Source organism: Scleropages formosus, chromosome 21 (genome assembly GCF_900964775.1).
Source record: "Scleropages formosus chromosome 21, fSclFor1.1, whole genome shotgun sequence".
Lineage (NCBI taxonomy): Eukaryota > Metazoa > Chordata > Actinopteri > Osteoglossiformes > Osteoglossidae > Scleropages > Scleropages formosus.
In genome coordinates this window covers 17014701-17080435 of record NC_041826.1, presented here as the reverse complement: position 1 = coordinate 17080435, position 65735 = coordinate 17014701, and the positions used below count along the sequence as shown (strand labels likewise).

The following is a 65735-nucleotide window of genomic DNA, read 5'->3' as shown; positions in this document are numbered from 1 at the left end:
GTGATATTTCTTTTGTAACTGTCCATTTTAAGTGAGAATTTTGCATAATATTGTTTAAATGTGCATTCTGTGAATATTCCTCATAAAGCTCACATTTGCTTTCCTGGAAAGGACTGTCTGTCTGTCAAGGAGAGATTCCCTACTTTTGTTCCATGTGAAATCATGGTCATTCATTTGCCGGAATTGAGAGTCCTTTTCTCAGACCCAGGTAGATATGTACCATTTTGGGAACCGCAGATAATGTCAGAGTCACAGCGTGACTTTCACACTGTCATTTGCTTCAACCACAGTTGGGACTGATTTCTCTTTTTATTTTTTTATTTTTTTTTTTTAACCTTTTTCATGAATGATTGAAGTTTTAAAAAGTTGGTTCCAAGGGCACGGAAAGTAGTTCCGTACACTTATGATTGATAAAAAAGCAAAATGTCAGAAAGGGAATAATCCAGCCTTTGAAGTGTCTGACACAGAGCGACAGGGAGCATCAGCAGTGAATGTATAAATAGCGGTGGGCTCTCATGGGTCCAAGCGGGCAGCGCTACAGGCAGAGTGGCTCGTGGGTGCGGCGGCCAGGGCACTGGCACCAGGTGGGGGACGTTGGCTTCAGGTGGGAATCACCACTGAGCGGAAAGGATTCCGGTCCAAATTTCTGCTCTGGCATTTATCCGTAGAGCGAACATCAGACGCGGTCAATAACTTGGAGGGTTGGGGATATTCATGGAACAGCCACTTCCAGTGCCAGCCCACAGCTAATCTGGGTGACCTGCTGTCTCTTTTCTTCACACGCGGAGTCTCCGGACAGCTGCAGTGACGGGTTATGACCCTCTCCCCTCAGACGCAACACATCACTTGGGTACTTTTTGTGCAGTCTACCATACCTGTGACACCTGTCCAAAATGTTCACCTTGAGAGCTCCATCTGGTAAGCAAGACTACAGCCAGCCACTTCTCTTACCGTTCTTAGTCAAGGACACGTTCCCAAACTGAATCGCAAAGCACGGTCTCCCTAGGGCCTGAAATACCTTCACTTTGGAAAAGGACCACAAATACACTCTAGAGATCATAGCAGAGATATTATCCGAGCTGATGGCTCTATAAGGAGTGCGTACGCAACCCCTAACCGTTGCCACTAACTTCATTGTTATCGACCTCAAAGAAGGAGATTTGAAAGCAGCCGTTAATCTACTTATTTGTGTCACGCCCACGACATCGGACAAGACGAGCGCACCTGCAGAGCATCAGGGAGGCGAGGGATAAAAGAGCTGCTCAGACGCACCGGATCGCGGTACCTCACTTGAGCCACCGCAATCCCAGCGAATATTCATCGTGCGTCTCGACACCCTGTTCCCCGGTTGCCCCGTTTCCCATCCCCTTGTTCCTCCCTTGCACCCCTCGGATCGGTTCTTCTGCCCCCTTGACCTTCAGTACTGTTTCACGGACTTCGACTTTGGTTTTCCCCTTACTAAATTTGCGCTTCGGTGACCTCTACCCATCTCGACTTCGCCTTTCCCTGCCAATTTGGTTTTTAATCTTGCAATATACACCTGCAATTGGGTCTGACGACTCCGCTCTGTGCGCTCAACCATGACAGTTTGGCATTTCTAAGTGCCACCATTCTAAATAGCAGGGTAACAAGGCAAACAATTAGTAGTCATATTCCAAAAAAATATATAATGTAGGAAGTTTAGCTTTTTATATATCTTCTCGAGGGATCGCAGTAAAAGACTAAAATTTCAAGCGTCACTAGGTGTGCCCCTTCCACCTGGAAAATGGAATGACTAGAATTGTTCTAATTTGGATAAGTTAGAAGAAAATGATATCAAGAGTCATAATACCATACCAGCAAAATGGAATCAAATTATTATTTAAATTCAGATTACATTCTTTATCGGCAACTCATGCTGCTGAGTCTACAGTGGCACACCTGGTAGCTTTTTGTTATGCGTCGAGCACAAATTTACAAATAAATTTAGAGCAGTGACTTGCATTCAGGCTAAAACAGTTGAAGACATTAAAGGGAAAAAAAAGTGACAAAGTGAAGGTTTTCGCTGATATGCCCAATATAATCAATCTTCAGTAATAAGTGGGTATGCAAAATACACTCAGAATGGGAAAACAAATCGAAGAGCAACAAAAGACATTTTTAAACTGCATACACACGCACCACATAATATGTTCTGGGGACTGGAAATGGCATCTTCATTTGTGCAGTTCACGCATCGAATGAATAGGTAGAATTAGTCTTATCTTTCTGGCCCACAAACTTGAGCACTTGTACATAATTTCTGCAAGACAAATAATTGTCTGCTAATAGCCTCTTTTATTTTTAAGTCTGAAAATTAATCCTGAATAAACAAGTTACACATAATTCTAACAAGGCTAAATGCATACAGACCCCTGATCAACCAACCAGATTAAGAATCCGGCATCTGGACTACCCATCGACGAATCGGACGGCTCCAGTGCCTGTATTAGCATTCCAGGGCATAAAAGCGGCGCGGCACTGAATCCATGTGTCAAACGTTTTGTGCATAGGTCTTAAATCAAACTGTAATAACGCCGCTGCAGTCAGACTCAGTAATCCTTTTAATGGGATTCCAAATTAAAGTTATGACAGGCACGGTAATTTAAAAGATGATGAACGTTGTGTTTATGGCAGCCGCATTCGTGAATTTCGCAATTCAAAGATGAAGGAGCTAATTTAGGCATGATTAGCTGTATCATTAACAATTACTTCCCATTCATCTGCCTCCGCTACCTTCGCCTGAATGAAAATATTGCGGACAATATAACAACGGAAATCATTGTCCGAGCCACGTTTCTTAGGCTCTTCTGCTTTGTGGTTTCGTAAATCCCTAACGTTGTAAGTTGCCTTGGACAAAGACATCAGCTAGATAAAAAGTAATAAATCTTTTCATGTCATCTTTGATGCTGCCGTTTGCTGGAGGGGGAACATCTCATCTGGTGAGACCTGCAGACTCATTAAGTTCACAAAGAAAGCAGGTTCTGTCATGGCCTGACCCCCAACTCAATGCAGGCACTAGAAGAGAGCGGGATAAGGAGGAAGTTAGTGTCCATTATGGACAATGGCCCACGTCCCGCTCACGAAGTGATTGCCATGAGCTCCTTCAGGCTCTGTATTGTTCATTGCACAAAGAAACACTTTCAGGGGTCCTTACAAACAGCCACCCACCTCTATAATACCAGTCAAGTGCATGTTACCTCCTAAACAAGGTGATGCAGGGAGGTGCAATGAGTGCCTTGAGTTATTGCACTGCTTTAAGTATTGTCCAGCATGACTAACTTGTAATTGCTGATTTGATGTTTGTTATGGTCATTGTTTTTGTCCTCTTGAGCTGCTGTGTGTGGATTTAAAATGTTAGGCAAGAAAATGCACAGTGTTTTAGCCATGTACAGCCGGGATCATTTTTATTGTTGAAATTCAGGGCAAGTACCTTGCTCACAGGTATTGCAGCAGGAGTGGGGACGTTTTGGTAGATTCAGTTAGTCCATACGGCCACAGATTGTTGCTGAAACACAAACACACACACAGTCTGAAACCGCTTGTTCCAATTAGGGTTGCGGCAAGCCGGAGCCTAACCCAGCAACACAGGGCACAAGGCTGGAGGGGGAGGGGACACACCCAGGATGGGATGCCAGTCCATCACAAGGCACCTCAAGCAGGACTCAAACCCCAGACCCACCAGAGAGCGGGACTCCGCCAAGCCCACTGCACCACCATGCCCCCGTGGCTGAAATATAGTCGGTCAAAAGAAAAGTAAACAGCATTTCAGTTCAAAGCAGTCCATGCATACAGAATAAAAGCCAAATATGACAGCAATGGTTGATTGAAGAAATCCTTTTGGATCATAGCACCAGTTACATGGTGATATTGTACTGGAACATTCCATCTGTGAACTGCAGGTCTGCTATACTGAAAAGAAAAAATGTTGAGTAAACACCTATAGTCTGTCAAAATGCTAAAATATGATTTTATCACATCATTCTGGCTGTGTTGGGGTGGCTGATGGTTAGAGGTGCTGGAAGTTGGTGACTCCAGCACTCTGAAGCCCCTGCTCTCCAGCTCCAGCTATCAAAAGGCTTTTACTCTGCATATCTTAATGCAATATTAACTCCATTGAGACAGAGGGGTCAATGCATTTTAAATATACATGGCTCCTTTCAGAGCTTCATCACCGGTAAAGACGTGTGTTCAGTATATAAATAAATAAGCAAAATCCTGTTTGAATTCAGTCTACTTTCAATTAAGTTCTGTAAATAAGAGGGACAAAACATACAATGCAAGGCAGCAGTTCAGTAATTTGAATAATGCATTACAAAGGCTTCATGAATAAAACAAAACAAAAAAATGCTCTTCTTTTTGTGCTGGGAGATATACCTTTCATTAGCCTTTTTCTCCTAAGCGAGTGCATTTCGGCAGTAAGCGTTTACAGCCACCAACACCGTTTCCCTGACACTGCTGCAGACTTCATTCACTGCGGCCAGGTGCCTCTTCCAAAAGGTGCGTTTCACCAGCGTGGAGGACGGAACTGAAACGACCAGAAATCCTTTAATGTTCTCTACAAGAAGAGCATGAGTCAGATTGTCACGCCTCGTGTCTAGTTAAATCTTAACACGCCATGCGTCAGACTGCAGTCTTCTTTTTTTGAGCGATCTGAAAACAGCTGCTTCTGCCACCTTGTTCTAGCTCCTTTTGCTCTATTCATAGAATTAGTTTCAAAACAGGACTTGCTTAGTAAGGGCTCTGTGATTGTCCCACCATCACAGAACTAGAACTAGGCAGGGACATAGAGGTGGATAAGCCTGTTTTTGTGCCAACTGGTTTCTTAGTGTCACATAAAGTCCTACTTTGGCATTTGAGCTGTAATGTCACAATTTTGAAAAAACCTTGATATTTCAGGGTATTTGAAATAGAACCTTCAGGCAATGCTGGAAACCACATTTTCCACCCTTTCATTGGGAGCAAACATGTAATTATTTATTTGAATTTTGTAATTAAATCGTATTTCTCCCTGCTTCAAAGAATGTTCCGTATAACGAAACTCATATCCACTGTTCTGTGATCCAGGGGAAAAAGTAGACCTACCCAACAGCCTAAAAATTACGTTTGTATGTTTTGTTCACCCAAACATAATTTGCAGCAGAATTAACAAAATATGCAGAACTTAATGAGCTGCTTTAAACATGTTATAATCAGTGGCATTTGTATTGAAACGAACTACATTGGTGCTTCTTGTATCGTGCATTGAAAAATTTAAAAAGCGATTTCACCTTTTACAGTCATATGAGCTATGTTACTGCCTTATTTTAAGATGGCAATTATTTCAAGGCCTTTTATCTGTTGTGTTCTGAAGTATTTAACAGAGCCAATAAGGCACTGCATTTGCCTTGGACGTGGTGTAGATGTGGACTGAGTAGGTTGGCACCACTTTGACAGAAAGAAAGTGTTATTTCCACTGCAAGATGAGACGAGGGCTGTCTGAATGTGACATCGACATGACAGAGACACATGGGGGGGGGGGGGATCCTACTAACATTAAAGGTTAGAGAGAACATGTCAAATTAAAGGTTTGTAGAGAGTCTCAGTGTTAGAGAGCAAGAGGGTCGTGTCGAGGCAGGTGAAGGCGTAAGAGCTGATGTCCTTTTGTACAGAAAACATGCCATTGATGTGTCCCTGAAAGCCACAAATTGGACAGTCTGAAACATTACAGCCCTTCTGGAGCAGAGATTTCAGACTCCGCATACGGTGGACTGACATCATTTGCTCTTTGGGTCTAATCGTTCGTTTAGCGCTCAGTCAAATGCTACATACAATATAGATGTGGCGTTCTTCAAAAAAATCACTGAAAATACAACCATCAAGGTTGCACTCAAGTGTAAACTGCCATTTTGAAAAAAATATATTAAATGTCACACTGGTTTCGGTAAGTAAATTTGAGAAGCTGGAAGGAAAAATTATATCTGTAGAATCCAACAGTTCTACGATTCCCTTTTCAAACTCAGACACTTTACATCAGTGGGCATTTGAAGTTCTCAACAGCAGGGTGTCAGGGATGAGCAGGATGATGGATCCATGCTGGTTCACAAATTCTCCACTAGCCTTTCCTGCCTGATCAAGCCTGTCCTGCTTCTTCAAGGTCTTCCATTGTCTAGCACTGGGATCTAGGTTAGGAAGTGAGGGGAGAGCAGCAGGAGGGGGTGGACACAGAGAGCTGGGGGGGGGGGGTCAGAACGGCTTTCTGATAGACTACAGGCAACTCTCCTCCCTCCTGGAGAGGAAACTGGGTTATGTGAATAGGTGTATTTTTATCCTCCCCACCCCATCTCCCTTCCCCCTTTTGCCTTTTTCATGGAATGGCATTAATTACCAGCCACATATTTAGCACAGCACATCCCCCCTTTTTAATTAATGCATTAAGGTTCACTGTAGCCCTACAGAGCCACTCTCGGGTGTTGGTATGATCAACAAGCAACATCCATTGGCCATCGTCAGCTCAACATGAAGTGTCAGCTCTATCATTGCCCCAACCAAGAACGATCTGAACACCAAGCCTCTTGCGGTTAATTGTTGGTTTTACGCGAGACGGAACCTCGGCGGCCAGGCCAGGGGCGGGCGGACAGCGGGTTGGAGCGGTCCACTTAACGGCGCGCGGATCCAGGCCCAGATGGTCCGAGGGAGGAAATGGGGACCGTTAATCACCAGCAGCACGCAGAGTCACGCGATGAGCGAGTGGGAAAATTAGCATCTAATTATAGGCTCTGCTCCTTCCAGAATAGAAGACTATTCGATTACAGCTGGTGTTACTGCACCGCGCGAACGTAGCTGTTAGAAACCCAGTGGCACGCAGCAACGTATCAGAGCGTTAATTACCCTCTTTCCATTGTGCTTCGACTAAAAGCAAAGTTTTACTTGTTAGCAGAGCGGTACGAAGAGTCTTTTAGCAATAAATATTTTGCTCTTAAGTAGTAAGTGGAAATGAAACAACACTGCTGGAAGTCTTAGACGGCTCTCCGTTTCCCCTTCGGATACATATGGAAACATGGGCCTTCACTCATGAACCCAGGTGCTGCGTCGCAGCCGCACACGATCATCCCAAAGAAGCGCAGAAAATGGAGGGACACATTCCTGCGGTCCCCTGCTGCCACCTGCCGGCAGGACGTGTACTGCACCCCCCCCCCCCGTTCAGAGGGAGGCAAGATGTCTCGAAACAGAACGCATTTCACCTGAAAACCAAAGGCCACAAAAAACAAAGTTTGCTTTAGATTATTTAAAATTAGTGAAGGGTACGGTGGCGCAATGGGTTGGACCACAGTCCTGCTTCCTGGTGGGTCTGGGGTTTGAGTCCCGCTTGGGGTGCCTTGCGACGGACTGGCGTCTCATCCTGGGTGTGTCCCCTTCCCTTCCGGCCTTACGCCCTGTGTTACGGGGTAGGCTCCGCGACCCCGTATGGGACAAGCGGTTCTGAAAATGTGTGTGTGTGTGTATTTAAAATTAGGTTTTTTTTTTTTCAGGGGGAATACTTCACCAGTATGTCTCTTTTATAGTACTGTACATGTCCCGTACTGCAGTGAGAAGGCACTTCTGTTGTCCCCTTAAAAAAAAAAAAAAAAAAAAAAAAAAAAAGTCATTTCAAATATTCATGTTTGTGATAATGATATTTGTCAGGTCAACAAAACTTGGCAACGCTTGGTCCATATTTAGTTCCAAGGATTCCTTATGGAGGGAAGAAAAAAAAACAGTCCCTATTTCATTAGAAGACATCTTTCAGGTCGTATGTCTCATACTGGGGGAGCCATTTTAGCATGGAAGAGAGAACAAGAGCATTCTTACTCTAAAGAGAATTGTCTTCATATGCCATCAACAAAACATCATAACGGTTCTGGCTGAAATCAAAATACAAACACCACAGGGCTCTAAAGTTTTATTTCTGTTTACTTGTAATGAATAAATTAAAGCCAAGTGCCCATCATGCACTCCATGCTGTACATTGGTATGCATTATCATGCTGCTTTTTAAATATACATTTCCTCACTGCCCGCAGCTTCATTATCCTTTCATATTCTCTACCCAACATCTATTCAACTAACAATAAATCATTCACTTTCTTTGGAGGAAAATAAAGTGGTCTTCCAGTGACAAATGATGTCTTTTTGTCTAGTGTGTGCATTTAGTCGGAAATCACCGCCTCTTGTTTACACATGAGGTGAAGTGACCCCTGACGTGCTTTTCGGATCAGCTTTATCCCATATTCCTCCAGTGAGAGTTTCACACAAAATCTTGGCTGATTGTATTTTCTGATAAATCTCCTTTAGCATGCAAGTGATGTCCACCTTCTTTTACAGTGGGATGGTAAGAAAAAGGTATGAGCATTCACACAAAGTCCATAATTTCAAGTCAAATCAGAGTTTCGCATGCACCTTGCTGTTCGGTTGATTAAGTTTCATTAAATACACTTTGCCATACGGTGCTCCACCAGCACCGGAGCTCCTCAAATATTGGACTTTATGGAAAATATAACATCTTCTGCAGAACTGTACACAAAAAACACAATGTTAAAGTCTAGGGTACAAAGTACCTTGTGTGGAGAAGTGTGAGCTCTTGGCTAGTGAGTGCAATATTAATAGATAAAGGGCAGTAAATTAATGTTTTCACAATGAATCACAGCCCTTTAGGTGTACATTACAATTACACATTTATTTAGCATATGCTTTTCTCCAAAGCAACTTCCAATGAACTCTATGTAGTGTTATCAGGCCACACCTTATTCACCAAGGTGACTTACACTGCTAGATACACTACTTACACTGGGTTACTCATTACTGCCATCTATCGGACTGGCAAGTCAGCACAGGTCTGCGGCAAGCTGACATTCTAAATTAAAGGAAGGTTTTAAAAAAGGAATCAATTGAAAAACGCTTTTAACCTTAGAAAATGCACAGTTTGACTATTGTGACAGGAGGAGCCAATGTGTGTTTCCACACTGAGGGGAGTGTGCGCAGTGATTTCCTCCAGGACGCTGCAGAATCCCAATAACAGCCTCTCACATTCCTTACCCATGACCTTTCTGGGCAGCCAGGCAGAGAAGACCAAAGTTTGCACATACTTCTTATGAAAATGAAGTTTCACGGTCAGTTTTAATTTTTTAAGTGAACCGTGTATGTGGAGCTGTAGGAGGATTACACAAGTTGTAATGAGTTTCTCTTTTTTTTTTTTAAATCTCAAGTATTGCAAAATGTTCCTTTTAGCCTTAAGAAGGGCAAATTGTTGGAGACAAAGTAGAGTATTACATGCATTTTACGAAGGATGGGAATTAAAAATATTAGGGAGTTGGGCGATGCTATGTTCCATCTGAATGCATCCAGCACAGAAAAAAGAACAAAAAAAAAAAAGGTGCAATTTTTTGCAAAATAAAACAATTATTTATTTGGCACCTGTCACACATTAAAATAATGCAAATCAGCTGCAGGCAGATGTCTTGGTACAATGTACATTCTAATTAAATGGAGAATTGTTTTTGGTGCTCATTAACATGGGTCTTCCCTTAACCTCATTTGACCATTGTAGCGCACTCGATTTGCATCTTATTGGCTTCGAGCCACAGAACCGAATCCATGCTGAGCCAAGAAAATTCCTCCGAGAGGCAGGATCGTTCTCGTTGAGCAGATACATCGCTAAGGTTGGTGTAATATTTAAATAGACTCTGGTTACAAGGTTTAATGGAGTCTTTTCAAATAGTGTTGCATTATGGGCGATATACACCTGTTCCCAATAATTAATGCCAACTGGTCACCGCTCCAGCACTTGTTCCATTATAGCATCTCGCTGTCAACAGTTTGTTAGTCTCTTTTGCCAAACCTGTAATGCATCAAGTTCTGCTGCTCAGTTTGTTTCAAAGCTTCCAGAATACAGCAGTCACACTTCTCCCCACCCGCCGCCAATTTCAGGGTGAAAACCAGCGCTGCTTTTGTGTGCCTCCGGTGCTACCAATCTCCTTATCCCCAACCCCAACATTTTCACATCCCTTTAGAGTTTCATAAATCTCAGGGTAGGACTGGATTTGTGCTCAAGAACAAATCTGTAGAATTCACGGTGAAATCTGTTGGCGCGAGCGTTTTATAAAGTAGCCTCAGCTTTAGCCCTCGTACTCCACGCAGCAAAGCCTCGACTCTCGGCTCATTGCGCCCGTTTGAGGAGAGGTCAAACACCCGGGTCGCTCTACAGTACACTGCGTTTCCCCATCACAGGCTCAGCAAGTCAATACAAGATCAGCACGCCATTTACTCAACATTTCTATTAGATACATTCATTTACATTACATTCATTTAATAATAAATAATAATATTAACAATTCAAGAACTGGATGGACGTTGCTCCGAAGATACACATTTCTTTGAGTACAAAACCGGTTGTAGTGAGTTCTAGAACAAATGTTTCGGCTGTTTTTTTTTTGCCATGACAATATCCTTGATTATACAGTTAGAAAATAATAATTACACACAAATCATAAGATATTAAGGCAAGTGTGCATAGTTTAACCATTAACCAGCGCGAAGAAGCTCAGCCTCCTTCGAGCGCCGTTGCTAGACTCCTCAAACACGGGGCTGCGGGAACCTGCTCATTACCCAGGCATCCTTACTCTGCTGTCAAAACGGTATTCAGATGCAGACTTCCACGTGTCAGCACATCCCGCAGTCCTCTTAGAGAATAAAAACTATTTGAATAATTCCACGCTTCAGGCGAGAAACGTTTTAATTTGGCAAACCTCCGCACAGCACTGAAGAACCAAGGATTCCGTTTCCCCAGAAACCACAGTTGGGTCCCCAGAGCATAATTGCTTTCCCTCCTGCATTCGAACCCGTTCTTTCAGCTAGATGTCCCACACAATAAGGCCTCTCCTGAATGCAATGAGCAACAGTTCCCCACATGCTCTGCTCACACCCCACCGTACCTTTCGGTTTCACCCAGTTGACCATGGTTATGACCCCACGGTTGAAGCCAGATGCAACTTTTCTCCGCATGCACAGCTTTCCCACTTCTCATTAATACAGCACGTACACTCAAGCTTTACTCACCCAAAGGTCTGACGTACTTGGAAAACACTTCTGTAGCCCTTGGTCTTCAACATCATCTTCAGCCTCATCTTTTTACGCTTGTCAGACAGTCCTGCAGGCATGCCATCGAGGAGCCGACAACACCGGTCCAGCTACTCCTCAGCTGGCAGACCACCAAATCAATTCTCATGTTCAGTGCTAAGGAGATTGCCTGAATAATCCAGAACTTGCACTATTCCACAACAAAGAAGGGCCAGCACGAGGCTCTGGGCCTCGCACATCATTATTCAAATGCTACATATCAACTTTAGGACCTTGGTCAAGTATGCGCACATCAATAGAATAAAGCAGTTGTTGGTGTTTTATACGAAGAACAATCAATATGTTAGCACACAGAGCGCAATATGAAATTCATGAGTGAAAAATAAGACTTGTCTCAGTTTTCCAATCCCATTGGCCACCACTCGCGATTTGTACTGGAGAATATTATTTCGAACTATCATCTGCCATTCATATCCACATGGGGCCCTCTCCTCCCTAGAGCACATTCATCCAAATTTGTTTTTTTTTTTTTTATTTATTTATTTTATTTTTTTTAATTTTTAATCTCCTTAACTCCCACTGTGTGTACTGATTTCAGCTACAAATAACACAAGGGCTCCAGTGAATATAATTAGGATGTTAATTGAACACCTTTGTTTAATTAAGCACAATTATTACAATCAGCTTCTGGTCATTATGTTTAAGGAAACACAGCAGGAATCATTTTCTTTGGGTGCATTATATAGCTCTGCAGGAGCAGTGCATATGCATAATCTTATAAGCCTCCTCCTTCAAAGGGGGGGGTGGCAGGGTTACTAATGCAGAATGTTGGCATTTAGAAATTTGAAATATATAAGCAGTGTCATTTTCTTTATTGTAACTGCTCACATATTATTCACTGTAATGCAGAATGTTGTAAATTGATTTACTGTAATATAAAAGCGTATTAAAATCAATGCTACATTAAAGTTGAAAATTGTAATGGCAATTTATTACCAGCAAGTGTCAGGATAGCATAGCTCAATAAATCAGCACATTTCCAAGGGCTCCAGTGCAAAATTTGACTAGTACCAAAGTTTGGCGTCTGAGTAAATATTCATGATTGTTAAATGTTCCAATAGAGGTTTTTCCATTAGCCTTAAATATACAAATCAAAACAAGACACACCATGCTGCTTTTCTGGTGGCAAGTTAGCAGTTAAATCTTTATTAAGTCTGCAGGGTCTTACCAAACAGTAGGTTAATATATCAAACAATTAGATTTTCTTTTCATTTTTAATACATACAAAAACACTATAAAATGTCACTCTTTAACACTGCTTAATCGCACCGTCTGTGTTTCAACAGTCACGTAACCATCGCTAGACATGTCTTCTGTCGTATCCACGTCACACTCTGTCATCCCGGGCCACGACGTGACAGAGGAAGCCCCTGCCGCACTCTTCGGTGTGTTTTGTTTCTTTTTTCCTCACCAAAATAAGACAAATTTTTGTCGTTAAAAAAATCTAATAAATAAATCCGAAATTTAAACCGCTGACAGCGACGAGCTTTTTTTCCGAGATATCGGCCTGTACTTCTGAACTCTGAAATATAAAAATGGCACTTTGTGTTTTTGTTTCCTTCAGAAAGCTAAGTAAAAAAGCATTGTAACGTTTGAAAGGAGTAGTGATATGATTATGCCTTTAGGATTCGGCCAATATAAAAAGGAGAAAAGAAAGAACTATTTCCTCACTGAGCATTCTAAAATCAAAAAAAAGGCAGACAAAAATACTGTAAAAGAGACAAGGCTTTGTTTGAGGGCAGACCACACAAAAAGGGAGAAGAAAACTGAAAACGATTGGCACGGAACACGCATCTTGTCCCTGTGATGTCATGGTAAGCCCTTAAAAGAAACTTAATACACGAATTTTAAATGTGGACTTGCAAAATCGATCTTTGTTTCCGAGAGAGATAATAACGTCTTTGCATTGTTGCGGTTTGGTTTTTGGAGAATATGTCCTCTGGGGGCGCGGAAGGGGAGACGGGGAGGGCCAAGCAGGAAGTTGTCGAGCTTTAAGGCACAGTGACGTGGAACGGGCTTCCAGGCACGTTCTCATCCCCCCATTTGACGATGAGGATGTAGTCGCCCTTCTCCTTCACCGTATACGTGACGTTGTACATTCTGTTGCCCATGTGTTTGACGTACACTTCCTCACAGGGGGTCTTCGGCCCGTGTACCCCCACCATGAGCATGTTTGTCCCTGCGGCAAAGAGAGCGGGTCAGCGCTACGTAAAGACAACGTGTGCGTCTGGTTGTTTCGCTGCTGTCCGTGCGAAATGCAGAGCAGGCGAGTATGTGTAGGTGTATTCTTTGGCGTCCCACTTTACTGTCCCCTTTTCTCTCTCACCTGCTTTGGAGCAGTCCACGGTGAAGGTGTTCTTTTGCCCCACATAAGCCTTAGAGAGGCCGGCACCCCGCGACACCACTTTGCTGGCGTCCGAGGAGAACTTGGGCATGGTGCCGTACGCTCCGGACACCGAGGACGTCTTGGTGACCGTCTCGACGTGAACCGACGAGGTTTCGTGTAGGCTGTGCCCCCCCGACAGCCGTGCCCCTGGTGGACGACAAGGGAGACCGTTACATAAAAATTCAAATCACGACTCCCCAGCTCGCGTTACATAACCCCCCTTCACCGGCAGCGCGTGTCAGTGAGCCGCCGATCAAGTGTGGGGGCGTTCTCGCTAAACGAGTGGGCTCCAGCCCTCCCATCCAAAGGCCCATGAGTGGGCCTATCCTCAGCGCTTGCAGCCCACAGTCAACTGCTCTCCTTCAGGCATCAGAATACCACAGTGAAAGACCTAGTTTTAGCACTGTGTCTCCATTGTTCGCCCTGCGCAGAATATTCAGACCGTAGCGTTCAAGAATACCCCGAACCTTCTGATTGTAATCCCAGAAAGCGCATTCATATGCAACATGTGTCCATGTTGTAACGTGCAGCTGCAGTAGCTCCGCTTCAGAACAATTAATGTAAGATTTACAACTCTTTGTGGGAGAGACAGTCCCAATTTAAACAGGAATTTACTTCTGCAGCTGTGTTGGCTACAAGTCTTACCTGTAACTTTGGCTTTGAAGGGGCTACCCACGATGTGCTGAGGCCCGCCGTACTTGATGGAAATCAAGTAACTGCCGGGAGCCATGGGTGTGTACGTGACCTTGTACCCTTCGGGACACTCGGTGCAGTCCATCTTCACCTTGGATGGCCCATCGATGGTGACGGAGAGCGCCCCCGAACCCGCGTTACAGGTGTTCACGATGAATTCGGAGGGCACGCCTGTAGGGGGCGACAGAGGGTGCAGGAACAGCTCCATCATGCGTCCAGTTTTAAAAACTGAATACAAATGTTTGAAGGAAAAAAATTACACATCTGTAAAGGTCATGAAGAAAAAGTGGTAAATTATGCAATAGGCAGCAGCATAAAGGGGTGGTTATTATTTCAAATGCTTTTGTCCGTGTTCTGTGGGCGTTCTGGGCATTTTGCTGGAAGAAGAAAACTGGAGCAAGACTACTCCTGGGATATAAAGCAGTATCCTTTAAGGCACCTCTTTAACTGATGACCAGTGCACTTTAAAATGTTGCGTTCACACTGAATGCAGTTCAGCATAGAATGTGTCAGAGACTGTACCTGTGGTGCCTCCCTCTAGACCAGGCCCAAAGGCAGACACCATCCCAGGGTCCCCGGCCTGCCCCGGCTCCCCAACACGGATCTTAAAGGGGCTCCCCGGTATGTGGCTTCCATTGAACCTGACATCGATAGAGTGGACGCCGTTCTCCCGTGGGATGAAACGGATCGCATGCTTGTCTGTGGAGGTGAAGGGGTTGGAAATAAGGAATGTGTATTGCTACATCCAAATGTTGCTTTATTACACATTTCCCAGACTGCTGCCTGGAATATGGCTTAAGGGTGATGTACCGCTGTCCAGCTCGGTCACATAGCACTCCTCAGCAGCCCCTGAAGGTGTGTGCACCTTGGCATCAATCACGCCTCGCGCTCCGTTCAACTGCACAGCGAAGGAAGCCTCCTGGTTGACCTTAAGGCCCGTTTCCTGGAACCCAGGAAGGCCGGGAGAGAGACGTGTAGTTAGAAGTGATGAGACAGCCCTAGGATTTAAAGAACTCAGAAAACTAGCTTTTTTAAAACTTATTTTAATCTCTCTGGGTCTAATCAACTTGTGAATTTGAGTGTGTGTATATGAGGTCAATGCGGTCTAGAGCTGGTATGAAGGTTTAATTTCCATTCTGGTAAATAAATGCATAAACACTGTTCTCCTAGAGCTCTTAAACAAGGCTCTAACTGAGGCAGCAATGTCACATTCCATGCAGTGTTCTCTGCACACACCTGGAGGCTAGTGACAGTGAGACGTCGGGCATCATCCGACAGGCTGGCGATGGGGACAATAAATGGGCTATCGGGGATGTGCTCATCATTGAACTTGATGGACACCTCATAGTCGCCAGGCTCCTGCACCACATAGGACACCCCACAGGAACCATCCTTCCTATCCTCAAAGGAGATCTCGGCTTTGCTCGGACCTTCAACAGCGATGGAGAGACCACCGGCACCAGCCTCCCGAGTCCAGATGCTGAACTCAGCTGCAGGGAAGGGAAGATTCGATAAAGCACTAAATCCGGAGGAAAAAATGTAGTGCTGTACCAGAATCAGATTTATGCACAGCCCAGGTAAAAAAGTGTGAGCCCTTATCCCCAAACTGACCTGGAACTCCAGCTACACCTCGGTCGAGTCCCGGACCGCCAGCCCGGACCTTGTGGGCACCACCCTCCCCCAGGGGACCCACGGTGAACTGGAATGGGCTCCCCGGCACATGCTGGCCCCTGTATTTCACATTGACAGTGTGCGGGCCCATCTCCTGAGGCACAAAGCGAACACTGTAGGTATTGTCCTCTCCCTCTATGATTTCGGCATCCTCCGTCTTGCCCCCGGGACTGGTCACTTGAGCGCTCATCTCCTGGGCAGCCGCCTCACCTGAGTGGTGAAAAGGGAAGGTCATCTCACAGGTGGGCAGAGGCAGGAGGCGACAAGAGGAGCTGCAGTGGTCTCAAACTCAGAACATAGTGCAAATTTTCAGTTTGACAAGTGAGAGCTACGGGTTCCGTACAAAATAACAAATGTACATTGTCTTTCCTGTCCTAATCTACTAGTTCCCACTTCCCGCTTCTCGCAAGGATGGCTGGAAGATCACTACTCGGTACAGGGAAATCACAATAACAATGTTGATATGATAAGAAGCACTGACTTAAAAGGCATCCATAAATAAGCAAAGTAACCTTAAGATTTTCTTTTCTTTTACATTACAAATCAGAACTTATTCTAAGTTCACGCCAGCAACCAATGCAGATTTATGTATAGCAGTACATATTAATTTCGTGTTCTGCTGTTAAACACACTACTTTTCTGTCTGTGCAAACGACAGCAACGCGGACGATGAAGACAACATCATATTTTCCGGACGAGCCACCCTGTGAAACATTCGCTCATGAATTCCTGTTGTCACACTGGGACACGAAGATCACGTTCTTCCTGTAGATCCCATTAAGAGTTGAGAGGCCCAAGCAGAGGTTGAGGCCTTTCCCTGGTCACATGTCATCAACCCACACACAAACACACACACACACACAAGGTGAGACATGCAGGCCAACTTTGAATAACAAATGGGTAGAAGAACACGACGAGGATGCACGTCTAAAACTCATGGGCCAGACCTGCAAAAACAGTGAAGGGATTCGCACGCAAGCGACTGTCCCGCAGCCAGTTACACAAGTGCCAAAGTGAAGGGGGTGTTAGCAAGCCACAGCAAAACACGGGCTTTGTTATTCACACTCGGGCCGCTGGGTAGCATCCCAGGTGGCGCCTCTCTCACACACACCCTCTTGTCGGGGGGGGATCCCGCTGAAGGTGCCCAGGCTCTCTCGGCCCAGGAACTCGCCGAAGACGTCACGGAACGGGTCCCCGCCAACCTGCGTGCTCTCCTCCACACGCACCTCGCGCTTGGTCTCCCCTCCGCGGGTCTTACTGATCTCCGTGCGCTCGGTGCGCGTGTACGTGTGGCTGCTGCGCGTGAACGTGCGCGTGAGCCGCTCCTGGGCCGACACCATCTGAAACCAGTTGCCTGGCAGGGGAGGCGGGGGAAAGAGGAGGCGGAACACGGCGGACAAAAATGGGGAGGAAAAAGAAAGCAGAGAGGAAGTGATGAGAGAGATGCCTAGAGGGACGCAGACAAAAGTGAAGCTTCGGAGAAAACCGCGCCGAAGCCCCTTTCGCTAGACGATGGGGGCGGTGGGAACTTTTTCAAATACTTCTTCAATTACAGCCCGCATTTTTCTGCACAACGTATTGTGGAAGCTTTAATAAACGAAATATTTACACCGAGCTGATGTTGAAACACTAAACAGTTTTAGAAATTATTTTAAAAATGGATGGTCTGCGTACACACACACACACACACATTTTCAGAACCGCTTGTCCCATACAGGGTCACGGGGAACCGGAGCCTACCCGGTAACACAGGGCGTAAGGCCGGAGGGGGAAGGGGACACACCCAGGACGGGACGCCAGTCCGTCGCAAGGCACCCCAAGCGGGACTCGAACCCCAGACCCACCAGAGAGCAGGACTGTGGGCCAACCCACTGCGCCACCACACCCCCTATGGTCTGCGTAATAGCACGTAATAGGTATAACTGGTAGCAGAGCGATGAGTACAGACCACGGAGGAAGCACGGACTCCTAGAGGAGGTAATTCACTCCATTTTGGACCTGTGAGTCCGAAGGCGAGAGCGTGACTCCAGTCTGTGTGTTAACATGGCCTTGTTTGCAGAGTCCAATGGAATGGGCTGCGACGTACACAATGGGGGGGGGGCAACGCAACGTGGACTTTGCTGGCAACTGGCGCCACCTGACATTGTGACAGAAAGGACCGGCTTCCCCCCAGATTCCGTCGTTACAGAAAAATGTGGAACACCACGCTCAGCTTAACAGGCACACATCTACCGTGCTGTGTAAGCTCCACTCTTTCCTGTAGAGCAACGTCTCTCGTATTCCCTCTGTCCTTTTTTTAGTTACGGGCAATGAGGAGCAGTGGACACAGACAAAAGCCTAATAAAATTGTTTAAGCAGGGAATAATGAATGGGAAAGAGGAGGTTAAAGAAGAAGAGGGAACAAGCTGCAGACTGAAAGGCTGGAAAAGCACCAGGATGTTGTGCCCTCCCCAGTCGCTTCTCCCACCGGATGTCTCACGCTATGTCTCACACCATAAAGACCTTATCCGTGATCAAGTCCACACATATGGGATGGTGGTCCTCACCTGGGATTTTGAGGTTAAGGTCACAGGTGCTGCCCACTGTGGCAATGGAGGGTGCCTGTCTCTTCCTGGTGATGCTCTCCTTCATCCTTCCTTCTCCCGTCACCTTCACCGTAAACGGACTTCCTACAAGACGAAATAATCACTCCTTAAGAGGGGACTCCGCGACTGCCCCGCCACCTGACATTGTGCTCAGCGCAGAGCGGAAGTGACTCACCAGGGACATGCTGATCCGCAAACTTGATATTGATGATGTAGTTGCCCGGTTCCGTGGGGCAGTAAGTCACCTTGCACGTCCCATCCTCCACATCTTCGCAGTTTATATCCACTTTGCTCGGACCCTCGATTGACAATCCCAGTCCTCCATATCCTGGAAGGGAGAGCAGGATGGAGTTAAAAGTGAACAGTGCTCTCTACTGGCAAACTGTCTGTCCCTCAGATGGAGAAAGAATTCGGGACGTGAGCTTGTTTTCTATTTCTCTCTTTCCCTCCTGGTGGATGCTGATTGGCTGAAATTCAAAACTGGCTGTTAAGCAAACCCATTGAAGCCCGAAGCGAGGCACGTTTCACGAAGACCCTTACCTGCATTTCTTGTGTCCACAATAAACTCAGCGACCTCAAAGGTGTGGCCTTCCACAAGACCTTTGCCGAAAACCTTCACTTTGCTGGCATCCCCGATCTCAGACTGGCCCACCATTATCTTGAAGGGGCTGTTGGTCACATGCTTGCCGCTCTTCTTCACGCTGACCACGTGTTCGCCTACCTCCTTCGGGGTAAATGAGATCCCTGCGAAGACCAGGAAAGAGGTTCTTGAGAAAATGTTCCTCTGAATATTTTGGTACAAAAATCTGCTGACACTGGAAGAAAACACCTCCCTGGAACTCATTTGAATGTTACCCAACTCTCTCTTTTACAAGTAGAAACCTTCACAACACCGAACCTGGAAACTAGTTGACAGCTGAAAACTCTCCTTCGTTGTAGACAGGTAGCTGGTAGCAGTAAAGTTATAAAATGCCTTTAATATCTCAAATTTTGTGCATTCAATTAATCATAGTCAAGATACTAACATTTTGTTACAATCCCATTTAGTTAATAGGGAAAATGCACATCATTACCATCATAGAGACGTAAATGTGCCTCATTTATCCGAGATGCAAATCTTCATCTACAGTCCCCAGGTAAAACAAAAAGAAGTAATAAATAAGAGGAACATGTAGCGCTCAGACCGGTTCGGGTCCAGGTACTGGTAAGTATCTTGTTGAAGGGTACGACAGCTGGAGATGGGATTTGAACCAGCAGCCTTTGGGTCATAAAGGCTCTTTTCTGATTGGCAGCAAGCCCCTGTGACTACCTTACCTATGTGGCGGTTTGGAAGTCGCTTAAGAAGACAAGGCTCCTCGTTGCCTGACGGAGCTCTGATGCTTGCTGTAAGCGAGCTGAGGTCTGTCTCTGTGATCTTCAGAGAGACGTCCGTTGCCGTGCCAACGTTGAGCTGCGACGTTCTCATGGAGTCGTCCCCTGCAGGAGACGGCGTAGGAAAAAAGAGACACAGACAGACGTGAAGCAGATGAACACAAAACTCTTTGCGCGCTGCAATATTCAAGATAAAATGCAGGCAGGAAAATGAAAGAGCTGCCTGTCCTTTCCGAATGGAGACGGTGCACTAGAGCAGCTCCCAAATGTAGAAATTTTAGTAGGACTGAAATTGAGTCACAACACAGGAGGCCTTATTCCTTTAATCAGACTTTAAAAATCACAAGCATGGCCTCTGGCTACGTAAACAGTGGAAAGAGTGAGAATTGGAAATGGGAGCTGATGTGCTTAGAAGAGGGGGGCAGGGGCACAGGAAACAGGTGGTTCCTGGAGAGCTGAGCCCCACGTGGCCGATATAGAGTATCCGTGCGGCTCGGCGCACTGCCTACTTTCTGGCAGCTTCTCCGGATGCCCGTACGCGGGCCAGGAGCGCACCTGTGATCTTGGCTGTGAAAGGGCTTCCTGGGATGTGCTTGTCGTCAAACTTGACGATGATGTTGTAGTCGCCAGGCGCGGTCGGCAGGTAGGAAACAGTGCAGGTGCCATCCTTGTTGTCCTTGCAGGAGATCTCTGCCTTGGAGGGGCCCTCGACAGCCAGAGACAGACCTCCTATGGGATGGGAGAAGTGAGGAGGAGTCACACACCGTTTATCCTTACTGTTTAGGCTGAGTTCATCTGTGACCAAGCTGCTCACTGACACTGCTGCCAAACAGTTTAGCCAAGAAGAGACACCCACTGCAGAGCTTGACTTTTTCACAACCAGTCTCCATCCTGAGTCCAGCTGTAACTGGAATCCACAGCACGAAGCCCGAACAGAGACCCGATCGTTTCCGAGCCCACCATACCTTCCCCAGCATCCTTGGTGACGATGGTGAACGTAGCAGGCTTGTTCACCATGCCGTGGCTCAGGCCAGGACCGTAGGCATTCACATGACCACTGTTGATGGCGTCCACATAGAACTGCAGTGGACTTCCTGGCAGAACAAAAATCACACAGGAAGAATTATTTCATGTACTGCTCATAACTTCACTAGCATGCATAACTGCATACCTGAAATTGAAAGGCTGAAATCTCACACACACACACACACACACACACACACACACACACACACATTGTCAGAACCGCTTGTCCCGTACGGGGTCACGGGGAACCGGAGCCTACCCGGCAACACAGGGCGTAAGGCCAGAGGGGGAAGGGGACACACCCAGGACAGGACGCCAGTCCGCCGCAAGGCACCCCAAGCAGGACTCGAACCCCAGACCCACCGGAGAGCAGGACTGTGGTCCAACCCACTGCGCCACCGCACCCCCCTGGCTGAAATCTCCTCTTATTGAAAATTTAAGATTTTTTTTTTTTGGTGTCCAAGTGTGTCCACCCACGGTCAAGAATGTATCTGGTACTCAGCGTAGTGCCAAAAAATGTCCACCGCTCCAAATGTGCATTCTACCTGGTATGTGGTTCCCATCATATTTGATGTCCATCTCATGCAGACCCTTCTCCGTAGGAGCATACTTGACCGTCACCGTTCCGTCCTTGTTGTCCGTAATGTGGGGACGGGCTGTTTTGCCAGAGGGCATACGAACTTCACCTGCGAAAATCAGTCATGCTCAGTTACCATGGTATATTACATGCATGCTTTTCAGTTTTTACAGTCCTTGTATGTTCATGCGGGTGGCAGCATAGTGGTTAGAGCTGCTTCCTTTGGACACAAAAGTCATAGGTCACCTCTAGCAGCAGTACCCCTAAGCAAGGTAATTACTTTAAACTCCTCCAGTAAAATTACCCTGCTAGTAAATGGGTAAATAATTGTAAGTTGCTTTGGAGAAAAGATTCAGCTAAATGCATAAATGTAAGCAGGCTTGCAACAGAAGTCTGAATGGCACGGAATTTCAAAAAATATTAATTCAAAATACGTCACAATTTCATATTGACATAATAAATAAAAAGCGGTGGAAAGAGGATTACAAGAACGTTAGGGAGCTACATAAACAGGAATATAGCTGCACCGCTGACATTTCTTGTGTAAATACCGAGGGCTGGAGGCCAGAGCTACAGGCTGGAGCTTGTTTGACAGACCATTGTGATTAACGGTGATAGCAGGAGAGGCTAGCCCTCACCGTTTATCTCCTCAAATGGACAAATGAGGTGCTCACCAGTGATCTCACCCTTCTGCACAGTGAAGGGGATGACCAGGTTGAAGGGTCGGAGCAGAGGCTCCATTCCATCGGCGGGAGCAACGGGTTCCTCCGTTGCCTGGGGAAAGGGACGAGAACGGCACACGGTTAGTGCCCGGGTCCGACAGCTAGCGCCAAAGGTAGAGAGAGAAAGCGGAAATGATGAGACTTCAAGGCCCAAGGAGAGCCACGGGTGATGGGTGACACAGACAGGCAAGAAACCAGGCCCTGTATGCCTGGCTTATGAGAGACAGGAGCTGCAAAGGAAACATGGGACCCAAGAGACATCGAAACACACACGCACACACACGACACTGACTCGGAAATCTGGGAACAGCTGACAAAACTGCAATTCTCACAGTCAAGTGCTTTGTAATCTGTATGTTCAGCATGTAGCAGTGATGACAGGGCAACACTACCGTCGATGCCGATCACACATTGTTCTCGCACATTGTATCGACGCTAAAAATATTGTGCTTCGTTCATTTATCAGCGAAGCCTGTGTGTTTTCACCGTTGCATCGCGCAGCAACGCCAAGGTTTGTTCATCAAGATCTTCTGAGTTAGAGTAACTGCAGCTTGTCAGCATGACTCATCTGATATTTCCAGCTAACACGTAATGTTCGGACAATGTTTCTGCGGCGCAGCAGCTGTGCCGGACCCCGCTGTCTCCAGAAACACTGTAGGAACAACACGGTTTGGGGTGGACAGTCAAGTGAAGGTGTGAGGACCAGCAGGTTAGAAGGTAGAGCGACATCAAGATGCACTGTGGGAGCGATGGAGTGCTGAGTGAATGAAGGTCTGACTGATGGCATGGGTGAATCAGTGAAGTATGGAGGAATTATGGGAAAGAGTAAGGGAAGGTCAAGAGACAAGTGTTAATTCTCTTTCAGGACAGACATACCCTCTAAGTCTACTTTATCTCTACCCACAACAAAAGATCCCATATCACGTAGTAAACTATTTTCCAAGATCACTCAAACATCATTTTATTTTGTTTTTTGCAGCATCTAATAATGGCCTTTAAAATGGGTTTATTTCTTTAGGTTCTGAATATTTCATTCATGTTACAGATACACTATACTTCCAGAGGGTATGTCTGGATCCTGAAGAAAGTGTCAATCTCCAGTTTGGTGGCTAGCGATCGGTATGAGGAGGGTCTTTCCCAGTAGGAATATGTGGAATGAAAAGAAAATCCCATCAAGACAAGTGGTTGCATGGTGAAAAGGGGAGGGCTTCTCTTCGCAGGTTGGGGGGTGTGTGTTTATACCCAGTGTGGGGGGTAGCCCTGGTAGGGTGCGTAGGGCTGATGTAATTGCAGCTTGTCACATGGTTCCTCGATTATAGGAATGGTGTCACACGCCTAGCAGGAAGGTAAGTGATATGTTTAGGTAAAGAAAAAACACATCCATGTTAATATGCACCATTCAGCAATCACCCGCCTATAGCTGACATCTGCACAAGAGATCAACTGCGAGGTCTTCCCAAAGGACACACCGCACAGTCCTAGAATACATCTAAACTTCTAGAACAATAAGAGCATGCAATTCTAGAAAGCACAGCTTCATTCCAAAACGGCCTGTCATCGCTGGTCTTCGTTGTGCTTTGTCTCCAGCTGTCATGTCTCACACCAACCTTAGAAAACCTGCTAGCGCTGCATCTAAATGAACCTCTCCAATTTCACAGTCAGCGTGGCCTGTCTGCTATACATTATGAGAAAGCCTGCCATCTGCCCTGTTTTCCATAACCTGTTAGGGTAAATCATGGTCTGTGCAGCTCTCTCTTCTTAACACCTTCCACAGTAGGTGAGCAAGCAGGCTGTACACCGAATTTATGCATTTATTCATAAAAATTATTTCATTTCTATTGTCTGTTTTACGTACATCTTATTTTCCTCTCTATTTATGTGCATACATATGTCTTTGTCTTGCTAATTTCACTTGTACAGAGCGTACGGAAATTCTTAAGCTGTATTGTCATTGTTTGTTTTGCATTGTTCTGTCCTCGTTTTGACCTCTATTATTATGAGCATCAGAGTGATTCCCTGCCATGAAGCAGGGAGTTCCATGTACTCACCACCACGTGGAAGGGGCTGTTGGGAATGTGCTCCCCACCAAAGCGAATAGTGATGACGTATTTTCCTGGCTCAGGGGCGGTGTAGTAGATGTCAAAGGTGCCGTCTGAGTTCTCCACCACGTCCACATCCAGCTCGGCACCATCAGGGGTGGACACCTTGCAGGTGACCTTACCCTTCCCAGCAGCCTTTGCATCCACCGTGATGACCGTCTCCTCTCCGATCTGAATGGTGGGTCCGAGGCCCGCGCCTGTCGATGATGATTTGTGTCACAGAATGAAATCCATCTCCTCCAGCGATTCACCCGTTCTCTTAGTCCATCTTGATTTGGGGTTTGACGCTTCAATTAAAAGGACAGAAATCGGAGCTACTCACCCAATCCATGTCCACCAATTGACACTGCAGACACAAAGAACAACATGCAGGTGTTAAGCAAAAGTCCTCCAGTGATACTGTATAAAAACCTAGACCAAACCATGAGCTGGACTGACCTGTGACCAAGCACTTGCTGGCGTCCCCAGTGGGGAGGGCATGGATGCGATAAGGCGAGTAGGGGATCTCGTCCCCGCCGTACTTGATAGTAATGGTGTAGCGTCCGGTCATGTCCGGCACATACGACACAGTGTAGGTTCCATCTCTGTTGTCCCGGATGTTGGCCTTCTTGGGCTTTCCCTCCGGGTCCTGAGGGACAAGTATTATTATCATTTTTGTTTGTGTGTTTCTCTTTGTGTGTGTGTGTGTGTGTGTGTGTGTGTGTGTGTGTGTGTGTGTGCGCGCGCATGATCATGTAGTCAGCAATCAAGTTTGACGTGAAATAAACGTGACTGGTGTAATTTCAAGTAAATTTTATTTTCTGCAGTTATGCCCTGCCATCACCTGCACAGCCTTTAGTCCAGTGTTTTTCTCCTCTGCGTGATGAGATTTTATTAATATTTGTAAGAGAGAATCAAGAATTTCTCTGCTTCACCATAATTTTATTCATGAAATATGCTTAAAAAGAGGTATGTCCTCAGAGTTAGTCATGCACTTCAAACCACATTAAAACTGTTAAGTCTGATTGACGTCAATCCACAGACACGCAAAGAGATGCAATGAAGGGTATAAACGTCACACCTCATTTAAAAGATGAGTTTTTGCCCTGGACACGCTAAAGTATCGCTATGCCATACCAGAAGGCGGATGGCCTTTCAATTTGTTGTATTTTTCAAAATACTTTAAGTCTAGGAAGTTTGTACTTTCCTGTCTCTTTCTATTTGAGAGATCTGGTTTCCGAATGCAAGTCCTGTAATAAGTCTTATTTACAGCCAGTCTCACCTTCTTGTTCAATTAATTATTATGCCAAACACCAAGCACAGCACAAAAACAACTGCGTTTAAAAAATTATTTCATCACGTAATGCAGCAGTGGGCAACTCGTTGTCCAAGAGCCATAAGTGGCCATTTCATAAAAATGTGTTGTCAACTCTTTTAGATTAACCGAATTTGTTAATAAATTTACTATTATTTCTGAAAATTTTAAGTTATGGTATGGGTGTACATCATTGTAACATTATTTATTGGACTATTTATCCATTGCACTGAAACGCACTAGTTTTCAACAAGAGAAACATGTTTTGGTGTTGTGTATATGTACACTTAACATAGAATGTCATTAGAATTCTGAAATAAATGTGTTTAGCTTTTTTTTTTTTTTTTACTAACTATACTGTGATTTCTGTTGTCGGCTATCCGCAGAAATAGCCGGGAAAAGGTGCGTTGCCTGCCTCTGATGTAAAGCTTCTGCAGTGATTTGTTTGTAAGTACTTGTGTACCATTGCATCTGAAGGCACTCTGGGCTGGGTAATGCACCATGAATGCTGTTCACAAAATATACCTCCATTTGAGAAATGCAGACGGGACAACACTGTGCTGCATGTAATGCACCACGGGGCATATGGGTTAAATATGGTAAATGCGGATGGGAAGATACCGTGTTACATTTAATGCGCCATGCTTCGTAGGTGAAACCATTTGGGGAATGCAGATGGGAAAACACTGCAAGCTCACGCTCTAAAATGGTACAAAAAGGGGGGTCAGGAGGAGGGCAAGGCTAGACAGCAGACAAGGTGAGGGGTAAAATTCGAGGCCAGAAAAAGGGTGGCCTTACGCAGCCTTTCTTAATGAAGAATGGGATGGTTTTCTTTACAATATGCCTCTCCCAAACCCTCCTGCCCCAGTCCTCCACAAAAACTGAGGCTTCTTGCTCGCAACCCTCAGGATCCTGGAGCAACAGGCAGACAGGTCATCCACCCACATTCTGAACCCTCCGCAAGTCAACGGTGGGGTTTACAGGGTAAGGGGGTGCCATTAACGGAAGAATAATGGAACTCAGGGTACCATCATGTGTGCTTCAGAGTTTATGAAGGTCTTGGGTTAGCTGTGTGTATGAGGCACACAGGTAGGGAGGTTCACCAGATCAAAAATTGAAAGACAGAAGGTCAGTTAAGAAGCAAACCAACAACCCTTCCCAGTAAAGGTGGCAGCGGGCTGCTCAGAATGGCTTTTCCTTATGTGGTCTAGAGTGAGTTGGGGGTTTGGTCACACTCACCAGGATCTGCACGGTGAGCAGACCCTCGCCAGCATCGCGAGCATCAATGGTGAACTCCACAGGAAGGCTGGCAGGCACACCAGAAGCATTGAGCCCAGGGCCACTGGCACGGACCTTGCTGGCATCGTGGGCCGGCAGGACCTTAATTTTAAATGGGCTACAATGCAGAAGAGCAAGAGACAACGAGAGAGAGAGAGAGAGAGAGAAGAATACATGAGTAACGAGGACTGCAAATCAGGGCCTTTTACAATTAATGAAGAAAAAGTCTTTATTTTCCGTGAATGAATCGAATGCTTTTTGCCATGCCACACTAGTCAAGGACTTGACCTGACGCTGACACTGACTCTCACTGTGGCAGGTGAGAACTGGTGAAACCAATTACAGTCGTTGCTCTCTGACGGGGGGAAGCAACCAAAAAAAGGAAGAATCTTTGCCAAAAAGCTTGCCCTTTGTACAACAAATTTAAGCGAAGTGGTCAAGCGTGCAGTCCTCACCTACGAGGGACCTCCTGGTCGGCATATTTGACAGACACGGTGTAAGGCCCATCTTTGGCGGGTGTGTAATTAACAGTGTGTGTGCCATCACCGTTGTCTTTGATGCTCACAGGTTCAGCCACCCCTGCAGAGAAAGAAATAAAATAATCATACCATGCCTGTGAAAAATACTAGGTCATCTAGCATAATTAATTCCCCTAAAACAAATATCTTAGCCTTAGACTTGTAAGAATAAGCCGTATTCAAAAGAATAAACATTACTGTGAATGACAGCATTCCTTAAGGTACAACAGTGTAACCACATCAGTGTGTTTCCCTGTGTGTTGGAATGTGTGCGCGTGATCCCGTCTGTCTAGGTTTGCCGTAGCTCTGCTCACCAGTCGGGCCGTAGAGGAGCACCTCCAGGGGGGCCAGGCCGGCTTTGCTGCTGTCCACGGTGAAGGTCTGTGGGACATGAGCCCGCACTCCATTCCCCAGACCCGGCCCCGAACACTTCACCTTGCTGGGGTCCACCAGCTCCCGCACCGGAACTCGGAAGGGGCCTCCTGTGGACGAGGAGCGCAGACATGAGGTGTCACACATCTGTACGTTTACTATATTGTTTCGCTGCATAATTTGGTTTCAGTCAAGCTCAAGTACACATAACATGAGAGTTGTCAAAACCAAAATTACAAAAACAAAAGAACAGGTAGGTGCGCACTGGTTTCCGATTCCACGTAAATTTATACGAAATGTTCAGAAACGCTGTTGGTATATTTCGAGAGTTACTTTTACTTTCATTCACTGGAATATAAAGTTCATCGCGTGCATTATAGGTTCATTACTAGTATGCTGTGTTCAGTAAACATCGTTGGGAAGGAGCCAAATGAAGTTACACTGTTCCTGTATGAGGACATACAATATTCACAGCTGAGGCCTGTGAAACAGTACCTGGTATCGGGAGACCACCAAAGGTGATGTTTACATCATAGTCTCCAGGAGTGAAGGGGATGTATTCTACGCTGCAGCTGCCGTCTTTGTTGTCTTTGCAGGACATCTTGGCCTCAGAGGGCCCTTCTATTGCCAAGCCTAGACCCCCTGTCCCTGCACCCCTGCAGAGAATAAGAGACAGTGGGAGGAGAATGGGTGGAAGGGAGAGATGAGAAGAGAGAAAGAATTGGAGGCATGTGAGTGGGACAGAGAGAGATGTGACTGAAGTGAAAATCAGTAAAGAACTGGCGTTTTTAGTGTGATGTTTTTAAAATGAGATATGATTGTTGTTTAAGAAATGTAGTTTCTTTTCCCTCCCTAAAAGAAGGAAAATGTAAATAAACAGCATCCCACCTGAGTGTACGCAATAGATAATGTACCTAGTCTCCACAGTGAAGCGGTTCGACTTGTTGACCAGCCCTTCCTCCAGACCAGGCCCGTAGGCCCGTACGCGAGTCGGATCGCAGCCCTCGGTGACCAGCACCCTGAAGGGGCTCTTGGGAACAGCAACTTCATCATACAGGATCTCAATCAAGTGCATACCTAGGGAGGTAACACAAAGACAAGTTTTTATCATCTTTCAACATGTCAGAAAATACAGAAAAGTTCAGTTCTTCCAGCTACACAATGAGTCTGAGTCCCGATCAGTGACTGTTTCCACAGAGAACGGGAAACACTGTACAACTGCAGCCAGCAGAATAGACAGTGACCACAAAAAGCTGTCCATCTGATTTCCTCACCTATCTCAGAAGTGACGCTCAGTCCACAAAGCCTCACACAAAGGAGTGCTAATAAGGGTCTCAGAGGGCCTCAGCCCCGCAGATCCGCATGCCCTGAGGACCCCGAACCCCAGGCCTGATCATGCTCCTACTCTCTCATCCTTCTCAAAACAAGACTCTTAATGCAGCCTGTTTCTGTTAGAGCCCCTCTGCATGACAAAGCTCGTCATCAACACTGTGTTACTGTAATTCTCCTGCTATTTATACTCTCCCCAAAGCCCTCCACTCATTCCCTACCTCCTCTGCCAGGTTGTTAACCGCCTAGCCCTATATTTATTCCCGCATAGCTTATTCACCATCAAGTCACTGCACTAGTTTTCATGGCCTGTCCCATTAAGGAAGGACTGGAGTTAACAAGAAATAACCACAGTGTTTTAGAGTAATAACATCTCCCAAACTCCAAGGTTATTTTCACCCCAGCTAAGAGGGAAAACAGCCCCAGGGGCTGTTGTTTTTAAAATGAGACTTGCAGCTTTGTAAAAACATTAATAAGGTGGGAAAAAGCTATTGGCTTTACAAGCTTTCCTCCATAGTCGACGTTATTGACCATAGTTACCCAAATCACACGGAAAAGTCGGCGCACTCCAACTGACTCATGGTACAAATTGCTTAAATCAGGAAGATTTCTCCAGAAATTATTATGGTCTTCCAAAAACAGTTATCTCGTTTGGGCTGCTGCACTTGTACACATTACAGCATTCAAGGACACATGAATGATTATATGTGAGTTTCATACCATCTTCATACGCAGTGTATTCCACTCTGTACATCCCATCCCCATCATCAGTAATGTAAGTGTCCGTGCTGGCGCCTGAGGGGTTAACAATCCGAGCCTTTACGTGGCCACCCCTGGTCTTCAAGGCATGAGCATCCACCGTAAAGTGTGTTGTGACTTCCCGGAGGACACCTGTGAAGGACAAGAGCACGATCAGGTCACACATTAACGGGTTAAAAAACCATAGGCCTACTTGAAACCTGGGATGGAATCATGAGAAAATTATTAATGATGATGAAAATGATGATATAAAGAATGTCCTTTTCTCATGAACACCCTCTGTCCGATCTTGAATGAACATTAGCTAGTTGGTTTTGTAGAATTACACAAGTGAACACGAGCATAAATTGTGCCAAAACTAGAAAGTAGTAATAATAATAATAATAAACTAAAACAGAACTATGGATGTGGCATGTTAGGTATTGCCATAAAACTGGTCTAAATCATGCAATGTCTTATTGTGTTGGATCGATTCGAACGAGACCATTATATTTCGCCGAGAACTGTCAGAGCACAGACACATTTCAATGTCCATATGAGGTCGTAACTCTTCCTTGATGTCCCTTGCACCTCCTCAGCTGAGAAGAACTGACTTTTTTACACCGTGCCTCTCCCCACTCTATCTCCCCCCAATGTCTTCTGGGTGTGACACATTTGGAAGGTGTCCTAATCCAAAGATAGACTGAAGTGAAAGATGAAACATCACGAGGACATGTTGTATATGCATCACTGTGATTCATAAGCATGTAGATTAGCAAAAGTGTAATGATCAGCATGGCTGAGTTCTACGTAGAGCCTGGTATCAATAAATAATATGAATAATTTACTGACTGTGTATGAGCCCTGCACTGGATACATAAAAAGACTGAAGAGAAGAGCTAAAACAGCTAGGGGGTATCCACTGGGCCGAAGGCCACCGGGACTCTGACAGCAGTGGGAGTGGGGGACAATCCCGCATCTGGTTTCATATATGAAAAACATGAAACAGCTGCAGCAATCTGATTGGCTCCTTAACCGAACGTACTGTAATCTGATTGGCTTGCCATCACAACCCACAAAGCCTTGCATGCCAGTTGGCTGCACAGTCATGGCAGGGCATGGGTGCTTGTTTTCTCTTCCAGGCAGATGGAGAAAATGTTCAGCCAGAGGGTGAACATTGGGTGGCAGGACCTCCTAATCTGTTTTTTACAGGATGGGTGCATGAAAACTAACCAAAAGGAAATGAACCAACCAAAACAACAAGATCTGCCAAATGCTACTTTGCCTCCTGCGATTTGTTTATTTGGCCAATTAATTAGCAATGGGTGCACTTTATTCGGTTTGCCAAGTCTTCAGGAAAACAAGGATAGTGACAGTGTATGCTAAAGCACTTACAGTGTAGAAGATCTGATAATTCCAGGTTTTAAAAAATTCTTGCTGAAACTTCGGCAAAGACTTCTTTATGAATCTTCTTACCTCTGGGTTCCACTCCTGGTCCGTAGACCTTGATGCTGCTGGTGTCAATGGAGGGGTCAACTTGCAGGCGGGCAGGGAACTTCGGGACAGCATGTCCTCCGTACTTAATGGTAATGGTGTACATGCCATGGAAAGGTGGGATGTAGGTGATGGAATAAGTGCCATCGCTGTTGTTCTGGATGTGCACCTCGGCCTTGGCCCCTGAGTCTGATATGATCTCAATTGTGAGCTCAGCGTCGCCTGCCTTGGAGCAGTCTACTGTGAAGGACCCTGCCTCATTGACCTTGCCTCGCTCTAGGCCAGGTCCACTGGCTGTCACCTTGCTGGGGTCGAAGATGGGCTGAACCAAGGCCTTGAACGGTGAGCCAGGGATGTGGGCATCAGCAAAAAGGATGTTGATGGAGTACTCTCCCGGCTCGGTGGGCAGATACGACACAGAGCATGAGCCATCACCGTTGTCTTGGCACTCAATCTTGGCCTCACATGGCCCCTCCACTGTCAGGCCTAGCCCACCCGTGCCTGCTCCCTTTGTGTCAATGGCAAAGGGGGCTGGCTTACCCACAATACCTCCCTTCAATCCTGGACCATAAGCACGCACCTGCAGTAAAGGAAGAGGAAATATCAACTATAAACTGAACCAGCAGAAGCCATTATCTTCTGGCTTCTATAATGCAGCTATGTCCTTATAGATCACGACAGAGGGGCACGACAGAGGCAATATCTTCAGTACCTTAGAAGGATCAGGTGGCATGACCCCTTCCACAGCAAAGGGGCTTCCAGGCAGAGGGTTCCCATCATAGTTGATGTCCACCTTGTAAGGGCCCTCCTCAGGGGGGATGTACTTCACTGTGTGAATGTCATTAGCTGTGCCTGACTCCACTTTGCATGGGATTGGCCGACGTGAGGGAGAGGTAATCTTCACATCCACTTTGCCCTGCCCACCTGCACCCCGTGTGTTGACTACAAACTCCTGATCCTTCCCGACATCCACTTCTGGAAATCACATGAAAATAGTGTCTTAGTAAACCTAAGAGTGCATAAAATTACTTTAATATTGCTCTTAAAATTTACAGTACTAATAAAGTTTAAAATGTTTTACACCAGTTGAATTGAGCGTTGAGTGTAATTAAATTTTCCAAACAGAAATATTCTTACAAATACAATGCTTACTGCTATTCAGGCCTTGAACTTTGACCTTGTTAAGGTCCAGTGGAGGAGCCACAGTGATCATGAATGGGCTTTTGGGAATGGAATCACCACCATGGGATACTGAGATGGTCATATTTCCCTGTGGGGAAGAGCAAAGAACCTGTGACTTGCCAAACCACAGAGAATGTCACGTTAAACCGTCTAACAGCAATGAACTGAGAAATGAAACAGAAAAATTGGGAAACAAAGAAAGGAAAGCAAATGCTTGATTCATCAATGTGAGAGGACACCAACAACAATAAAATGGGAAAATGGAAGATATGTATAGAGCCCCTGTACTTATGTCAGAGGTGGATATACCTGTTGTACCGCTGTGTACCGCACAGTGTAGGAGTAGTCGTGGTTATCAATGATCTCAAAGTCCCTTACAGCCTCTCCCTTGGATGCTCCAACAAACTGGACATCCAGCTTGGCTTTGCCTGCACCCTTGGTGTACACCGTGAAATGAGTGGGCTTGCCAACTTCCACACCTGTAAAACATGACGTTGGATCTCTATTGCATCTCCCACTTGGTCCCATGTGCTTGTACTGTTGTCATGCACCCTGAGCCATGTAATCACTAGTAGCCATATGGTTGACACATTTGCATTACTCATTTTTATTCAGTGCTTTTAAATATTCAATTTTACTTGATTGCTAGACATTCGTTATGCAAATCTGAGGTGTCAAGGTAACATGAGTGCATACCTGTCTTGTTAAGTCCAGGGCCTTCAGCCCTCACCTTCGCAGCATCATGAGAAGGATCCACCTTGATACGGAAGGGGCTGATGGGTATTTCCTATAATCAGATAAGAACCAAAAAAATTACTATCTGACTCTTTAAAGAATAAATATACTTTGTTGTGGCTGCCAAAAAAAGTATATGTTTATGGTGAGACTCCTGAATGAGCAGTGATACATGTGTCCTGTGGGATCCCACCTGGTCAGCAAACAGGACCATAATAGTGTAGCGGCCCGGGCCAGGAGGGGTATACTTGACAGTGAAGGTGTCATTGTCATTTTTGATGATGTCAAAGTCAATGTCTGCTTCAGCTGGCCCCACTACACCAGGAGCACACTTGATCCCAATACTGACATCACCTGTTGAGTAGAAGCACAGTGAGAGGACCTGGCTTAACAACGATTCTGTTCACAAATTCAAAACAAGTACGGAGTTGAATACGAGATTCCAGAGACAAATGAAGGTTTCCTATAATTTATTGCATTCCAGTTTCCATATCAGTCTTATACTGGTACTTAGTGTCACCTTGTCCAGCCTCGCTGCAGTCCACAGTGAAGTAGGTGGGCTCATTGGCCTTCAAGCCTGTCTTCTCCACCCCTGGACCATACACCTTTACATTTTCTGGGTGACTTCCCTCTCCAATGGTAACCTGCAAGTCCAAAGCCAGAGGGGTTGAAGTTCACCTCAGAGAAAAAAATCACATGGCCTCAACTGGGTATGAGACCTATGGACAGAGTAGCCTAATAGAGGTCAAACCACCATTACACAGAAGGCCTGTCAATTCTGATTTTCTTAAACAGTTGTTCATTTGTGGCTACTTACCCTGAAGGGGCTGTTGGGTACATTGACCTCGCCCCACGTGATGATGATGGTGTGTTTGATGGGTTTGGTTGGGATGTACACACAGAAAAATGTGTTGTCTCCATTATCAGTGATTTGTATGTCAATGGGGAAACCTTCTGCATCCTGCAAAAAGGAAAGTGGAGATTCTGCATTTATTCAGACGATTCTCAAATCATTTTAGTCATATTAATGATACACTGTATTTAACAAAAACCTTGGCCAAATAATGTTTAAAGCAACTTTAATACCTCAAAATAGTAATTTACGTTTTAGGTTTTAATTGTAGGAAAAGGAATTAAAATGCCTGACTCTAGAGCATAGTATAATTCTCTCATCATAACTCTGTGTGTTACACCGTTTGACCTCTGACAGTTATCTTTACCTGGGCATAGATCTTAAGCTGGCCCTTTCCAGCTGCACGGGCATCAATGGTGAATTCGGCAGGTCTGTTCACAATGCAGCCTGTTGGCTCCAGGCCTGGGCCATAGGCTTTCACCTGTACAAAAGAAGCCAGTGATGTGTCACTAGGGATGCCACATGTCAATCTCACTGTAATCACAAGATCGAAAGCAATCAGAACGTTCCAGATATATGCATTGGTTGACCTTGTCAGGAAAGACGTTGTTAGCAGCAGGAAGAATGTGGGCCATGAAGGGGCTGTCCTTGATGTCTTCATCATCACAGATGACATGAACAGCATAGTCGCCTGGTTCCGTGGGCCAGTAGGACACGTCGCAGGAGCCATCACCCTTGTCATCACACTCAATCTTGGCTTGAGACGGACCCTCGATGGAGAAGCCTGGTGATGAAGGTTTTGACAATTCCCATTCGCCTGGGGTCCCATCAAAGTGCGTTTATTTAAAAACCAGATTGCAGATTCAAAACAAACTGGCTTATTACCTCAAGGCACCAACTTTTTTGGGACAATCTGCAAATTTAGCTATTTGCAGACGCACCTTATAGATATTATTAGCCGAACAGAGGAAAATGGAAAAAAATTCACTTTGGATCAAGCATAGCATTGTGTACTCAGTACAGTGCTGTTTGGCCCACATTAATCACAAGGGCTATGACCTCAGTTTCTTTTCTGCTTGCAGACAGTGGTTAACTAACAGAAGAGCCCTAGGCAGACTCTTAACTCCAATGTGAACTGACACTGAAATCTACAGGTTTCCTTCAGCGCCAAATAATTACAGTGGTAATGTCCAGGAAGGGGAGAGAGGGGGGTTTGGTGAGTGCAGGAGTTGGGAAAGCAGCAAAGGAACCTCGGCTGGAGGAGTAGCCGGCATGATAACGCTCAGAAGAGGAAACAGACGAGAGCGCTGACTAGCCTTTAGAATAATACCATTGTTTCCCTTGCGTTGTGTGGGATTGTTTTTCACTCGACTGCTGGTTCTCTTCGACTGAACTGCCCACGGGGGCTCCTGTCTGCTCCGTTTTCATTACTGCTGTTTACTTAAATGAGCATTTCAGCACAAGGTAACCAGGGACAACGAGAGGAGGTGCAGTTGGGCATGTGACCAGCTGACATTTTTGGGTCATTTGCAAGAAAACCGTAAGCATGTTGTTGAGGTCGCTATGGCAACATATGAGAATGGTGTCCGTGATCAATTGCATTCGAGTCACAAATTAGAGTCGATGTCTGACTGCAGGAGCACTATACACAAGAGAACCGTTAATCATGTTTGGGCCATAGAACCTTAATTACATGAACTTCCTCATTATTACACCAGCTTTCTCCTGGAAAAACTTTCTTTCCCACAAGTCCCTAGCCACACCGAAATGCCTATGACTTACCCAGAGTTCCCACTTCTGTGCCGATGGCTTCCACCACAAAGTCTGCAGACTTGCCCACCATTCCAGTCTCCAGGCCAGGACCCCAAGCTCGAACCTTCTGTAATCCCGCCTCCTCACTGACCAGAACCTCGAAGGGGCTGAAAGTACATACACGTAAAGCACCAACATGGACAAGTGGGCTGGTAAACTTGGGATTCCATATTGTGGGTTTTACTGCCCGTGGAGAAAATTCCCAAAGAAGACATTGGAACTGAAAACACAAGGACTGATAGCCCATGTTTGTATTAGGCCCAGACTAAAAGTTAAATCTTCATGACGTGTTAGCCATGATTCAAAGTACTACGCATTTGTCAGGTTCTTGTTATGGCCTCTGATGTAATATTAAGCAGAGCTGTGATGTAAAATGTGATACGTGTGCACTGTAAATCACCTGTTGGAGGCTTCACATTAGACTAGTGGTGTTTAACATTTCCTGACATAACTATGCCAGCTGTGATTTGGACTTTACTGTCCAGTGTCAAATTTCCCAGCCAGTTGTCAGTGTCTGCTGTTCTCCTAAACTTCTGTGGAATTCGGGCATCGGGTGTGCCCTTTCACATTAACCCCGATGAAATTCAGAAGGTTGCCTTTGCCCATTCTTGCAAGGCAAGAACTTCCTGTTCTATGCAGTTGACTCAGTGTCACTGTTAAGAGGACATGAACTGTGTGGCCCCTACCTGCGTGGGATGGCATGTCCTCCCCAAGTGATGATCACAGTGTATTTTCCTGGCACAACTGGGTAGTAGTCACACTCAAACACCCCATCTCCCAGCTCTCGAACCTTGACGGGCTCCTCTCCTCCCCCTGGGAATCAAGGACAGAGTGTGCTCAGAGAAGTGGTAATGTACAGTAAGGTCTGTTTCCGAAGGCCATTTTTTTAAGAGCACAAAAATACATTTTGTGGAATCATAAATTTTTTATATTTGCTGAGTCAAACCGATAAGAAGTAGAGGCAGAAATGCACAGATTTCAGGTCACACTCCAACAAAACATTGTACTGCACTTTTCTGCTGCTTTCTGTCCCTTTGTAATGTTGTCAGTAAGGCTGCACTCACTTGGGCCTCGCACAAGGACCCGGAGATCTCCGGTGCCCGCACCCTTGGTGAACACCCTGAAGTCGGCAACCTCCTTCACCCGGACTCCCTTGGGCTGGAGGCCTCGCCCGGTGGCCCGGCAGGCATTGGGGTTGCTGGCTGTTGTGGGGAATAAAGAGGAAAGTTTCACATGTGTCAGGGAGCAAGAAAGAGGAGCTACAGGGGGGAGTTATACAGGAACCAGGACTCCCACTGGAGGACAAGCGCAGCTGCTGATGCTCAGCGTTAGTGTCACGGATGCGGCGCCGCATTCCCATTGGCGGCCGCTTGGAAGCAGCTGTAGCATGATGTAGGAAATGAGCCGTTTCCTTTCACAGGGCAGAGAAACAGAAAGCAAACATGGACAGAGAACAGAGTTGTGGTTAAATCCAGCTTTAATTCCTACTCACTGATGTTAGCCAACAGATGAGATATTTCATCAAGAAAAATCTCCACTTGGACCATATGTTTCATTACCAACCAGAGACAATATCTGTTACTACTACTATGGAAAGAATCCATGCAAAAATGATGAATCTTTGCAGAAACAAAATCATCAGGTTAAAAATGACTGCTGGCTGCTCTATTGTCTCCTCTTTGTCGGGTTTAAAGAGAAAGTTGAATGTTCCATCTGTTGGATTTTGGTAGTTTGGCAGAAAAATTAACAAGTTTTCTAATGGGCACTGCAGAGCAGTAAAATAACCAAGCTGACGTATGTGGCTTGGCCATATCACAGGTTACACAAGGTAACAGTTCCCTCAAATTACAAAAACAGACATCTTTTTCTTCATCTTCAATAAATGAAGTGAATGGGAGTAAAAAGGCCAAATGGATTTAAGAACTGTACATTGACATGTAAACACAGATTTCAATGAGGAGTAGCTGATGTGTTATGAAGACCACCAGTGGTATAGCGCTTTGAAAAGGATGCACTTTTGCATGACTTGGGTTAGGAACAGTTGAAAAGACATTCTCTATGACAGTATCACTAGGCCAGAGAAATATTGCTATGATGAACATGCAGTCATTGTTTTGGGTCAAGTCGAACATTTGGGTCAAGTCTGAGAATGTTGTGGGACGTGAAGAATGCCATGCACAGCGGACTCTACATGAACATCCTACCAATCTGGATGGTCACATGGACACTCACCCTGACTCAGCAGATCAGAGGACTGAACATGGCTGAAAAGTCAGGTCGACTTGGAAACATCTCTACATCATATGAAGCCATTTAAAGTAAGATTAATAAAAAATCATGACATAAACCTTTTGCTCATTTTGAGCTGATTTTCCGTTTTTCTTTTCCACTTTAAGGTGATTTAAATAAGCTGCTTTTAACTGTTCCAAATATGTTGAAAAAAGAAGCCAGAAGCACGTCCTTTGCATCTAGTGACTGTCAGAGTGACCATCCACTGATGTGACAAAGCTGTCAGGAGCGTCTGCCATCTCCATGACGATACGAGAAGGAAGTCCCACCCTCTTGGCACATCTCTGACTGAACCAGAGCGGGGCGACAGAGAGCAAAGCACCAGTGCATGCCAACAAGCTGAAAACTGGGGGTCATCAGTGCTGGGTGGAGGTGGTGAGGGGAGGTGATGCATAGGCCAGGCCAGGCCAGCGCAGGCACATACCGCAACCCAGCGGCCTGTACTAACTTGGTCGCCTGGGTTTGGGTGGAGTCGGGGGGGGGACTTTCTTGGCCTTGTCTGTGGGCGGTGTGCGAATAGACTGGGGGACTATCTGAACCGGGGACCCGGTGGGCAGCGCGCTGCACGGAGCTAGAAGGACAGATGGACGAGAAGATGGAACAGGGTTTCACACAAGCCAAGCTGGGCTCCGGCTGCAACCCGGAGCTCCTGCTGAATTCTGCCTGAGAGGAACAACCAGCATTGATGAGGTGGCTACACCCCCTTACTCCATGTGACCACTGTGTTGAAGGCCATGCTCCTTGCCTAACACACACCCAGTTCTGCCAAAGCCAATCCGATAAGTTTTACTGGATAACAAAACAACTCTATTCCCCAGACTTCTTTTACTTTAGAGGCCGTTTTGTGTTTCCAAAAGGAGCCAGACTAAGAACTTAAATACAGTGGCTTTGAAAGTTTTCATTAATGACTCAAGCCCTGTGCTGAATGGGCTCTTTCGTGTAAATACTTCTGAAAATAGCATTCATTGAAATATTGCTGCTTTTAGCCCATTCCTACCAAAAGCTGCATTATTCTTTCTCTAAAGCCTAATTTTTGCCTACAGCCTGACCCCAAAAAAAAAAAAAAAAAAACTCTTCCCAGTTAGTGTTCCATCGGTCAGGTATTATTGCTCCATGTGAAACTCGTTCGTCAAATTAGAGAGGGGAGGTGAAGGAAAAAGGAAGGGAAGGCAAGTGTCAGAAAACTGTGATTACACAATTAATCAATCAGTATCCACAACACAAACAGGTCAACGTTCCGAATCCACACCAGCAATGGAGAACAAGCTGGCTGCGTGAAGGCTCACCTTCAGAGATGTTGACAGTAAAGGGACTTTTGGGGATCTGCTGGCCTGCAAATGTAATATATATGGTGTGGGGTCCTTCTAGCACTGGTCTGTAGGTGCAGCGGAAAATGCTGTCCCCCTTGTTCTCCAGGACTATCTCTACTGTGTCCCTCCTTCCCTGGGAGTCCACGATCACCACACCAACGTCTCCAGCCCCGGCACCTGGAATTCCAGTGACAAGTTGGTCCAATGCCATATTTTCACCTAACCTACCTTAGGGCACCTTCCATATCAGACCTGTCACTGGGTCCGGACACAAAGGGCTCACCTGCAGTGTAGATGTCAAAGTAAGTGGGCTTATTGGCAATATTCCCCACTGGTTCTAGGCCTGGCCCACGGGCTGACACCTTGTTGGAGTCTCCAAGTGCCTTGGATACATGGACCATGAAGGGGCTTCTATCAATGTCCTGCCCCGCAAAGAGCACCTTCACCTGGAGGACAACACACAAACATGCTGATACAAGTGGAGACCAAGTTCTGTTTGGCTGAAACTTCTCCTCACCTCACAGTTAAGAGACCAGTAGGTTTCTAGTATGGTTTTAAGAAAATCTGTCATGGTGCAAACAAGTGATGCGAGATACTGAGGTAGTACCTTGTGAAGCCCCTCAACCTTAGGCACATAAGCAACAGAGTAGGTCCTGTTCTTGTCATTGTTAGGGATGACTCTGGCCTGGAGACATCAAGTAAACAAGAACGTTGATAACAAGTCACATGGTGAAAAACTGATTTTCTTCCAATAGCCACCCTAGGTCCTCTCTCTTACCTCTTCTGTATGTCCCTCGGGATCCTCTACATACACAATGACCTCACCCAGTCCAGCCTCGATAGTCTCCACAATGAACTCGGCAGGCTTCAGCACGATGTTACCACGGGGCTCGATACCTGTGCGTGAGGGGTTGGAGCCATCGGTTGTAAGGAAACCCCACATGCCTTCATGGATGGTACTCAATGATCATTACTGCAGTTCAGAGCCATTGCACCGACAGGTTAACAGACAGAAACCTTTCAGTCATGAACTTTTCTCTGGAGCAGATTTAACTGTCTCCCTGACACCTTAGAGTGTTTCCCTCACCTGGTCCATAGGCCCTGGCCTTCTTGGGGTGCAGTTGCTTGGCACGTAGCGGGGCCCCTGGTTTAAGCTTGGCTTTGGGGAACTGGGACAGGTAGGTCATGACAGAATGCTCATCCACATTGGGATCCACAATCTCCTCTGGGGCAATCACCTGAGGATACAAGGGTAAATATGGTAAATCGGCATGCGGCATAGAGGGTGGAACCATTGCCTTTCAGTCAAATTTGGGTTTGAATCTCTCCTCCACCTGCAATACCCTTGACCAAGGTACTTACTCTGAATCCATACAATAAGTACCTTGCTCTAAAAATGGCTAAAGAATTATAAGTACTTCAGGGTATAAACCTAGCTTTGTAAGAAACGTCAGAGAAGGGTATCAGATAAATGAAGTAATTAAAAAAAAATCTTATTTTTTCCTGTTAATAGTCTGTACTTTTAGCATTATGAAAGATTCAGCTATAAAATACATTATACTTTAGAATACATACGGAGTCAAAAGTGTACATGAACACTTTATACAATACACTTAACAAGTAGCACTTATTATGAAAGGGTAACAGGGCATGATAAGAGTTCTTAGTGGCCTTTAAATAAAGCAAAACCACACAGATATGCACAAGCTGACTAACTTTTTCAAGAAGCTCTCAAAGGAAACGGGAAGGAACAGAGACGCGGTACATGAGGACTTTTTAAAGGGAACGCTTCAGAGCGAGGGAATCTGAATCTCGTTAAAACCACGGTGAAAGGTGGGCAAACGAGGCAGGATGCCGCAAAGGCGAAAGGCACTTTAAGTGAAATTAGCTCGCGTTCATCGCTCCGAGTTCCACAAAATGCTTTCTGTTCTTCGAAGGGAGACGGGGCGAAGGAAAAGGGAGAGAAAGCACGAGGGAGTCATTTTGGCGAACCTAATGAGATCAGTCTGAGGGAGTGTGCCTGCTCTGAGATGTCCCCTCCGCAAGCAGTGGGTGTCGGGGCAGGTTTCCTCATCGCAGGAGGGCACAGGACAGAACGGGGCACGTCTCATCGCCACGGAGGAGTTGAAGAGGTTGCAAAAGGCGTCCAAGAGAGAGCAAATCGCCCAGGGCCTGCTTCAATGCACTCCCGGTGAGCAGCAGGCTTGAGAGAGCGTAGTAAGTTTAATAAGTAATGTTAAAAATTATTACGGGCCATGGAAATCCTCTCAGATTCAGGAATAAAATGAAATGCCTTCTGCGCTGGCATGTGGCAACACTTGTAATCGAGCCCAGAGGGTTTCACAAGGACCACCATGTGCTGTGTCCTGAGCTCCCAGACTGACCCCTGTAGAACAGGGAGCTGTAACCCCCCCATCCAGCTATATTTAACGCCCCCAGCAGCAGGGCTAAGAAGCGGACTGGAAATAGCGCACGGCCCTGCAGCTCCCTTAAACTCTCCTCACAAACACAGGCGAAACTTAACGTGTTCGGGGGAGACATTCCACACCTCCTTCCCCAGCTGCGGTTCCAAGCCCGCACCGGATCATCTACCTCGTCACCATTTTTGTCCACTTCCGCCTGCAACCAAGGTTAAGTCAAGCCGATATCTTTATTTGCTTTTACTTCCAGACTTTATTGCATTAAAACCCAGACGGACAGAAACTGGAGGCTAACAACTCGACCGGTTAACGCGGCTGCTTTGGAGCAATGAAAAGCAGACAAAACCGCTATTGAACGTGTCCAGAGACAGCAAAGCAAATCGCTATCTTGTGATATAAAATCTTTATAATTTGCCAGGAGTTCAAACTGGAAGTTATTTTCCGTCTCAGAATAAATAGGTTGTGCCGCTTTCCCTCCATACCTCTAACAAGGGGGCTGCCTAGAGAGTAATTCAGACTGACATTGACCTGCCCTCGGCACGGGGGGCTAATTCTCCAGCCCTTCCTTAATCCGGCACCGAACGCATACTGGCCATATTCCAGATACATCATTTTGGTCTCATGTGGAGCCCACTTTCCCCCCACAGCTTCGCAAGTGTGATACAGCCCTTTGGAAACACGCCAGAAATTATCTGACAGATGCCAGACACAAAACAGCAAAGTTCATCAGTCCAGCACACAGCTCAAGGTTCATAACTTCTGCGGCTGAACTGATTTCCTCCAAAGGTAATAAAAGAGCAGGCGACAGACGGCGCTGAAAATGGGACTGCTGCGGAGAGAACTGACCTGCCCGCTCCAGGTGAGCAAGGGTTAGCGATGCCACCAGGTGTGAGACTCCAGACTTTGGATGATCTCACTTGCGGAACTTGTGCGATCCAAAATTTAGGCCTACGGGACGACGCCCGATTGTCAGCATCTGCTGAGCGGTGGTGCCTCGAAGCTGGGGACCACACTTAGAGGAAGGCCTGACATCAGGTGACCTTACCTGCGGTACGCCCAGCCAGTCGTCAGCCTGCTGCATGGCCTCCCTGGCGTTTTCCACAGGTTGGTTGGGGTCCCAGGTCTCCCAGTCTGGACACAGGCCTGGAAAGAAGAGGGGTTGGGGGGCTGTGAGAAACCACTACCATAGGCTGTGGATGAACCTCTGCACCAGTACCTGAGCTCCCAGGTACACTCTTTGGGCCTGGGGCTTGGAGTCCCCCAGGAACGCTGCATTTCCCTTTGCCACAGTGTCACCCTACGGCCGTTCAGGAGCACAGCGAGAGTACTAGCAAATCCCTTAATTGGATCAGCGCCACGTGATGTCGCGCTACGGATGAGAACTCTGTGGGCACACGGAAAAGCTAGAAGATCTCATGGAAGTCATCTAAGGATCCTGCCACCGTGCTGCAAGAATAGCCAACCATCGCTTTGACGAGTAGCCAGGAGGTGTGCGGCACGAATGGAAGCAAAGCCTCGATCGTAAAAGAAAGAGCTCCATTACAAGAGGATCTGATTCTCGTTAAGAACAATCAGAATGACACAGGGGGTGCGTCTGTGTGTGTGGGAGTGAGCGGGGTGTTCATTATCTTTAACTGAACTTCATGTGGCCTTATCTCACACGCTGCAAGCCCAGCAGGGTCCTGACAGCGAAGAGGCACGTGAGGGATTTAATGTTCCAGAAAGCCCGGCGCAACACCTTAAGGTGGGCTGGCGGACAAAGAGGGTCGTATTTCAGAGCGGCACGGCGACACACTAAACGAAGGAGGAGCTGCGCTCGGGGGTGTATGGAGGACACCGGCGCCGGAACGAAGACCGTGTGCCGTTAACTTGTTAATTCGAACTGCACAAAGCGAAAGCTTGCGGGCGTGAGCACGTGTCCTGCGAAGACCAGCTTCCCTCACGAAATCGCCATTAAAGCAAGAGCCCGTTTTAGACGCATGAAGTGCCTTCGAAGCTCAGCTAGAGCCGAACTAATCGACCCGGCCTGACTCCGAGACGCTTCCCCGTCTCGATCCCCTCCCCGTTCATCAAGCGCCCTTTCGGCCTAACCTGCGCGCAGCGCGACGGCTAATCCTCGCGGCATGTACTTCGCACTTCTGCGCTCTTTCGCTGCTGAAACTTTCCATCTTGCGGCACCGTATAAACCGCGGCTTGCGAATCGCCGAGGGCTGTTTGTCGCGCTCTCCTCCGTCGGGGTGCAGAGCGGCTCAGCCGTGATGGAATTACACCTGGCGTTTGTCATTTTTTTCCATCACAAAACAAAGCAGCTGGCAGTGTAGTTAGTGGTTAGAGCTACTGCCTTTAGACCCACAGGTTGCAGGTTTGATCCCCACCTCTGGCTGTAGTACCCTTGAATAAGGTACTTACCCTAAATTGCTGCAGTAAAAATTACCCAGCTGTATAAATGGGTAAATGATTGTAAGCGTGTAACAATTATGACCTGAACATTATAAGTTGCTTTAAAGAAAAGCATCAGCTAAATGAATAACTGTGAATGAATCTCACCTGCAGCTCTAGTACACTTGGACAAGGTACTTACTCTCAATTTCTCAACTAAAATTACCCAGCTGTATAAAGAGGCGAATAACTGAAAGTTGACTAGCACTGTAAGTTGCTTTAGAGAAAATTGTCAGATTAAAATAAAACACGTAGCGGTCACTTTTGACCCATCTCACCGTGTTTTTGCTCTTTATCGCTGCACGAAAACTACGGCAGGAATACTCCCAAACAATAAATCGCTCCTTTGTGAACAAGTAATCATTGAGAGCTTTAACATAGGAAATTTGGAACTTCATGAGCGTACTGCAAACACCAGTGACGAACACGATTCCTTATCCCGCCGACTAAAGTAAGTCTTTGGAAATCCGATTCAGGGATTCATCGACCCCTCCTGTCCAGATACTGTTGAGCGCTAAGAACTGTCTTAAAGAAATGAATGGCTGGAGCCCAAAGTTTGCTTCTCTCCTGTGGCCTGGCTCTCATGCCACATGCAGCATATTCATCATTAGTATTATGATGATGATCATTAAACAGAAATACAGTGTTAAAGCACGACCGTGTATGGTCATATCTTTAGCTAGATGTTTGGGGCTGTGCAATGTCAGCTCCTCCAGTCTTGTAAACACAGTTAAATGCTACCCCGCACGCCACTCCCCCCGCCCACACACCCCCCTCACCGGTCCCAACGTTGGCCTGCAAAAGGCAGAATTAATAAGCTGGAACAAGTTTGCCTAGAGAGAGCTTGGCCATGCTGTGTGTGTGTGTGTGTGTGTGCGCGTCTGTTTATTTACTGCGACACCTTCACCCCACTCCATCAAGCCTCACTGCTTCCTGTGGGAGGAAAAAAACACACACACACACACACACACACACACACAGAAAAGCACTCAGCACGACTAGATTGCATCGGTATCCATTAAAAGAGACATTAAACAGGTACTTGAACGAAAGCACCAAGAGGCACTGCTGCCCTGAAGGAACCGCAGTGGAATAAGCACAGCGTTTTACTGCGCTCTTTGGGGAGCTTAATGAGCGACTCAGATGTAAGTCACTTGTGATAAATTTAATTGAAAGTAAGCTATTGAATATTGCTCACTAAGTCACACAAAACAAAGTACCTCCCCCTGACCTTAAAAAAGCCTCTGTTACAGACCACCACCCCCCCACCACCTTGAACGGCAAACCTCTTCCGATTAAAAGGAATCCTGTCCTATTTTGGAGAGCTCCGGTGAGAGGCTAAAAAAGAATCCCAGGCCTGGGCCTGGAGTTACGACATGGGCCCAGAGGGCTTTACTTGATCTGGGGCAGCTGTCAAAAATGTCCCCAGTCCAGGCCCCCGAGCCCTGGGGGCCTTCTCCAGCCACATTCACTGCAGTGTCTTTGTGGATCTGACGTTTACATGTCAACGCTCAGAGGTCTCCCTGTCCCAGCCGATGAGCCTATAATAAGAAGGAGTCTGCCTAAGATTAAGGGAGGCTCGTGGGAGGTACGAGCATGTCGTTACACCCTCCTCTGTTCAGCCTCAGCTTTTTAAATCATCACAGAGGGGGCCCCGAATCCTTCCATTCATCATTTTTGATGTGATTTATTAGTTTGCTCACTGAACCGAATTTACAGTCATGTTTCAGTTATGCGCCCTCTCTTGGGCTCGGCCCGATTAGTCCGAAGTGCGGTCATTTGTCACGGCAGGTCCTACAGTGAGACACGTGAGACAGTCCGGCCCACCCCAGGTTTCAGGATGTGCCTCGGATTCCTGCAGAGAGGTCTGAAGCCACTGAGAGATCCATACGTGCCACACACACACCCTCACCGTCTTCATCGTTACCTTGAATGACAAATCAGTGTTGCTAATTTTCTTCTGTGTGTCTTGTGCATGTCATTTTTCCAATTTTTTTTTTTGTCTTATAGCTGAAAGTGAGCACCATAAGCACGTAAGCGATAAATGCACCTGGAAATTTTATGCGAAGCATCTTTGCTCCAGAAAAATAAAAATAGTTGCAAAGACAATCGCCGTCATTGATAGGGGCTTCAGCAAGCAGCAAAGGATGAAAAGAATCCTGCCCCAGCTATGTTGTTCCAGCTTTAGTATCTATGCCTCAAATGTTTTAGCTTTAACCGAACGGATAGGGTCAGGGTTAGGAGGGGGCGAGTCGGTGCCGAGTCAGTCATTGGCTAGGTTTTAGATTACAGTGCAGTCAACTGAATAACGGTAGGATTTTGCTGGGATTATATTCATTCACCGAGGGCCGTCGGATGGGTCCGTGAGACAGGCGTGCAGTCTTACCGGGGGCACAGTTGTCCACAAGAGCGCCCAGGGCCTTGCCATCCCTCCAGTCCCTATGGAAGTTGTTAATGGGCAGCTGCGGGACCTTGTTCTGGATCCAGCCCAGCAGCCGTTGCTTTGGAGTCAGCTTGCGAGCGTCCTCGTCATCCTCATCCTCCCACATGGGCATGGAGATGGAGTAGTGCAGGATCAGCGTCCATATCAGCCCCAGGATCAGCTTCAGGTTGCCGTCCACGATGGCCTTGCTGTCTGCACACACCGAGAGAGAGAAGAAAGAACACCATTATTTCAGTTATCATTAACACACAGGTGTACTCTTGCAGTTATATTGATGCTGTTATCATTCCCCAATAACATTTTGTAGGCCCTAGTCTGCTCCTGAATTGACCCTGGTAACAAGGTTAAACATCATCAGACCGAGACGGATTGCAGATGGTAAGTTTATCTTGATTTTTGTTGAGAGGACCAAATACTAATCTTGGACATGGAACGATCCCACTGTATAGCAGGTCCACCGGATTATCCCCGAGAATCAACAACTGTCAAATACCACATTTACAGAACACCTTTTTTAGGGGCAAACTTGAACCAGGTACAGATGCCAGGTGCCGGTTCCCTTGCATGCATACAAAGCGAAGCTCTCTAAGTTTCTGAAATTTCTAAAAAAGTACAGAGATTGGTAAAATCCACTTTTGTGGATGAACAAACAGTTCAAATAGGTAAACAGAGGACAACAAAATGGAAAAGTCATGATGAGGCCTGTCCCCGGTCTCCATGTCCTGGCACAACAGCAGTGTGAGTGTTAAATGAGGGACCGTTCACTTTTGTCACGCAGTGTGACTCTCGTGTCGAAGGCTTCTCAGCTTTATCTTTTCATGGTTTGGCATAGATAGACCTTTGTTCGGGGTCAAGAACATGGGCGTTGTTCAAGGGTGTGATCCATCTTTACCGTGCATTGATTTCTATTCACGTCTGAAACCCATTTCAGGAAGGTTGCCCTGGGTGTACATCAGCTTCAGATCACGTTTGACCTGGTTCAGAATTAGTTTACTATGAGAATGACATTGAAAGCACTGCAAAGCACATTGTACTGCTTGAGTTTACAATGCATCTAGGCTAAAATAAAAATCACTGCACTGTGACCAATGCACTAGCATATAAATCAGGAGATGGGAGAAGACGCTCTCTGTGGCCATCTAAACTAAACCGGCTTTGTTTGCTTTACAAGCTTGGATCCAAGCGTAGGAATCGTTTTCCGGAGAACAAAGGCCGTGAGGACAGCGAGTGCCAGTTGACCCCCACTGTTGCTCAGCGGTGGGGGTTTGCTCAGAGAGGCTGGGCTGTCCTTCGGGGAATTTAGGCCCAGGGTTTGCCTGGAAAGCTACGGGTCATGGGTTGAGTGCTGGGTGGAGGAGTGCCGCTGAAAAAAAAAATGCTTGCTAATGTTCGGCTTTCTCAGATCACCGTGGGGCGAGCGCTATCCTGTTACAGAGGAGGAGGGTTCACAACGAGAATGCCGTGCAACACAGCAGTACTTCTCACTTCTCCGCAGGCAACCTTCCTCCTGGTGGATTTCAAAAGAAAGTCAGCTGCACCACACGACATCCAGAGTCATGATGATCAGATGGTGTACCACACAGATGAGAGCGGGGGCCCGCGGAGAATGAATCAAAGGTGATAGCACCGGAGCAACATGAAGGCATCCGGTTTCTTCTGCTGCCAGAGCCAATAACTCACCATAAAAAATCTAATTAGAATGATGGAAATTGGCAAGCCAGTAAAACGTAGGGAAGAGCGTATATTGCTCTTCTCAACAGATGAGCCTTTGTGCGCAGCGGAAAGGTCCGTGAGGTTTAACACAATGGATAGTCATACAGCCTGACAGAACGAGCCGGACAAAATCTGGACTTCAAAGCTCTGCCTAATCGTCAAGACGTTTGAGTCAAATTATCAGCAGAAAAGAATGACCGGAAATGTACGAATCTTGACGACAGTATTCGGGGAAAGTGCATGGCAGTATCCTCAAGAGCAACAATATCTCTGGAAATGATACAAGTTGCAGTTAAACACTTATTCTTTCTGCAGGAAGAGCAACGTTAGAATCCTACGATTCATGGCCATTTAGTCAATACAAGGGATGCCCCTGATTTGAAGAAGAAACCTAGCTGACAAAACTGGCGGAATGTCACTGGGACGGCCTGCGTGAGAGCAAGGTGGACAGGCAAACAAACCATATGGTTGAGAACAGAATGGGACTTTAGGAGGAATGGAAATTCAACAGAGAAGCACCGGGCTGAGAGTTCAGTACTGGGATGTCTGGGGTCCAGGTGGTGGATATCACTGACCCTGCAGGAGGGCAGCATCTGGATCATGTCCTAACAAGCGGTAATATATTCTGAAGCCACCTTTACAGGTTGTCTATTGTTACAAAACAACAGGGTGCAGTTCTAAGACTGGAAGTTTCCCCTCACTGATCAGCATCTTACTGCAAGCGATAGGCAAGAAACCCGAAAATTTATTCCGATCCACTCAGCATTGCACACAAACCAATTGCTCCGAGGTCAATACATCAGCTCAGTTCTTTTTCCAACTAGAGACAAGCACAGGGGAGAGAAGAAAAAAAAAAAAAAAAAAAAAAAAAAAAAAATCACCTAATGGTTTTTCATTATTGAACCTTAGAGCGTGTGTCCAATTTCCGGTGCCCAAAGTCACACAGCGTGTCTCATTCCTCCTCTCTAGCTTGCTGCCTCTTCATTCATTTCTGTCCTAAACCTCTGGCAAACAAGAAGAATGCAGTGGTCACGTGGGAGGTTACAGCATATTGCATTAAACAAAATGTCAACAAAAAAGCCATGCATTTTTTTCTCTGGTTCATGTAATCTGCCATCTTTCGTACAACGCGGCCCACGAAGCCCTGGCCTCACTCCGTCACACACTGGGCCCTCTCGCCTGTAACTATCCCCTCCTTGACATCCCAGCATTACACATTTTCTCCAAGTTGATGGTGTGTGTGTGTGTGTGTGTGTGGCGGGAAAGGACCAGGGGAGTTGGGGGGCTGGCCATCAGGGGGAAGCAAGATCATAAATGTTTCCAGAGACAGAACGGTTGTTTTTCCTGCAGCCATTGTTTCAGACCAGTGTAGGTACTGACACTCCACACGATGTGAAGGGAGGCACAGGGCCCTCCCTGGGGAAAAGACTCATGTTTGTTTGGTTGCCGGGGACAACACCGTCCTGTCACCTTCTCCCTCCGGCCAACCTGGACTGTTAAAATTCCTCCCCGAGCAAAACGGTGGAGGGTTGTCTCCGAAACAAGAGCCCCATATTGTTTGGATAAAAGTACCTGGCCTTGGTCCAGGGGCCCAGTCTTCTCTCTCTGCAAAATGTTGCCCAAAGAGAGCAAATAGTAAAAAGCGGACCGTCCTGGTGCAACCCTGGTGTTTGAACTGGGCTCAAAAACAAATGCTGCCCTTTCAATACCGTGTTACACTTTTGAACATCTGTAAGCATTGCAGATGCACAAAAAATGTGAACTCGTTCTATGAAATAAGCTTCTCTTCCTTTTGCTCCCAGGGCAAAATAAAGCCTTGAAGACAAGCTTGGCGTCACCGCTCCAGCGTGTCCTCAGCGTGCAGCCATCCTGTGGAGTGTCCCGGGCAAATCCTTCCTGCCCCTAGTAGCGCCGAGCCTTACCCGGTATTCTCGTCCAGGCTGGCTCTGCTATCTCTACGGGGTCGCACGGTGACCCTTTGTCCTTACGTTTCAGCACCACGTAGACCAGGCGGTGGGGTACGGGGGAGGAAAATGTGATTCCATTACCATATCGCTCCAATACAGCCAATGTCTCTGGCAGGAGGGAAATGAGAAAAAAAACCCGACAAAAAAGTCCTCTCTGGCCAACAGCCACCAAAGCTCACTTTTTCCACAGGGTCCCCCAAACACAATGGGAGCACGTCAAACCCGGAAAACGCAACCAGGTGCACGGAATGTCAATCATCCATTCACTTGACCCACATAGGTCAACTTATTAGTTTGCCTACAGAAAGCCCAGAGAGGGTTTCTTTCTGAGTTTTGTCAACGTGCTACACTACAAAGCCATTCAACGCAGCTCTACACGCATACGACGGATTCAGCACACACTGCTGTTATCCTTTCAAAGGTCTCCAACGCAGAGCGGATACCTCAAGGTTTGAGAAGGATGCTTGATGTATCAACGCAGCGATGGTTTACTTGTCTCTTCACTCTAATGACGTGGTACAGCATGGTCTGCCATGTGAACCAAGGACACGTAAACTATCAGCAGAAACATAAACACAGTCGGTTCTGCTATAACATCTGTTTTCGTCATGTAGTTTCGATGCCATGTGACAAATTAGGAACAAGAGGATCCCCTTCCAAAAGCACAAACTTGCACACCACATTTTTTTCTATTTTGTGTTCAATTTTGGTCCACTGTACTGCAATTAAACGTGCTCAACCAAAGTGATAGGAGCGTAAAGAAGAGGTAGTTCCGGTGGTCCGAGGGCTGGTCAAAATTGAAAGACTATAATGATTATATGTCACTATGAATGAAACAAGAGATCAAAGTGTCACAAACTGCATATATCCATTCATATATTAAATCATTTATTTGCAATAGATTGTTTTTTGGTAAGTCATACACCAAAACGTTGCATTGTAGTTGTAGGTATGCTAGGAATTTTTTGTAGGCGATGACTACAGTATTGAATGCGTTCTGCCCCAGCACCTCATTTCACACCTAAAAAGTATCATTTTATTACATGGACTCAGGCAGTGCAATGTTTCACAGCAACACAACTACTATGTCAAAGCAGAATCGATCGTACTGTGCTTTTGTTCACACCATTGGGTTCTCAGACATCACCTCAGCAATAGGGCACTGATCAGCAGCAGGACCGTCTTCTCCACACCTCTTTGAGAGCTCTTCACCTGAAGCCCCTCTCAGGAGTTCAAACTGCAAGCCTCTATTGTGCTCCCAGGGTTCGTTTAAACTCTCCAGCTGTCGAGCAGCCAAAATCAAATGGGTTTAGTATACAATTATAACAAACAAATGGTCCAGAAATGTGCTACCTCAACAAATGGAAAGCTCATTCTTCACATGGAGCTACGACTGAGATGATGGACGGCTTTGATAGCACTCTGACCCCAACTCCTCTGGACTTCTGGGAAGACAACCAAGCAAAAAGGGAGGAAAACACAATGCTGTGACTGTGTCTTCTATATATCACTTATTTGATGAGCAGATGACCATGGAGCTCAAGAGGAAAGCACAACAAACAAGTGGGAAAAAATGGAGACATTAAAATGTCAAGTACCATCAGAATGAGTAACAGCTGTGGCACTCAGACCTTGAGTGGGGAACTTGGACCACTAACTTACTGCAGTACCACAGCTACACCATGGTGACGCCTTGGCGTGGGCATGAGGCACACCTCTGTCCCACGCCAAACAAGGGGACGCCAACCCCTACCCCCAACCCATTTGTTGCTGAATCGACAATGGCAGCAGCAAATGCTTGCACAGACAGACGCTGGTACCCCTCCCCATTGGCCCCTGTTCCCAGCATTCCCTTGCCAGGCCTGCAGTGATAGACTCGGCTTCAACAGACACGCACAATGGGTGATAGAGACAGTCCCAGCAGCTGGACAAACGCTGAGGTTGGAATTTAAACCTCACAGATGGTGCCAAGTTTTAATGCCAGTGGCGCTGGTCAGGGGGAGGGAAGGGATGCCGGACCTTCAGAAATTGAAAAAAACCCCGGTTATTTTTAGTGCAAAGCATGACTGGACACAAAACACCTGGATCCTGAAAAGATGGCAGTCCACCTGGTGCCTTTGTGGCCATCTACACATGTGAGACCCTATAGAAAACCCACCGTGCAAATTCTGTGTAAAAGATTCAACACTTCTGCTGCAAACTCTGGCTGTGCACACCAGAACGAAAGAGACTTGGCGTGACTCATAACACAAGGTATTATAAATTTCACTTTTGGATGGCCAGGGTGTCGTAAAGAGGAGCATCAGACCATAAATACAAGCCTCGTCTGCCAATGATTAATGCAGGCTGGGACCTACTAGCACAGACTATATGCTTAGTATGTCTGTAATAATGCTGGATGAAGTGGTGTTTTCCTGCCTTGGACTGGCATCCCACCTAGGGTGTACCCTACTTTACACCCTAAGCATCCAGTATAGGCTCTGGACTGTCATGACCCTGAATTGAACAAAAAGAGACAACGGATAGATGAATGTATGGATGGATTTGTGCTGCTCCAGACCAAAATATTTCAGAATACTAGAATAAAGATGATTCTTTAACACTAAAGTTAAGTAACGCACAAACTAACCACTTGAAAATATTCCTCCTATCAACAGCAATGCAATGAAGTCGCACCATAACACGGTTCAGTCTCTGTTTTGCGGTCATTGCGCTCTTAATGTCCGTTTAACGGCAGCTTAAAAAACAACCCATGCAGGGATGCGTGCCCATGGGCCTGCTCTAATTCCAGATGGAACCGGGGAACATTTCATGAAGGGCAAACAGGAATCCTGGAAACGACCACAAAGGAGAGAAAAGGAAAGCCTTCCTTCCTCTCTCAGGGTTACGGCCAAGAAAGTCTTATTTATCTCTGCAGCGACTCGTTTGGTAAATGGAGTGTGAAGGGAAAGGAGATGGCGTGTAATATGTTGACCCAGAAGAAAGGCTCTGAGTCACTCAAGTGTCCGCTAGATGGATGCTGGACGCCATTCTTGAAGTATCCGTCTTGTTTTGTGGTCAGACTTATTTTCCTGTCTGGTCTGTGAAAAGCCCCAAGCGCTGTTACAGCGGAGTCGAACCCTCAGCTGTTGCTCTTTTGCTCACAGGCATCTCTGACAAAAAGCTCAGCAAGTCACAGGTCCTTGGCATAGCAGAAGCAGACAGCCACAACTGTTGGATACCCCCCCTCCACACACACACACACACACACACACACACACACACATAGATCCAACACACAGGCTGCCTTGTCCAGACACCCCCCATTCAGAGCGGTTAGGCTGAGACCCCTGATACACTGCGTACCAGGACCCAGGGGAAACACTACGGCCTGTCGCCTTCAGTGGCCTTCCCCCATACACTGACACACACTGACACACACACTCCAGATCCAATCCAAACCGTAACGGACAGAATGAAACGTGACAAAGTGAATCTGGCTCGCCAGGCCTCAGAGTGAGCTCATGTATAGGACCAGCAACTCCATAATTACTGTTCTGTACTCATTACTCATACTGTACTCGTACTCTGCCCGAGTCTGGAGTGACACACGCTGTCTATTCCACACAGGTTTGGGCAACGGGCTCGTGTTCCCCACATAAACCATGTAAAAGTCCATGGTTCTATTACTGCAACACAACAGATGCAGATTTGTGGGCCTGAAAGAGGGATCCACATCATCCATACTGGTCTGAAGTCAACACTGACAAAACTTTTATTTTGTATGTATTTCGCAGTGAAAAACAACAAAGTTTGCTTTTCAGGGTTTACACACACATACATTTTCAGAATCACTTGTCCCATACAGGGTGGCGGGGAACCGGATCCTACCCGGCAACACAGGGCATAAGGCCGGAGGGGGAGGGGACACACCCAGGACGGGACGCCAGTCCGTCGCAAGGCACCCCAAGCGGGACTCGAACCCCAGACCCACCGAAAAGCAGGACCCGGTCCAACCCACTGCGCCACCGCGCCCCCCATTTTTCAGGGTTTAATACTGTCTAAATCATAGGGGAAGAAAACACACAGAGACGCACTCCAGACCCAGTGCTAGGATTGCGGAGCAGTCAAGCAGAGTCGGTCAGGAGCGTGACAGTCGGCAGACAGAGGTCTCCGAACTGAGCGCGCGTCACCGCTGTAAACCGAGCCTTGATCGCCAAGCTTCACCATGTCAAGCACACACACACACACACACACACCATAATCCAACGTGCACATAAAGACACACTCATCTCTCAAAAAATCCATACATCATTCATTGCACGCACACACACGCAGACACAGGCTCTGCCAAGCTGTGGAGGAATCATGTGTGAAATGAAATATCAGAGGAAGCGCAGGAGATGAGCTCTGCAACAACAGGCAAAACAGTTCTTTCCACGCATACTTTGCAAAGGCAGATTGAAGAAAGTGGGCTTCCTTTTTGCTCCCTTTGTACTACATGCTAAGCCCTGCGCTGTCACCGCTATGACAGCTGCTTCTACCCATCGCAACCAATGTCTATGTGCAGCACCTGGGCTACAGCAGGCTTTGGATTAGGAAGGCATTAGCACAGGGGTCGGACACTTCGAAGCCAAGAAAGTCTCCCAAAAATGTTTATTGTGATTCTCCACTGATGAGGGATGCGACACAGGGGGACTCCGTCACCCTGCTTGGGACAGATGGAAAGGCTCGAGAATGAAGAGGGCACGGGTGGAGCAGGTGCCTGAAGGAGGTCACACCGCCAATGATATCATTGCTGGACCATGGGCAGCTGGCCGCACCTGAGAACGTCCGCACTCCTGTACCCCCCGCACCCCCACCACTGCCCACACAACCCTCTCCTCACCACTAACCGCTAGCTTTTAAGCAGTTGTGGCCTGATGGGCCACATTGCTCCACAAACACGTGCCCGCCTAAATAGCTCCAGACCTCTTGTCCACATTGCCCAAAACCACAGATTCCCAAACGTCCCAAGCCCGTCTGTGTGTGTATGTGTGTGTGTGTGTGTGTGTGTGTGTGTGTGTGTGTGTGTGTGCGTGCAGCTGTGATGTCTTTGATCAGAAACAAATGCTAGTCTGCTATTGGATGCAGCACTTCATGAACTGCCAAGGAAGACCAGAAGAAGGGCCAGCAGCTGTCCAAGCAGCTGTGATTTCCATCTATCGCACTCACTGCAGTTGGACAGTCCACCTGTTTGACAGAGTTCCTCCAGGGCTGAATGTAACACAGCCCAGCTGAGTGACTCGGAACCCTGCCCCCTTTCCATAAGGCTTGTTAAGTGGCTGAAAACCAAGTTTTACCAGAAAAAACCCAGGTGAACAGGCCCAGAGAGATACCCACCAAAGCACAGTATGCATCGTCCCCATGGTCCCAGTGTGACCAATGATCGAGTAAGTAAGCGCTAACAGAGACACTGCTGTTGTCACGTCCACGCCCACAACACAAGCGGCAACACCTGACTCCGCACTAGCTCACCCTATAAAGACCCTCTTCAGCTCCCGTACCGTTGCGGAATCTCGTTTGGGACAACCGCCCTTCCTCGCATTACTACACACGCTCTTACTCTGTTCACGATCTCCGGTTTTTTGACTCCTTGCTTCGTTCTCCGACTACGTCCATGGATTCTCGTTCCTGTCCTGTTCGCCGATCGACCGACCCTTCGCCCGTCCCCGGTTTTGAGAATTTGCCTCTCCCCTCAACTTCTGACGAGCAACGCTGCACTTGGGTTCAGCCGTCCCGGTTCCCTGTGTTCCGCGTGACAGTTGTAAGGATGCAAGCAGATAATACTACATTTAAAGCATCTAATAAATGGCTGCGAGCACCTTCAGCACAAGTCTCAGTTGTCCTTGCTAATGAGAACGTATGACGGATAGCTTTAATGTGTGTCCTCATGGCAGTTCTCTGTTACATCTGACAGATGAGAAGAGGTTCCTCCATCCAGACACTCCCCGTCTCTGTCGACTGGAAACAAAGCTGTGAACTTGACCTGTGACCCCTGCTGCCATGCTCTGTGGATCACCGCCACATTCCTCTAGCATGAAGTCTTCTTATACCACAGCAGGGTGGCGCGGGTCCCCAATGTGGCTGTGGGGGGCCTCCTCCGTGGCTCCACACCCCCCATGGCGATGAGCAGTCTCGCCATACTCAAACTGCCAAGTTTGTGCCTCTTCTCAAACCCATAAGACAAAGCTGTCAAACCCAAAAAAAGACGGCTATTTCAAAACTTCCTTAAGAGCAGAACAAAGTCATCAAATTTCCAGATGCATCAATAACCTTTCCCCTGCGCTGTTTATGAGGTCATTGGTTTTGATAGAGAAGGAAATACCAAAAAGCAGACATTTCCAGGTGGCAAAGTGCTTGTTATCTCCTCCTTAGAAGCCTCAAGAAGCTGCAACAGATCGAGGGAACAGGAGGACAAGAGAGGTTTAAAAGGGCACATGGACAGTGAAATGCAGAGAATGTGGAGACGCTTTAAACCTTTCCTATGGGGAAGCCAGCTGCTCCTAAATGTGGCTTTCAGTGAGGCCCCCCGAGGCTCTCCCCAGCAGAGCCATTACCTCCACCTTGTTCCATATGAAGGATGAGGGACAAGGGCTGCTCAACACACGTGAAAACTCATTTTCCTGGCGCATCCCATGATTTCAATTCTTTGAACAGAAAACAAAGGAACCGCAATTTTCCACCCGCCCAGAGAGGCTCCAGGCGTTGACCGACAACTACGGAGCCGTCCTGAGCACAACATCCCACGGAATAATCCAACGGGTCTACTCAAAAAAAACAGCAAAAATGCAAGGAGTCATCTGTACTCTGAAAGAGACCTGATGTCCTGCTCTTCCTGCAGCGCAATCTGTAGACCTGATGCCAGCCTCCTGGGGTATTTTTCAGGTGCCTGTATTTTAAGTGAACATCCAAGGCAGGAAAGACAGCACCTTTAATGAAGCAAAGAGTCTGGTCTTCTGTCCACTGAACCATGAGACCCAGTCGTCACCCACACACCGATCGCCCAGTCAGCAATGTGCTATAGAGAAGTGTCACGTAATGAAAGAGCAATAATCTTCACAGAACCCACGGTCAATCCCTTTTACACATTTATGAAGACCACAGTTTGGAACAACACATAGCATTCTTCCAAGGAGCTACTATCTTGTTAAAAGTGAATTTCCTCCTTGAAGATGTTCACTGTTACTGCCTGCTGGCTGGCGGACTGGAGCGCTTTATTGCATTTTGTGGAAACCTGACGATTCGCCACATACAGCTGCAGCGGAGAAAAGGCCTCACCTCCTATAGCAGGGACGCCGGACATTCAGTGAGCGCACCTTCGGGCTGTATGTATTTTACTGGTGCCTCGGCTGAAGCGGATGTACTGTCCTTTATAAAACACATTTACCACAACCCTTAGAGCACAGTGTTCTGTACCACCTATGTGGCACTCAACCCCACAGTCAATTATTCAGGTTCTATGATGCAAAAAGCAGAAGAATGGATTAATGTGCAGGACCAAAAAAACATGCTATTCAAACACACACACTGAAACTGCTTGTCCCCAGCGGGGTCGCGGCAAACCGGAGCCTAGCCGGGCAATGCAGGGTGCGGGGTTGGAGGGGTTAGGGGACACACCCAGGGTGGGATGCCAGTCTGTCACAAGGCACCCCAAGGAGGACTTGACCCCCAGACCCACCAGAGAGCAGGACAAAGCCAAACCCACTGTGCCACTGTGCTAGCCCCCCCACACTTCAAACACAAAACTACTAAACCCTTCAAGAGAGCCAGACATTTTTGGGATGTCTATTTTTGTCTTTGTATGCTAATGAAACCACAAAACATTTATCCTTCAACAGCTGCATTTTCATACCCTCATATAGCTGATCAAACAGCACTGTTAAAAAAAAAAAATCACTAGAAATAAATTCTTTCATAGTGAAAACACATTCTGATCTCAAAACTGCTGCTGGTGTGTGTGCTCAAGTGCCCAGCACTGAGGAAACAGCTAAAGCTGATCCCCAACACGAGCGCAGCATCACAACGGACACGTTTCAGGGTCACACTGGGGTGCGTTTCACGACAAGGGGTGCGAAACACAGCGGCCTCTTACGCTCCAACCCTCACGGCGAGCCTCGAAACACAAGGTCAACACATGGGAGACATTTGCTGGAAATCATTTCCTTTGCATTGCCGAAACGTCTTCAGTTGTACCGTTACTGTTTGTTTGTTTTCGTTGTACTTGTGGTGAGCAAGTATGGCGGGATAAAAGAGGACAAGGCAAAACGTGCCCTCGGGGGCTGATGATCGGCTCTGAATATGAACGCCTGCTACATAAATCAAATGTAAACGTTGCTCAAATGGTTAATGGAGTAATCAGGGTAAACCTACATCCTACATGCTGGATGGGCTGGAGGTGGGGGTGGTGGCTGGGAGAGAGCTAGCGCTGGACATTCTAGAACATTCCTCTGAGCTGAGGTGACTGGCTCTAACACATGGTAACAATTAGAGACACTGTTGCACAGAGGAACAGAGAGAGAGAGAGAGAGAGAACTCTGTCACTTCCTTCACCCCCCCCAGGAAAAAGAGAGCAGCTGTGTGCCCGCAGCCAAGGGGGTCTGTCGTTCACAAAATGAGAAACACTCTCCCTGTCCCTGAAGACCTAAACAGCCACGCCTTTCTTTCCACACCATCTCCACCGGGCAGTAAATGACCCTTTCTCCTGTGGTCCATCGGCAGTGAGGCCTCCTCAGAACCAGTCTAAGAACGACCTCCATCAGCTCAACAACTCCTGGCACTGGGCAGAGGTGCTGGACATGGGCTCTAGGGAGGAAAGGATCTGGAATCTGAAAGTTTACAGTTTAAGTCGCAGGACCTCTACATGGAGTTCCATTCCCTCATTCTCTGTGTCCTGCTGTCTCAGTAAAACCGCACACAACTACCTACGCTTATGGAACACGAGAAGATCTACACGCAAAAATGAGCTTGCTCCCTCCAGCCTCCACCTGCACTGTCCTCATCTCTTCCCAGCGGGGGGCAGGGCAGTGAAATGGCCCACACCACCATGCAGAAGCAGGCTGTCCTTCCTTTACATTTACATGACATTTACTAATTTAGCTGATGCTTTTCTCCAAAGTGACCTACAATGTTAAATACCTACAGTTATTTATCAATTTATACAGAGCTGGGTAATTTTGCTGGAGAAATTTTAGGGTAAGAACCTTGAAATTTCTCAGCCAAAGATGAACATGCAGAGGGAACCGTCCTTCTCATGAGCCTATTCATCTGCTCAAGAAATTGTATGAGAGAGCAGGATCCCCCCGGGTCTAACAGGCCGTCATGAGAGACACGTGGCATAAGCATGAACACTACACGCTACACAGCTGTCATTACCCGCTGGGTGATCAATGGTACCACTGTAAGAGAACACCTTACTCTGCCCACCCAAAACTCCAGTCTGTCATCCATCCTCACTCACACAACCCCCCCATCCTGTCAACCTCCCTATACTTCTTGTATCAACCCCACCCCTCCTCCCCCCAACCTCCACCTCTCTACTGCACTAGACCATCCTATTTTAAGCACCTGTCACTGGAGAGAGACCAGAGCCCAGGGTGCAGTTGTTCTTCCATAAATCACTCATTCAAAGGCCCTGGGGAAGTGTGGCCCCTGTCAGCTGTCAGCCTTCAGGGCCCCGGCACCTCTGACTCGAACCACCCCATCGCCCCAGCCCCACAGAACACCAGAAACAATCCCAATCCACGAAAGAGGCCAGAATGCAGAAAAGTAAGTCTACGACAACCTGTGGTGTGCCTGGTGCTGTATGCGTGTTTGTGTGTGTCTGTGCATTTAAATGACAACAAGGGATTGTCATTTTAAACATGGGGCATATTTCCTGGAGGCCACCCAACTCAGGAGTAAAAGTCACAGTGGTCTCGTTCCTAAGACTCACTTCCTGGATAGGCTGTGGTTCAGGGGGAGGGGGGGGCGGGGGGAGGCTTTCCAGGACTCGTGACACCTGACACTAATACTCACATTGAGAAATCCGCGGCAGTTAACCTTCTGGAAAGATCTATCTTTCATGCAAAGTCATTGAGCGTTCTGGTGGGCTTACCTCTGTGTGCTGTGTCTGTTGAGCCATTTCTCCTAACTTGTGTTATGAGCACACAAACCTGAGGGAAGGAAGACAGCTGATAGGAGCTCATGTTTAATAGCTTAATAGTCTTTTCACTCGGAATGCAGATTTCTTATCTCTGTCCCATGAGACACCAAGCAGGACCGCATGAAGGCGGTAGAGGAGAGGAGAGGACTGTGACCCACACCTCCTTCCAGCTGACGTCCTTGTCCGTGTCTCCTCACCCTCCTACGAATCTCACACCCCTGTTCATTAGAACAGCCCTGCTGAATTTCAAACTGTCCAAAACATTGTTTTGGAATATTGCAAATTCTTGCGAGCACATACTTTCCTTGGCAATCTCACATGACCTCCGTTTGAACTTAGCTTCAAACTTCTACGTGGGCTACTCCACCACTCTGAACCCTCACCATGGCAAAATCCACAATGGATGCCACACAGAATTCAGCTTCTGGTAAACAACTCCCTTTCACATGACGTAATTTAAAACTGTGGGGTTTTTAGAGCTCTGCTTTTCAAAATTACATATTGCACAACATAAATTTCTGACATATAATATGAGATCCACTTGGACAAGGGATAAATTTCAATTGTCCAATTGAAATAAAGTCTTCACAAAATCACAAACTTTGGCAAACTGCATAGTTCCAGTTTCATGGTTTTGTTCAGAGCAAGACTTTACTTAGTGCAATGGAGGACAATTAATCTAAATTTTGCCTTTAAGACAACATGCTTCCTTGCTAGTCTCTACCTGCCAAAACAAACAGCATGTCGATGTAAATATGAAAATGCAAAATACGTCACATATGAACACACATATATGTGAACAGTAAGCAAGGTCTCAGTAAAGGTTTTTAAACTTTACCAGAAATGCCAGTTTTGTGCCTTTATTCATATTCTAATTTGACACATAATGCAGATAATGTGTAGAATTATCAATGAGAATGATTATGATGATATGATTTCTACTACATGAATGACATAAAGAAGTGTTCATGTAAAAATGGTGTGCTTAATAACCAGCTAGTTAAAAACATACACAAAAGCCCAAGTTCACAACATTATTTGGTGTTCCTAAGTTATATTACAACCTGTAATAACACACAATTTTGAGTGAAAACAAAAATGAAAAATTCAAGCTGGCTAATGAGGTGACATCTGAAAAATGTGACGTTCCAGTCCAGCACAGTGGAGGATTATGCAGAGGTGTTTGTAATGCCTTTTGTTTACAAAAAATGAAGTAATAATGTCTTAACGGGAGTGCGGTGGCGCATCAGGTTTGACTGAGTCCTGCTCTCCGGTGGGTCTGGGTTTCAAGTCCTGCTGGGGGTGCCTTGTGACAGATGGGCATCCTATCCCAGGTGTGTCCCCTCCCCCTCCAGCCTTGCGCCCTGTGCTGCTGGGTTAGGCTCCAGCTCCCCACAACCCTTCATGGGACAAACCGTTTTCAGATTGTGTGTGTGTGTGTGTGTGTGTGTGTGTGTGTGTGTCTTAACAGCACAAATGTCAGTGCCTTTTCTCCCTCCTACATTGTTTTGTGAGTATACTGACATGAGGCGAAGGCTACACCTTCCCGATTTCTTCATCCTTTCAAACACACAATGTGACAGTAGGGCAGGTGGAGGTGTGGTGGATTCAGCTGCAGCCTTTGGATCCAAAGGTTGCATGTTCAAACCCCACCTCCTGCTGTAGTGCCCTTGCCCAAGGTACTTACCCTAAATTGCTCCAGTACAATTACCCAGCCGTATAAATGTGTGAATAATTGTAAGTAGCTTAACATTGCAGGTTGCTTTGGGAGGAAAAAAGCATCAGCTAAATGAATAAATGTGAATGCACAAAGGGTGTATTCAAACACACATGAGAGACCGTATCAACCCAACAAAGGGATTGCTGCTAACATAGTGGTTAGAGCTGCTACCTTGAGCTCTGAAGATCAGGGGTTTGAATCCCACCAACTGCTGCAGCACTCTTGAGCAAGACAGGCTACGTTAATCAAGTAGAACTTGTCTAGATGTAAAAAAAAAATGGCGCCAGTCCTTTTCGGCTCATCCGCCGAGCCCGTTCTCTGCAACGCTGACTGCTCGCACGCTCCTGTCATTCCGCTACTGCCTTAAAACACTAACAAATAGAGGTTAAAACGGTTTTACAGACTCAGAAATGAAAAACTCTGAGGCAAATCACCATGCAGAAAAACACATGTTGGAGGAAAAACCACCTGTGGGGCCTGACTGGCGCCTTCTCTGTCTCCCCACTACTACCGTCTCGTCGTGTCCTGCCTTTTCTTCGAAATAATGGCTCACAAACTCTAAAACCTATGCAAAAATTCTCCATGGCACTTAATTTAAAAGTTGTTTAATACAAAATTTTAATTGAGCTGTGCGGGGAGTCCGTGATTTGACAGAATAAACGTTGCCGATTCAACCTTTTAAGACTTGTTGTTGACTGCTGACTCCAAAAGTGTAACGTAGGATGGTCTGTTTTACGTTGTTTAAAAAAAACCGCGCGCCGACGCCACTCAGTCCTCAACACACATACTACTGTCCTCTCACTGAGTCTCAGCATTGCCGCCATCACTTCTTATCACTTTGAAACTTTGCTTTCTGGCAGCAGACGCACTCGTTCAAACGCACAGTTTCCCTCCCTTCACTGTCACGTCGTCGCAACGTGCTGCGTGTTTAACGTGTTCAGAGACGGCGCCTCAAGAGGGATTCGATCCCATGGCAGTCCGATCTCTTGACTCTGCCCACCAGGACTCGCTTTTTCAATTTCAATTTGTTTACAAAACGAAGCATTTCCGCGCCTAAATGATATTAATGGCCATGATAAAAGACATATTATTTGGACAAAGTGGTACAACAGAAGCCAAGAGAGTCCGCCCTTTCCAAGGGACCGTGCCGAACCCTGGCTGGTGAGCTTCTTCAAAGTTTGTAGTATATTATTATTATATGAACACACACACAGTTAGTTACTCGTTAATATTTAATATTGCTACGCGCAATTCTCACTTTTCACCAACGGAAGTCACTTCACAAGGTTTACGTATAACTTCTTTCAAGTTTAAAAAAAAAAACAGATGTTTCGAGCGCACGGCGATGGACGGTGAGGAAACGGGACGATGTGTCTGACGTACTGACAGCGCGCGCACTGAGCTGCTCCTTATTTCACGCGACATCGATGTCGAGTGTGGGCTGCGCACCCCGCGCTCCACGATGTGTAGACCGGTCTCCTGGTGATCTAGTGTACTGGTGACCCCCATCCCGGCTCCAACACGCCCTCTAACCGCCTCCGGAGAACTTCTCCGCCACAACTGCACGCTCACACTGACAACTTTCCTCCGCGCGGCACAGTCTCTCACTCAGACGCAGAGAGCGCTCGCGCGCGCGCGTCTCACGTACCTATGGACACGAGCTTGATGTGCTCCCTGTCCAGGAACTCGAGCGCCACCGACACGTTCTCCAGTTTCATCTGCCTGAAGTTGGGTCTCGCGTGGTACTTTCTGTACATCTTCTTCTGGCTCAGGACCTCGAGCAGCCCGATCAGTTTGAGCCCGTCGCTCAGGTCCTTCTGGAGGTCGTTGATCCTCTTGTTGATGCACTTGAGGTGCTCGTTGCACCACCTGGTGAAGGTGTTCTGCTGGATCTTCTTCCACGGCGCATCTTCCGCGAGGTCCTTCTCCGTGGCGGGCATCTCTTCCTCCGGCTCCTCTCCGTTGTCCGTGCCCTGGTAGTACTGCGGCGCCTGCTGCTGCTGCTGCTGCTGCTGCTGCTCGTAGTACGCGTTATTGCTCATCATGTTTTCTGTTTTCCGTGCCCCCCTTTTTTATACCGAGGCCAGTGTGAGGAATTCACCGCACGCGGGGGAGCGCTGCGGAAAAAAAAAAAAAAAAAACAAAAAAAAGAAAAAGTTTTGCGGGGCAGTGCCAGGCGCGCGCGCTCGTCGCGAGAAGTTAGAAACTTGCAAAAGTTGATGAAAGGAGACGGAAAAAAAAAAAGGAAAAAAAAAAAAAAAAAGTTGTTCTCGAATCTGCTTGTTAAGCCGGATCGGGGCTTGTCGAACTTCTGCACTTATGTCAGGAGAATGATGAATTAAAGAATCCGCGTTTTCGTTTCCAAGACGACCGGTCGAGGCTCGGGGTCCTTTTAATTGACGGTCTCGTGCGAAATTTGGCAGCTGCTTCTTAACGGACGCTTTTTTTCTCCGAGAAACAATAATCGGTGCCCTTAGTTACATATATTATATACATATCATCATGCATTTAATGAAAGCCAAGAGTCGCTAATGAGTGCGGGGGTGACGGAGACGGGAGTCGAGCGCCTTTCTCTTGAAAGTTAGTAGCGTGACTAATGAAGCCCAAGGCAGGACAAGGGGCTTTAAAAAGACCAGGACCCCCGCGCTCCACGTCAGAGCCATGGATTGCGTGGAATGCCCCTGCCATGACCATATACAACGAAAGGATGAGTATTTCTCTAATCCCACGGAGATAATAGTGCGCCACGGGATTGGGCGCTAAGGATAGCGGGGACACCCATTGGCTGGAGGGCGCGCGGCGCCGCCGCCGCCGTGACGCTTTATTTTTATCCCCTCCAAATCGGGCCGGGGGGCCGGAGCTTCTCCGCTGCTCCGCGCTGCTGCCCTGCGCCCTGCGTTGCGAGTGGCCTCCTGAGCGCTTAACAATTGGGCCAGGAAAAGAAAGTGACGTGAGGCCGGTGCGCGTCACCTCGCTTATGCCTACACTCCAAATTAATATGTGTACTTAAAAAAAAAAAAAAAAACAGTTAATTCTGTGGATTTTGACCTGTGGAACGCCACTAGGAGGTCGCGGCCCACGGCGAGGCCTCTGAGGATGAAGCGTGCTACCCTGTGAGGTCACGCCTCATCTTTGGAGTCATGAGGATCCGTTTTAATAAAGTGTGACGCGAGAGCGATGTATGAGGCCGTAGCTATGTGTCGCCTCGCGTTGAAGAATGTCTTCCCAATAAACAAATCTGCGGCGGTAAACAAGGGTCCCTTGTGTTCTACTACCTCACCCCTGGGCAATTTCTGAGGGGGAAAGGTCACGAGCCTCGTGCGCCATGTGCCGAAACACGGCGGATCTCGCTCCTGTTCGGTTCGT

General features: G+C 46.8%; 1 protein-coding gene across 8 annotated transcripts; it reads right to left on the bottom strand.

Annotated features, from left to right (window-relative positions):
- Nucleotides 1–12283: 12283 nt before the first annotated feature.
- flncb (filamin C, gamma b (actin binding protein 280)) lies at nucleotides 12284–65042 on the bottom strand. Of its 8 annotated transcripts, XM_029247134.1 has the most exons (48): nucleotides 64018–65042; nucleotides 46751–46999; nucleotides 42971–43068; nucleotides 40593–40743; nucleotides 40284–40402; nucleotides 40113–40190; nucleotides 39789–39951; nucleotides 39482–39682; nucleotides 38644–38766; nucleotides 36971–37108; nucleotides 36593–36719; nucleotides 35877–36013; nucleotides 34685–34878; nucleotides 34462–34575; nucleotides 34059–34202; nucleotides 33762–33885; nucleotides 33435–33595; nucleotides 33203–33293; nucleotides 32816–32985; nucleotides 32477–32594; nucleotides 32037–32299; nucleotides 31307–31904; nucleotides 29813–29983; nucleotides 28678–28840; nucleotides 28259–28419; nucleotides 27706–27873; nucleotides 27329–27452; nucleotides 26835–26991; nucleotides 24740–24929; nucleotides 24624–24647; nucleotides 24251–24498; nucleotides 23445–23537; nucleotides 22155–22254; nucleotides 21449–21589; nucleotides 20843–20971; nucleotides 20433–20606; nucleotides 19821–19982; nucleotides 19047–19250; nucleotides 18682–18834; nucleotides 18468–18590; nucleotides 17033–17275; nucleotides 15862–16131; nucleotides 15487–15740; nucleotides 15061–15193; nucleotides 14773–14949; nucleotides 14203–14421; nucleotides 13498–13704; nucleotides 12284–13350 (listed from the first exon to the last, which is right to left on the bottom strand). In XM_029247134.1, the coding sequence occupies exons 1-48, from the start codon at nucleotides 64412–64414 to the stop codon at nucleotides 13163–13165; spliced, it is 8334 nt and encodes a 2777-aa protein (XP_029102967.1). In that variant the 5' UTR covers nucleotides 64415–65042; the 3' UTR covers nucleotides 12284–13162. The 8 variants fall into 8 exon arrangements, with proteins under 8 accessions (XP_029102967.1, XP_029102968.1, XP_029102969.1 ...); XM_029247135.1 differs by lacking the exon at nucleotides 23445–23537; XM_029247136.1 differs by lacking the exon at nucleotides 17033–17275 and having other exon boundaries at nucleotides 64018–65041.
- Nucleotides 65043–65735: the final 693 nt, after the last annotated feature.

Excerpts from the sequence above, each read along its gene's own strand:
- flncb (XM_029247134.1), bottom strand. The coding sequence starts at position 64,414 with ATGATGAGCAATAACGCGTACTACGAGCAGCAGCAGCAGCAGCAGCAG. Across the intron at positions 19,983-20,432 it reads TTTCACAGCCAAGATCACAG|GGGACGACTCCATGAGAACG; the intron begins GTGCGCTCCTGG and ends CGTCTCCTGCAG. Across the intron at positions 19,251-19,820 it reads ACTTCCAAACCGCCACATAG|GGATCTCATTTACCCCGAAG; the intron begins GTAAGGTAGTCA and ends TGGTCTTCGCAG.